Genomic DNA, 68274 nt, shown 5'->3' with positions numbered 1-68274 from the left:
GAATGTAGCCTAAATATACCTTCATCCGTGAACGTGTTTTCGTAGCACAGCCACACAGCCCCCTACAGACACAGCGAGCTGGTGTGACTTCCCCAAGTGCCATGACGGCACAGTCAGCTGGCTGAGGTCATTGTTGCAGTGTATGACTACAATCTCCCTACACGCTGTAAGCTCTTGTGCCCTTGCCCCATCTCCCCATAGGCTAAGCTCTTGCATTCCCCCATCTCCTTAGACTGTACATACAAGTATTTTTAGTTACCCAAGTCAAGGATGAAGGGGCCGGCCTTGCCGCGTTATCATGGAGGCCGGAGAGCAGCGTCCCTCCATAGTGACTTTGCCCATTAGGGAAACTTGTAGTCCAAGCCCCAAGGATTCATTGTCTCCACGAAGCTTTCTTACATAATTTAAAAAAAAAAATTAATAAGGACATTCTTGCATTTTAAAATTGTTTTTATTCTAAATCCTATTAATTCTATTATTGTTCATATCAGACTCGAGGGAATTGGCCGATAACAACAGCACAGCCCCTGATGTAAGGTTACATTACTGCTGGAGGAGGCTGTGGCTCACTGGAGGGGGCTGCAGGAGGCTGTGGGTCCCTGTAGGGCCCTGTGTGGGGGTTGTTGCATGCTGTGTGGGGCTGTAGGGGCTATAGGGCTACAGAGCCACACAGCCCCCTGGTATGACTTCCCCAAGTGTCATGACAGCTGACTGTATATACATGTATACACATACTTGTAGGTACACGTGTCATGACAGCTACTTAGACTATACATACATGTATTTTTACTTACCTAAACAAAGGACGAAGAGGCTAGCTGTTCCAAATTATCATGGAGGCCGGAGAGCAGCGACCCTCCATAGTGTTGTCACCCAGCTGGGTCGCTATCTTGCATCTCTGCCCACTCATGATGGGGCAATGGGTTCAATGTTGCCTCTCGTATGATATAGCGCTTGTTCCTCACCCCTTGGGAGCGCTGGGCCACAATTGGGCGGTGGAAGGCTGGTAACTCAATTTATTCTAGTTCTCCTGGATCTTCTCCCCCATCTGGTGAATTGGGCATCATGGACAGCGCATCAGCATTAGCGTTCTTATGTCCTGCTCGGTACTTGATGGTAAACTCGTAGTTGGACAGCCGGGCCATCCATCACTGCTCTAATTCACCCAGCTTTGCTGTTAAAAGGTGGGTTAGCGGATTATTGTCCGTGTAGACGGGAGATTTCGCTGAAGCCAGGTAGTGCTTGAAGCGCTCTGTTACCGCCCAGACTATGGCGAGGAACTCCAGTGTAAAGGAACTGTAGTTGTCGGGGTTCCTTACAGTGGGACGAAGCTCCCTGCTGGCGTAGGCAATCACTCTCTCTCTGCCTTTCTTCATTTGTGACAGCACTGCTCCCAATCCCATGTTGCTGGCGTCAGTGTAAAGTACAAATGGTTGGTCATAGGGTAAGCCAGGACCTCATCTCCCGTGAGGGCCAATTTCAACCTGATGAAGGACTCTTCTATCCTTTTGTTTTGCAGCGGCAACAGATGGGCTGTCCGTCCTTGTCATAACGATCGCTGTCTCTCCCTCTGGTCGGTGGGATTCTCCTCTGCCATCGCCATGGGACGTCATCGGAACTGGAAGCTAGCTGGATCTTTTTCTTTGGAGCCACTTGCATGGACTGCACAGTTTTTGTGAGTGCAGCCACACTTTGTCAGTTCCTTGACTTGGAGACGTAGGTCTGCAGCAGTCATCCTCTTGGGCTGGCGTATCAGTCTCAATAGGGGTCTGGGGAAAGGATGCTGCCTCTTACTGGTATGTAATTTGTAGGGCTCCCCTGAGTACTGCGGTAACCTTTGCACTCTTTTTCAGGCTCCGCCCATGACTGCACGCCCCTCTCTTCTCATGTGCGCCGTGTGACGCAGTTATGGCGGCGATTTGAAAGTTCAATAAACTCTCTGGCACATAGTACCCAATAATGTCGGGCTACGAAATCCTGTTCGTGATGCCAAAATTGCTGCACCCCGCGGGGTACCCGGTACCGGGCCGGTTCTATTACTTCAGGGGGTGTCACGGCAGCAGTGACCCGGTCCGTGTCCCTGGGCGAGCAATCAAATAATGAAGGGAATAGTTAATATGGGGGATTAATTTGTGACGCCACCAGTGGTACTCAGCAATGAGAAGATGGCCGATGCTGCAGTTCAAGTCTACTGGGGCAGTTGGTGACGCAGCATAGATGTTACAGCTCTCCACGGGTAGAACTAGGCCCCAGGGCAGTTGTTTTATTTAAAAATGGTGGTGATGGTTGTAATTCAGAGTAGATGATGCAGTAATAAAGCTGAAGACACAGCAGGGTTGCAATTTCCTTTTACCTTTACTTGACAGTCCAGGGTGCAGACCAGGGGATCATAGATGGTGAGGGAGATCCGGTTAGCCTAGAAGCAGTTTAGGATTCACTGAGCCAGATGGATATGGAGGCCTCCCTACTGTGCTATCCTCTGAGGTCCTTGCTGCCTAAAGCTGTGCTTGGACCTCTATTTCTGCTTTTCTTTAAGCACTTGCCCGTATGGCAGGCAGCTTGAGCCGTTTTTACAGATGTCGCTCCTTCATGGCGGCTCCGGGCTCTCTTATGCTGCTGTGCCGCTGAGTGTTTTATGGGGCCAGGAGGCCTGCAGTCCCATGCCCTCAGGATTAAAATCTGGCATCTCTTTACCCGCACAGCCACGGACTCCGGCGTCCTCTTTCCAGCGTTTAGGTGATCTTTCTCTCAGCTCCTCTTCCCAGATTCCCCAAATTTCTCCTTTCCTCCCCAACTCTCCTCAGACTCTATCAGCACTCACTCCTCTCTGACTGACTCCTTCCAGAACAATCTCCCAACCCCAGCACTAACTCCTCCCACCGTCACTACCTTAAGCTCTGCCCCTTTTGGTCTGGAGTTAGAACAAGTGTTTGATGCTGGTTCTATCTGGTCAGGGGACCTCTCATTGCCACCGGCCATGACATTACACCTTGTGAGAGAGGCTATACCACTGCGGCAACTGGACTCCTGGGGTGCCACATAATCGTAGCCTCCAGATTATAAGTGGACACATATTCTTTTACCTGCCAATGCTTACAAAGTCGCAAAAGAAATAGGGATAAATTTTGGAAATGGCGATAATATTCATTTGGCAACCCGTCTGGTCCGGGGGCTTTAGTACTCTTCGTCAATTTAATAGCAGTCTCAATGTCCTCCTCAGTGAAGGGAGCGTTAAGACAGTTTAGCTGGTTTTGGGATACTCGGGGTAAATTAATATTTTGTAAATATTGATCAATCTCCAACTGAGATGGTTGAGGAGTTTGAGGGTCTCTATGTAAATTATAAAGTTAGGTATAGTATAGGGCGAATAGGCCTGCTTTCTCAGTGAGGTTCCGAACATGCTTTCCATGAGGGTCTATAAGGTGATCAATCCTGGTTTGTATTTTTTAACTCTGCATGTCAGTAGGGCTCCAGCTCTGTCCTCAGTTGCATAAAATCTTGTTTTCATTTTTTTAGTTTTTTTGAAATATAACTCTCCCATACAAGGGAGCACTGTTGTGAGTTCATTTTTCCCTTCACCATTGAGGTCTGATGAACTCCCTCCTCTGGTGAAGGAAGGTAGTGAGGCTGATTACCAAACACCTGGGCAGCTAGATGATGACTGGGTGGCTGGAATTGAGGACTGGATATAAGGCTGCCGACGCCCTTCTTCCTGGCTGGTGATTTCCTGCTGGATTCTTGGAGACCAGTTTGATTTCTGCATCTCAAAGCTAAGTTTTTCTGCTCTGCTTTGTACTCTTCAGTTTTGTTTTTGTTTTGCCTTGTTTTTTGGGAGTTCTGCCATCCCCGGCCGGGGGTGAGCTGAATTCCATTTTTGTCTCTGATCTGTTGATCTTTTGCTCTGTCTTCAGAATATACCTGAGTGCTGATGTAGTCTTTTGAAGCCTAGCGACTTCAGGGCCTGTTTTTCCTATCAGTCGGTTGGCTCATTTTGATAGGGTTTTTGCGGATGGCAGACAGCAGCTTTCCTATCCTGTCCTATGTAGTTAGCTTGGGCCCCATCATTTGCTCATCCTATCTTTCTATCTGTGTTAGTGTTTTCATCTTGCTTCACCGTCATTATATGTTGGGGGCTGCCTATTGCTTTGGGGTCTGCTCTGGGGCAGTTTAGTTTTTCCCCTGTCTTTAGGCTATGTAGTTCTCCGGCTGTGATCGAGGGGTCTAGGGCACCATAGGAACCCCCCACGGCTACTGCTAGTTGTTGTGGTTAGGTCCAGGGGTCTGCAATCCGATAGCTGCCAACCTCTCTGGTTTTTCTGAACTTAGCTGGTATTTTGTTTTTTCCTCCTTCGGTGACTCATCATAACAGAGCACATAATATTATCACAGCGATCTAATATCAATCACGGTTTATCAAAAGGGAAGATAAGACCAAGGTAGAGGGAGGGTAGGACACAAGGAATATGAATAGGCAATTCTTGGATTGGACTAAATTTAAACGCTCTATTGGACCTGGCTTTGCGGCTATCACCTTAGCGATTCGAGGTCTGGAGATGGGTACACTCTGGATTAATATACAACCCCTGGCAAAAAATTATGGAATCACTGGCCTTAGAGAATGTTAATTCAGTTGTTTAATTTTGTAGAAAAAAAAGCAGATCACAGACATGGCACAAAACTAAAGTCAATTCAAATGGCAACTTTCTGGCTTTAGGAAACACTAAAAGAAATCAAGAGCAAAAAATGTGGTAGTCAGTAATGGTTACTTTTTTTTTTTTTAAATCAAGCATAGGGAAAAAATTATGGAATCACCCTGTAAATTTTAATTCCCAAAACTAACACCTGCATCAAATTAGAACTGCTCGTTAGTCTGCATCTAAAAAGGAGTGAGCACACCTTGGAGAGCTGTTGCACCAAGTGGACTGACATGAATCATGGCTCCAACATGAGAGATGTCAATTGAAACAAAGGAGGGGATTATCAATCTTAAAAGAGGGTAAATTATCAAGCAATTTTGCGAAAGATGTTGGTTGTTCACAGTCAGCTGTGTCTAAAATCTGGACCAAATACAAACAACATGGGAAGGTTGTTAAAGGGAAACATACTGGTAGACCAAGGAAGACAAAGCGTCAAGACCGGAAACTTAAAGCAATATGTCTCCAAAACAGGAAATGCACAACAAAACAAATGAGGAACAAATGGGAAGAAGCTGGAGTCAATGTCTGTGACTGAACTGTAAGAAACCGCCTAAAGGAAATGGGATTTACATACAGAAAAGCTAAGTGAAAGCCATCATTAACACCTAAACAGAAAAAAAACAAGGTTACAATGGGCTAAGGAAAAGCAATCGTAGACACTGGATGACTGGATGAAAGTCATATTCAGTGATGACTCGCAAATCTGCATTGGGCAAGGTGATGCTGGAACTTTTGTTTGGTGCAGTTTCAATGAGATTTATAAAGATGACTGCCTGAAGGGAACATGGAAATTTCCAGTCATTGATGATATGGGGGCTGCAGGTCAGTAAAGGCACTGGGGAGATGGCTGTCATTACATCTTCAATAAATGCACCATGTGCAGAATTATTAGGCAAGTTGTATTTGAGAGGATTCTTTTTATTATTGAATAACAACTATGTTCTCAATCAAGCCAAAAGACTCCTAGATATCAAAGCTTAAAATTTTTGGAAGTGGGTTTTTTTTTAGATTTGGCTATCTTAGGAGGATATCAGTTTGTGCATGTAACTATTACTGTGCATAATTATTAGGCAACTTAAAACCAAATATATACCCATCTCACTTGTTTATTTTCACCAGGTAAACCAATATAGCAACACAAAATGTAGAAATAAACATTTCTGACATTTAAAAACAAAACAAAAAAAAGTGACCAATATAGCCACCTTTCTTTACGATGACACTCAAAAGCCTTCTTTCCATAGATTCTGTCAGTTGCTTGATCTGTTTACGATCAACATCGCGTGCTGCAGCCACCACAGCCTCCCAGGCACTGTTCGGAGAGGTGTACTGTTTTCCCTCCCTGGAATAAAACAAAAACACATGACCATAGTCCTATCATTAAAAATATTTTATTGATATACCATAATAATATAAAACCAAGGTTTAATTAAAAAAGCAGCAAAACATCAAATATATATATGATAATATGCATAAAAATTGACATAGAAATTGAAGGGTCAGCTAACCATAATCATAAGAGAAGGTTACACATATGTGTAGGGTCCCATGCCACAGGAAGAAGGACCCCTTAAATGTAAAAAAGTTATGTGATAAAGAAAATTCCAACAGCTGTAGGATAAATTTTACCATCCCATTTTCATAGTTGGAGGTCTCAAGAAAAAATTGTACTGCTCGTATGCCATCAACATGTCGTATATTAGTATACAGTGATTCAATGTCACATGTCACTAATAAGGTATCTTTCCCAATGTGTAACCCGTCTACCTTTTTCAAAATATCAGATGTATCCTTTACATATGATGGGAGGGATTCAACCAATGTCTGGAGTTTGGCATCAATGAACCGATTTATTAGTTCCAAATAGTTCCCTGTCCCTGATACAATGGGTCTACCAGGTGGTGATGTTTTATCTTTATGGATTTTTGGTAATAGATATAGAGTGGGGATGATGGGTTCAGAAACCCTCAGTGCCATATATAGTTCTTTAGATATCACCCCATCACTGTGAGCTTGTTTCAATATTCTCTCCAATTCTGCTTCAAAACTATTAGAAGGATTGTATGTTAATTTTTTATAATATTGTTGGTTCTTTAGTTGTCGAAAGACCTCTTGCTCATACTGTTCAGATGGCCAGATGACAATATTACCACCTTTGTCTGAGGGTTTGATCACATCATCCCAACTCCGGATCTTCTCTATTGATCTACGTTCCTCACCTGATAGGTTATCCATTTTAGCATATCTTGGTATAGACTCCAAATCCTTAGACACGAGCTTAACAAATAAGTCTACATTGGGGCATGTTGATAGAGCTGGAAATTTCTTAGATTTTGGCTTAATAGAAGCTGGAATGATGTCACTCTCGAGAATATTGTGCTCTTCTGCTATTACATATATTTTTATATTCGTTATGTAACACTATTTGCATATTTTTCTGTGGCATGGGACCCTACACATATGTGTAACCTTCTCTTATGATTATGGTTAGCTGACCCTTCAATTTCTATGTCAATTTTTATGCATATTATCATATATATATTTGATGTTTTGCTGCTTTTTTAATTAAACCTTGGTTTTATATTATTATGGTATATCAATAAAATATTTTTAATGATAGGACTATGGTCATGTGTTTTTGTTTTATTCCAGTTTTGGTTTATGACTGTCCTTTAGTTACTATAATATAGTCTTGGGTGGTATATGCAACATACTATACTAAAATTGACTAATTTCCCACTATATCCCCTTTATTTGCTGTTTTCCCTCCCTGTAGATCTCACATTTTATGAGGGACCACAAGTTCTCTATGGGGTTCAGATCAGGTGAACAAGGGGGCCATGTCATTATTTTTTCTTCTTTTAGACCTTTACTGGGCAGCCACGCTGTGGAGTATTTGGATGCATGTAATGGAGCATTGTCCTGCATGAAAATCATGTTTTTCTTGAACGATACCGACTTCTTCCTGTAACACTGCTTGAAGAAGGTGTCTTCCAGAAACTGGCAGTAGGTCTGGGAGTTGAGCTTCACTCCATAATCAACCCGAAAAGGTCCCACAAGTTCATCTTTGATGATACCAGCCCATACCAGTACCCCACCTCCACCTTGCTGGCGTCCGAGTCGGAGTGGAGCTCTCTGCCCTTTACTGATCCAGCCTCGGGCCCATCCTTCTGGCCAATCAAGAGTCGCTCTCATTTCATCAGTCCATAAAACCTTAGAAAAATCAGTCTTAAGATATTTCTTGGCCCAGTCTTGACGTTTTATCTTATGTTTCTTGTTGAAAGGTGGTCGTTTTTCAGCCTTCCTTACCTTGGCCATGGCCCTGAGTATGGCACACCTTGTGCTTTTTGATACTCCAGTAATGTTGCAGCTCTGAAATATGGCAAAACTGGTGGCAAATGGCATCTTGGCAGCTTCACGCTTGATTTTCCTCAATTAATGGGCAGTTATTTTGCGCCTTTTTTTATCAACCCGCTTCTTGCGACCCTGTTAGATATTTGCCATGAAACGCTTGATTGTTTGGTGATCACACTTCAAAAGTTTGGCAATTTCAAGACTGCTGCATCCCTCTGCAAGACATCTGCATCCCTCTGCAAGACATCTCACAATTTTTGACTTTTCAGAGTCCGTCAAATCTTTCTTTGGACCCATTTTACCAAAGGAAAGGAAGTTGCCTAATAATTAAGCACACCTTATATAGGGTTTTGATGTCATTAGACCACACCCCTCCTCATTACAGAGTTGCAAATCACCTGATTTACATAATTGGCAGTTGGATTTCAAGCCTATACAGCTTGGAGTAGGACAACATGTATAAAAAAGATGATGTGATCAAAATACTAATTTGCCTAATAATTCTGCACACAGTGTAGATTGATATTTTGGACACTTTTCTTATCCCATCAATTGAAAGGCTGTTTGGGGATGATGAAATCATTTTTCAAGATGATAATGCATCCTGCCATAGAGCAAAAACTGTGAAGACTTTCCTTGAAAAAAGACACATAAGGTCAATGTCATGGCCTCCAAATAGTCTGGATCTCAATCCAATTGAAAGTCTTTGGTGGAAGTTGAAGAAAATGGTCCATGACAAGGCTCCAACCCACAAAGCTGATCTGGCAACAGCAATCAGAGAAAGTTGGAGCCATATTGATGACGAGTGCTGTGTGACACTCATTAAGTCCATGCCTCAGAGACTGCAAGCTGTTAGAAAAGCCAGAGGTGGTGCAACAAAATACTAGTGATGTGTTGGGAGCGTTTTTTCGCTTGTTTGCTTTTCATGATTCCATAATTTTTTACTCAGAATTGAGGGATTCCATAATATTTCCCTATTCTTGGTTTAAAAAAGTAACCATTACTGACTACCACATTGTTGTTCTTGATTTCTTTTAGTGTTTCTTAAAGCCAGAAAGTTGCCGTTTGAATTGACTTTAGTTTTGTGCCAGGTCTGTGATCGGCTTTTTTTACTACAAACTTAAACAACTGAATGAACATCCTCCAAGACCGGTGATTCCATAATTTTTGCAAGGGGTTGTATATTAATCCAGAGTGTACCAATCTCCAGACCTCGAATTGCTAAGGGGATAGCCGCAAAGCCAGGTCCAATTGAGCGTTTAAATTTAGTCCAATCCAAGGGTCCCACATATCAGTTCTAGTTGCTTCTATTCGCTCATATAACATGATAGTGTTCATTCTTTCCTTTACTAAAGATATCGATAGTGTGGGAGTTTTCCACTTCGCCGCAATATGGATCTTGGTGGCCATACACAAATAATTTACAAGTTTGTGAGAGTTTTTTGAAAATCGCCAGTCTAGTTCCCAACAGAAAGGCAGAGGGTTCTAAGTCAATCTATCTACCAAACATTTGCTCTTATGCCATAGGTCAGATACAACTGTACAAGACCACCAGATGTGTTTCATGTCACCAGGTACCCTGCGTCCTCTAAAGCATTCACCAGAAACACTTGCATAGATGCCATGAATTTTATCTGGAATGTAGTATGCTGCATGAAGAAAATTCAAGGAGGTCTCTACATGGGACGTTTGGTGACTTCCTTTTGACAGTGTATTACAACTGCGGTACCATTCATCTATTGACATGTTAAATCCTAGATCCCCTTCCCATTGTAACATGTATTTTAATTTCCTATCAGCATGTGGTGGGCTAATGATAGAATAAATCAGTGAGATTAAACGACCCGTTGGGAAGGGGAACAAACACTTTTTTTTCCCAAAGCTCGTTGCCTGGAGAGGGGTTTTGTTTGGGAGAATTTGCTTGGCAAAGTGGAATATCTGATTTATACGCATGGCTTCTTTGACTGGGGACTCATATTTTTGAACAAATTCCTGTCTATCAAGTAAGACATTAAATGGGGAGCTGAGAATTCTTTTCAGCGTCCACCATGAAAAAAAATTGTGATTCGAGGCCCGGTTGAAACATAGGATTGTGCAATATAGTAGTCAGTGGGGAGGGATTAGATTTCCGTTTATATTTAAACCGCACTTTCCACCAGAGGTGTAATGAGTGAACTGTAAAGGGCGCCACAGCTACCAGACCCTGCAGAAGCCATTCTGTAGACCACATTAGGCCTGATAGCGATGATGGCCTAGAAAGGATTTTAAAGGCCCTTTTACATTTAGCGATGCACCAGCGATCCAGACCACGATACGACCCGGTCAGGATCGCTGGTGCATCACTAAATGATCGCTAGTGAGCTGTCACACAGGCAGATCTCACAGCGATACAGCGGATGATACTTACCTTTCAGACGCGGCGATCCTGACGTCCTCCCGTCCGTGTCCACGAGTCGCTCATCGGCGCCAGCAGGAAGCGCCCGATGAGAAATGGAGCCGGCCGATCTTGCGCGATCAGCGATGGACAGCGGGGGGAGCCGGTCGGAGGTATCACACATAGCGATATCGCTATAACGTCAAAAAATCGGTGATGTTATAGCGATATCGCTATGTCGCTATGAGTAAAACCCCCTTAAGAGAACCTCTCTGGGTTTATTGCTGTATGATCAAGTATTGATTAATTGAGCAATCTGTGCAGACTTATAGTAAAGTGCAAAATTAGGCAGGGATATTCTCCCTTCTTTCCTGTGAAGGAACGTGGTTTTTTTGTGCAATTGTTTTTTTTTCTCCTTGCCATAGGAATTTGGGCACCATCGAGTGTATATGGGAAAACGTTCTGGTTGGTATCATAACCGGAAGGGATCTAAAGAGATAAAGAAAGCGAGGTAATGACACCAATTTTATTGCATGCAACCTACCGAGCCAAGATAGCTTCAAGGATGACCATCTATTTAGATTGGCTTGAAAACCCTGAATCAATGGAGTGTAATTCCATTTGAACAGTCATCATATTGACCATTAACTTGATCCCCAGATAAGATAGATAATGTTCTTTGCTTGAGAATGGGTCTCTTGGAGGCAAAGAATGTCAGGATTATGTTTTCGATAGTCCAAAAAGGCCTTCTTGCGTTTTAAAGGGGAATTAAAACCCCTGACATTATGTGATAAACATGTTTGGTTAAACTTGTAATGCTAGGCAAATATTCAGGATTGAGAGTCCTCAGTAGTTGATACTATGAACATATAGATCTATGAACTGGTCCAATGTTTATATTTATGTTTTTCCCCCTCCCATATTGATAGTTCTGCTTCACGTCACTTGTCTTATCTATTGCATTTTTTCTAGGCTGTATTGTGTATAAATATGTGACTTCAGATTTTGTATTAGTCTATGCCTGATGAAGAGACCTGAGTAGTCTCGAAAGCTTGCAATGTATTACCATCTTTTCAGTTAGCCATTAAAAGGTATCAACCACTGAGGACTCTCAATCCTGAATATTTTTCTATCCACTGGCTAACACGGTACAAAGATATACATCTTTCCTGTAATGCTAGGCAGTAACTCACCCCATGGACATGGAACTGAAGTCTTGAGCTAACCTGCGTAAGACAGCCTTGAGTATGATAAATACAATGGGTGCGAGTGTCCCTGGGAGGAAACAATTGGGAAAGACGGAAGGGGGGGGCAGACAAAGACACATAAATAATAAACAACTAACATGTACTGTATGTGCACACGTTGCGGATTGGCCTCAGGAGTTTCTGGAGCAGATTCTTCATCTCTTGGCAGAATCCGCAAGTCAAAATCCGTGCTTTTTTATGCAGATTTTGTGCGGATTGTCATGCGTTTTTTGGGCTGCAGTTTTCTATAATGAAAGGGGTGTAGAAACAGCGGAATCTGGACAAAGAATTGACCTGCTGCGGAAATTTAACCGCTGCAGATTCCGTGCAGAATTTTCCGCAGCATGTGCACAGCATTTTTTTTTTCCATTGCTTAACACTGTATGGTCAAACACTTGTGGATCTGCAGCGATTCCGCGCGTGTGCACATACCCTAAATGGGCTACAAGTCCAGTTCGCATAATGATCTGGAGGCCTTTATTAACGAGATCAATCCAAAATTCACTATACAGTGGGGCAAAAAAGTATTTAGTCAGTCAGCAATAGTGCAAGTTCCACCACTTAAAAAGATGAGAGGCGTCTGTAATTTACATCATAGGTAGACCTCAACTATGGGAGACAAACTGAGAAAAAAAAATCCAGAAAATCACATTGTCTGTTTTTTTTTTCATTTTATTTGCATATTATGGTGGAAAATAAGTATTTGGTCAGAAACAAAATTTCATCTCAATACTTTGTGATATATCCTTTGTTGGCAATGACAGAGGTCAAACGTTTTCTGTAAGTCTTCAGTAGGTTGCCACACACTGTTGTTGGTATGTTGGCCCATTCCTCCATGCAGATCTCCTCTAGAGCAGTGATGTTTTTGGCTTTTCGCTTGGCAACACGGACTTTCAACTCCCTCCAAAGGTTTTCTATAGGGTTGAGATCTGGAGACTGGCTAGGCCACTCCAGGACCTTGAAATGCTTCTTACGAAGCCACTCCTTCGTTGCCCTGGCGGTGTGCTTTGGATCATTGTCATGTTGAAAGACCCAGCCACGTTTCATCTTCAATGCCTTTGCTGATGGAAGGAGGTTTTCACTCAAAATCTCACGATACATGGCCCCATTCATTCTTTCATGTACCCGGATCAGTCGTCCTGGCCCCTTTGCAGAGAAACAGCCCCAAAGCATGATGTTTCCACCACCATGCTTTACAGTAGGTATGGTGTTTGATGGATGCAACTCAGTATTCTTTTTCCTCCAAACACGACAAGTTGTGTTTCTACCAAACAGTTCCAGTTTGGTTTCATCGGACCATAGGACATTCTCCCAAAACTCCTCTGGATCATCCAAATGCTCTCTAGCAAACTTCAGACGGGCCCGGACATGTACAGGCTTAAGCAGTGGGACACGTCTGGCACTGCAGGATCTGAGTCCATGGTGGCGTAGTGTGTTACTTATGGTAGGCCTTGTTACATTGGTCCCAGCTCTCTGCAGTTCATTCACTAGGTCCCCCCGCGTGGTTCTGGGATTTTTGCTCACCGTTCTTGTGATCATTCTGACCCCACGGGGCGGGATTTTGCGTGGAGCACCAGATCGAGGGAGATTATCAGTGGTCTTGTATGTCTTCCATTTTCTAATTATTGCTCCCACAGTTGATTTCTTCACTCCAAGCTGGTTGGCTATTGCAGATTCAGTCTTCCCAGCCTGGTGCAGGGCTACAATTTTGTTTCTGGTGTCCTTTGACAGCTCTTTGGTCTTCACCATAGTGGAGTTTGGAGTCAGACTGTTTGAGGGTGTGCACAGGTGTCTTTTTATACTGATAACAAGTTTAAACAGGTGCCATTACTACAGGTAATGAGTGGAGGAAAGAGGAGACTCTTAAAGAAGAAGTTACAGGTCTGTGAGAGCCAGAAATCTTGATTGCTTGTTTCTGACCAAATACTTATTTTCCACCATAATATGCAAATAAAATGAAAAAAAAACGGACAATGTGATTTTCTGGATTTTTTTTTCTCAGTTTGTCTCCCATAGTTGAGGTCTACCTATGATGTAAATTACAGACGCCTCTCATCTTTTTAAGTGGTGGAACTTGCACTATTGCTGACTGACTAAATACTTTTTTGCCCCACTGTAGTTAGGCAACATGTATTAACCAGGCAAGCGAAACCCCGGCTTAAACTAAATTTCCAAGCCAGTTTATGCCACACAGAATAAAATAAAAAATAATTGGCGTGTATTATTATAAACGGATCAAAACGGCCAAAACTACTAACATTCAAATATGACCCGTGGGAGTCATCGGCTATAGATCTTAGATAGTCATCCATGGCAATGTACCCTTATGCGGCCTCCAAAAAGGAAAAGTGTGCCATGGGTTAGACTATTAAAGCATAATGGAAATAACCAGTAACCAGGATGTCCAAAACCTGTAAGTGACATTGAGCCCATGAAAGTCCTTAGGATTAGTGATGAGCGAACATGCTCGCCACTACTCGTTACTCACCAGAGTATCACTGTGCTCGGCGAGCACCGAGTATTTCCGGGATTACTCGGCGGGAACTCGAGTCTCCGCCCAGCATTTTTAGCAAACTTTAGACACCCAATCACAGTGCAGGGATTGTCGGCCAGGCTATGAAACGTTGCAGCCATCCTTGCTGTGGTCGTGCAGTGACTGGCTGGCCGCACAGCATCATCAGGGGTATAAGGGAGTGGACATCACCCTGCTCGGTGCATTCAGCTCCGGATTGAGAGAATGTAGGGAGAGCGGCTGTCTTGATAGGGTCAGAATTGGGCATTTATTAGTGTGGGGTCTACCATCCTAAATACTCACATCCAGCTAAGGCCTGTTTCACACTTCCGTTTTTGTGTCCGCCAAACGGATCCGTGGTAACCGCTATGGGACAAAAACGGATCCTGCAAAAAAAATAGCGGATCCGTTTTTTAACGGAAACCAACGGATTTGAAAAAACGGAAGTGTGAAACAGGCCTAAACCAACAGTCCTTCTAAGGACTAAATCCGAACCATGGAGGCTCCAGTGTTAGGCAGGCAGGGGATTGTACGTCACTGTATACACATCAGTGCAAGGCCTGCAGGCACTGTATGTGTGTATATAGAGCATTGCATACATCATATCTGTGCGTGCTGACATTTTAGCCAGTTTACAGCTTTTTTTCTCTTTTCTGCCTGGCTGCCAGTTTTGGTTAAATAAAGCAGTATTTAGGCCAAAAACAAAAAAAAACCATACAGGTAACACATTTTTTGCTGCTGAGCCGTCTACACCGGAACTTCCGGAATCTCCTCCATTCTCCTCCCGTCACCGCCGAGCCGCCTACACCGGAGCCGCCGGAATCTCCTCCATTCTCCTCCCGTCACCGCCGAGGCGTCTACACCGGAGCCGCCGGAATCTCCTCCATTCTCCTCCCGTCACAACCGAGCCGTCTACACCGGAATCTCACAGGAGACAGAACAAGGAGGCAGTGTCTGGTGCACTGCGAGGAGGGGGAGGAGCTAAGGAGACGTCTCTACAGGTCTTTCGCTTATTGTAGTTTAGTCCCGCCCCCAGGTCACATGACGGTGACGTCACCACAGGTCCTTCACCACATCTCTCCTGAGCCCCGCCCCCTGGTCACATGACGGTGACGTCACCACAGGTCCTTCTCTTCTCTCCTGAGCCCCGCCCCTGATCACATGACGGAGACGTCACCACAGGTCCTCCCGCGCTAAGTGCAGCCGCTCCGTCCCGGGTGTGCGCAGCTCGTGTTCTCTGGGGTCAGCCAGCAGCAGATTTCCGGTTCCCGCCATTCCGGTGAGATGACAGGAGGGTTTGTGGTGAATCTGTGAGAGGAGAGTGTGGGGGGAGATCAGAGCTGTTCCTGTGGAGGCTCCTGCTCCATGTGACTGCGGCTCCTCAGTGTTGGGGACGGGCAGCATTGTATGGGGGATGTGCAGCGTCTCCTCCTCACCTCACGGCCCCCGCTGGAGGTGTAGTTACCACGGTGACCGTCCCCCGCTGGAGGTGGAGTTACCACGGTGACCGTCCCCCGCTGGAGGTGGAGTTACCACGGTGACCGTCCCCCGCTGGAGGTGGAGTTACCACGGTGACTGTCCTCCGCTGGCGGTGTAGTTACCGCGGTGACCGTCCCCCACTGGAGGTGTAGTTACCACGTTGATCGTCCTCCGCTGGAGGTGTAGTTACCACGTTGACCGTCCTCCGCTGGCGGTGTAGTTACCACGGTGACCGTCCTCCGCTGGCGGTGTAGTTACCGCGGTGACCGTCCTCCGCTGGAGGTGTAGTTACCACGGTGACCGTCCTCCGCTGGTGGTGTAGTTACCGCGGTGACCGTCCTCCGCTGGAGGTGTAGTTACCACGGTGACCGTCCTCCGCTGGTGGTGTAGTTACCACGGTGACCGTCCTCCGCTGGCGGTGTAGTTACCGCGGTGACCGTCCTCCGCTGGAGGTGTAGTTACCACGGTGACCGTCCTCCGCTGGTGGTGTAGTTACCGCGGTGACCGTCCTCCGCTGGAGGTGTAGTTACCACGGTGACCGTCCTCCGCTGGAGGTGTAGTTACCGCGGTGACCGTCCTCCGCTGGCGGTGTAGTTACCGCGGTGACCGTCCTCCGCTGGAGGTGTAGTTACCACGGTGACCGTCCTCCGCTGGTGGTGTAGTTACCGCGGTGACCGTCCTCCGCTGGAGGTGTAGTTACCGCGGTGACCGTCCTCCGCTGGAGGTGTAGTTACCGCGGTGACCGTCCTCCGCTGGTGGTGTAGTTACCACGGTGACCGTCCTCCGCTGGCGGTGTAGTTACCACGGTGACCGTCCTCCGCTGGCGGTGTAGTTACCGCGGTGACCGTCCTCCGCTGGAGGTGTAGTTACCGCGGTGACCGTCCTCCGCTGGAGGTGTAGTTACCACGGTGACCGTCCTCCGCTGGAGGTGTAGTTACCACGGTGACCGTCCTCCGCTGGCGGTGTAGTTACCGCGGTGACCGTCCTCCGCTGGCGGTGTAATTACCACGTTGATCGTCCTCCGCTGGCGGTGTAGTTACCGCGGTGACCGTCCTCCGCTGGCGGTGTAGTTACCGCGATGACCGTCCTCCGCTGGCGGTGTAGTTACCGCGGTGACCGTCCTCCGCTGGCAGTGTAGTTACCGCGATGACCGTCCTCCGCTGGCGGTGTAGTTACCGCTGCGACCGTCCCCCGCTGGCGGTGTAGTTACCACGGTGACCGTCCTCCGCCTACGAGGCTGATAATGAGCGGTCAGATCGGCGGAGGAGGCCGCGATGGAGTTTTGTGGCTTTTCCTGCAGATTCTTCCTGATAAATGTTGATATTTGGGCAGAATTTAGTGATTGTCGTTCTCTCGCCCCCTGTGATTTCCATCTTCTCCTTCCTCATGAAGAAGCCGGCAGGACGAGATCCCTCCAGCTGATCCAGTGCTCATCCCTCCTCCTCCTGAATGACCCCCGAGGATGGACGAGGACAGGAATGAGACCACCAGGAGATTATTCCACTGCGCCCTGGAGATCATCTCCCTGCTGAGCGGAGAGGTAACTCCTCTACATTTCTATCAGCTTTATTGTGTTACTAGAAATAGGCCCGATGCTATTGCATCGGGAGTGCAGTGAAATGAACATCCGCCGGCGGGCAGCTCAGCCAATCAGCGGTGCCGCTTTGCTTTGGTGGGGGATTCAAATCCCCCGCCGGCTGAGTGGTGCCGCGCTGGATTTGAATGCATGCTTGGCCCTCTCACCCCCCTATCCTGGTAAGCATGGTCCCCTCACCCCCCTATCCTGGTATGCATGGTCCCCTCACCCCCCTATCCTGGTATGCATGGTCCCCTCACCCCCCAATCCTGGTATGCATGGTCCCCTCACCCCCCTATCCTGGTATGCATGGTCCCCTCACCCCCCTATCCTGGTATGCATGGTCCCCTCACCCCCCTATCCTGGGATGCATGGTCCCCTCACCCCCCTATCCTGGGATGCATGGTCCCCTCACCCCCTATCCTGGGATGCATGGTCCCCTCACCCCCCAATCCTGGTATGCATGGTCCCCTCACCCCCCAATCCTGGTATGCATGGTCCCCTCACCCCCCAATCCTGGTATGCATGGTCCCCTCACCCCCCAATCCTGGTATGCATGGTCCCCTCACCCCCCAATCCTGGTATGCATGGTCCCCTCACCCCCCAATCCTGGTATGCACGGTCCCCTCACCCCCCCTATCCTGGTATGCATGGTCCCCTCACCCCCCTATCCTGGTATGCATGGTCCTCTCACCCCCCCCCCCCTATCCTGGTATGCATGGTCCTCTCACCCCCCCTATCCTGGTATGCATGGTCCTCTCACCCCCCCCTATCCTGGTATGCATGGTCCTCTCACCCCCCCTATCCTGGTATGCATGCTACCTCTCACCCCCCTATGCTGATATGCATGCTACCTCTCACCCCCCTATGCTGATATGCATGCTACCTCTCACCCCCCTATGCTGATATGCATGCTACCTCTCACCCCCCTATCCTGGTATGCATGGGCCTCTCACCCCCCTATCCTGGTATGCATGGGCCTCTCACCCCCCTATCCTGGTATGCATGGGCCTCTCACCCCCCTAACCTGATATGCATGGTCCTCTCACCCCTATTAAACTGCACACATACAAAAAAAAAAGAACATGCATACTCACCTTTCTTCCCTGTGCTCCAGCGCTGTTCCGTTCTGCCGGAGGACGGGGAAGGAGTTCTGGAGTAGGCACATGCCCATACCGCGCTGTCCGGCCCATATTGCTGAAGGCACACTTTAAATGTGTCTTCAGTAAAATGGCGCCGGATAGTGCTATGCGCATGCGCGATTCCGACACCGCACTCCTGCCCGGTCTCCGGTGAGAAGAGAAGCGCTGCGGCAACGCTCCTCCCGGTCAGGTAAATATGTAAGTAATCCCGCGCCGCTCTTTGGCTGAGGCCAGGGGCGCAGCTTGGCGGGGGGGATTCAAATCCCGCGCGTCAACGCTCATTGACTCAGCCGGCGAGGGATTTGAATCCCGGCCACCATATCGGAATACCCATAACTTAGGTGTTCCAATATGGCGGTCGGCTCTGTCACAGCTTCTGGCCGCGGTGGATTGTGGGATAGCGACACAATCGCCGGAAGCTGTGATAGAGCCGATTGGCAATTATATAGTAGATGTGACAAGTCCGACATCGGGAAGAGGAAATCCAGAATAGAAGGAGAAGGATTCTTTACTGTAAGAGCAGGGATTCTGTGGAGCTCTCTGCCCGGAGGAGTTGTCATGGGGATTCCCTATAAAAGCTGTAGAGGGGCCGGGATGTCTGTCTGGAGTGTAATAATATTCCCGGTTATGGCCCCAGATTACTGGAGACGGTTATTGATCCCGGGATTTCTACTGATTGTCAGATCTGGAGTCGGGAAGGAATTCTTCTCCCTAAGTGTCTCTCTCCATACACTGGATTACACAATAGTGAGGAAGACACCGGGCGACTGTGTGACTCCCATCATCCATCTCCAGGAGTCAGGAGGGCGGAGCCCGGGCCCCATCACAGAGCCTCCCCCGCACTCCCGCACTCCCCGATACATGAGAGGAAGAAGAAGATCCTGGAGCTCAGCAACAAGATGATCGAGCTGCTGAGCGGAGAGGTGACTGCTGGGACATTATACAGGACTGGAGGATTCTGGGTGATGAGCGGAGAGGTGACTGCTGGGACATTATACAGGACGGCACTGGAGGATTCTGGGTGATGAGCGGAGAGGTGACTGCTGGGACATTATACAGGACGGCACTGGAGGATTCTGGGTGATGAGCGGAGAGGTGACTGCTGGGACATTATACAGGACGGCACTGGAGGATTCTGGGTGATGAGTGGAGAGGTGACTTCTGGGACATTATACAGGAGGGCACTGGAGAATTCTGGGTGATGAGTGGAGAGGTGACTGCTGGGACATTATAGAGGACGGCACTGGGGGATTCTGGGTGATGAGTGGAGAGGTGACTGCTGGGACATTATAGAGGACGGCACTGGGGGATTCTGGGTGATGAGCGGAGAGGTGACTGCTGGGACATTATACAGGACGGCACTGGAGGATTCTGGGTGATGAGCGGAGAGGTGACTGCTGGGTCATTATACAGGACGGCACTGGAGGATTCTGGGTGATGAGCTGAGAGGTGACTGCTGGGACATTATACAGGACGGCACTGGAGGATTCTGGGTGATGAGCGGAGAGGTGACTTCTGGGACACTATACAGGACGGCACTAGAGGATTCTGGGTGATGAGCGGAGAGGTGACTGCTGGGTTACTATACAGGACGGCACTAGAGGATTCTGGGTGATGAGCGGAGAGGTGACTGCTGGGACATTATACAGGACGGCACTGGAGGATTCTGGGTGATGAGCTGAGAGGTGACTGCTGGGACATTATACAGGACGGCACTGGAGGATTCTGGGTGATGAGCGGAGAGGTGACTGCTGGGACATTATGCAGACTGGAGGATTCTGGGTGATGAGCGGAGAGGTGACTGCTGGGACATTATACAGGACGGCACTGGAGGATTCTGGGTGATGAGCTGAGAGGTGACTGCTGGGACATTATACAGGACGGCACTGGAGGATTCTGGGTGATGAGCGGAGAGGTGACTGCTGGGACATTATGCAGACTGGAGGATTCTGGATGATGAGCGGAGAGGTGACTGCTGGGACATTATACAGGACGGCACTGGAGGATTCTGGGTGGTGAGCGGAGAGGTGACTGCTGGGACATTATACAGCACTGGAGGATTCTGGGTTGTGACGGTGTCGTTGTTGTCAGGTTCCTATAAGGTGTCAGGACGTCGCTGTCTATCTCTCCATGGAGGAGTGGGAGTATCTAGAAGGACACCAGGATCGGTACCAGGCCGTGATGATGGAGGAGCTCCGGCCTCTTACACCACGAGGTGAGCAGCGAGGCTCCTTGTTGGCTCCGGTGGATGTGATGACGTCTCTCCGGCGTCCTCCTATAATAGATGAGTTTTCTCCAGACTTGCTCTGGTTTTCTCTACATTTTCTCCGTCTGACAACAGCTTTCATTTACCTGATTATTTTCTTCTGATCTGTGAGTCGCGGTTTCTCCGCTGTCGTCTCGTCTTCATCAGTCTTGAGTCTTCGTTCTCTTCTTTCAGAATCTTTCTCCTTCCTTAGAGCATCGGTCACATTTTCTCTGCAGATGTCTCGTCCTTCTGTCCGTTTTCTCCTGTGAGTTCTTTCGGTCCCTAAGTCTGTTGTGGATTGTTACTCAGCAGAGTCGGGGTTAATTTACTGATGATTTTCCCCCTAATCCGCTGTCGCTCGTCCGTCCCTCAGAATCGGTGCAGTCTGAATGGCGTCATCAGTCATGGTCGACGTCAGGCTCCTCCCTCTTGGCTGACACTTGTGTCACCTTCCTTGGACTCCTCCTTCATTCTCTCTTCTTCTTTGTGACAAATCACTTTCTCCGTTCTGTGCACAAAGTCCTGGATAAATATCGGCCCCGGACCGTCCCTCAGACTTCGAGACACGAGTCGCTGTCCTGACATAAGGATGGAACGTGGTGGAGCCGATCACCCGTCAGTCTGACATGGAGGCTTTCCAGCAGTTCTCCGGCCCCGCGTCTATTCACCACTCGCTCTGCAGGCGTAGAAGCACAGAACTCTCCGTACTGGAGGAGGTTGGATCACCGCGCACTGCTCTCTATAGGGGGTAGTGTTTCTCATTGGGGAGAGTGACATTTCTGAGTACGGAGAGTTATAAGCCATGCAATGCCCCATGGGAAATAAGATATGCAAATTTCCTCTTCGCAGAGAATGGGTCTTTAGCGCGAGATGTAGGACCCAGCAATCCTAGTAGTTAATATCAATGTTTCAGTCCCATCCTGATGGGGCTAATTTCCATTTTTCCATTGTTTCCTCCCCTTCCTCAATAAGTGAGAACATCGTTATTTTCCTTACACCGATGTTAGAAATCTTTTTTTGTGGGACAAATTGTGCATTTTACCGTTTAATGTGCTGATAAACAGGAAAAAGTTCCACCTAATTTCCACGTTTATATTTGGGTTCTGTTTCTCGGCATTTATAGGGCACTAAGAGCGACCTCGCTGCGATTTTCCAGGTCAGTGCAGTCACTGCGATTCCAAACTTGTGGAATATTTTTAGAATATATTTTATGATTTATAATATTCAGCCCTTTCCCTGAGACCCATCACTTTATCTTCCGTTATCGGAGCTCTCTGACTGTTTCTCTTCTTGAATGGCGCGCTGACCTCTTATTGGTGCCATTTTGGGGGCATCTGTGACCTTTTTGATCGCTGTGCTTGTATTGCATTTTTGGGGAGGTGTTCTTCATGCTCTGAATTTTCTTTCTTATGGTGTTTATGTGACAATGACAAATATGTTTGATACTTTTTTTTTTGTTCTCATTTTGGGAGACAAAGTAAAACTAATGGGGACTTCAACCTGAGATCTTATTCATACCGGGCTTCATAGGAAAGCCTTGGCGGCAGAGACGGGTCTTCTCCAGGCCCCTGGCGGTCACAGCAAAGCTTTGTTGGACTGCTGTGATTTAGTGACTGACTGACAGGAGAATGGGACACCCAACCACATAAAGGGAACATGTCATGTAAAGTAACATTAACCTTCAGACATGGGGTTAACCTGCAGGTTAATAATCTTTTGAACTTGCCTGGCTCCTGCACTGAGAGCCCCTCTGCCAGGAGGAAATTAACTTTATTCCCCCCGGCAGCGTTCGACTTCCAGCCATAGAGGTTCGGCCGGTGTGGCTTCAGTGACCGACCCCTCAGTGTACAATGATCAGCAGCTGAATCTGCGCCCTGGCACTGACTGACAGCCGGCTCTAATGAGGAGCCCTAACGCTGAGCCGGCTGTCAGTCAGTGCTGGGGGCACGGTAACAGCTGCCGCTCTCTATACACTGAGCCGTGACTGTAGCTGCACTGGCTGCAACTCTGACTGAAAGCCAAACGCTGCCACGTGGAATAAGGTTCAATTCTTCCCATCAGCGGGGCTCTCAGTGCTGACACCGGGCAGGTTTAAAATGCTATTAACTTGCAGATTAACCCCATATTTGCAGATTAATAGCATTGTTTTACTTAACAAGTTCCCTTTAAATAGCGCTATCAGCCGCAGTGAAGTGGCTAAATGGCAGCAATCGGACCTCGATCCACATACGCGCACCTGGCATCCTCCATGCATGAACCCAAAATATAAGGAAGGGGTTAACGAGCCTTATAACATGACGTCAGAATGCACGGGACGGCGGTTCTAGCCTCAAGAGTTGAATGACAGCAAGATTTTAGGCGCTTCGCTCTTCTTCTTCATGGGGTCTGATCAGAATGTCTTCTCCAAACTACTTAAGTGGGATGGTGACGCAGGTGTTGGCCCTGCAGGGACATCGGGCCGCACAATGATGGTAATAATCAGTGTAAGTCTCCAGTAAAGGGTTGTTCGTTCAGTAGAATATGTGTTATGGGGCTTTTCTGTGGAATCTGAGCAGACAATCTCTCCTTGGCTCCCCGTGTACATCAGTCAGCGCCCATGACCTCGGTGTCTGCTCTCTAGTGTCCTTCCTACACATTGATAGGCACTTTCCTCCTTAATAGTCAAACTCGGAACTTTCCGCGCACTTGCTGCCTATTTTAGTGTTTATATCGAGGGAATGTTGAGATTTATCTCTGTTTAAAGAAGAATTAAAACGCAGTAACTCGTCTTTTAATAAGAGGATGTCAGGTTCTCTCATCTTAGTGATCCCAGAGAATTCTGTACAGGAGGGAGGCCGTGTCCTCATGGTGATCTCATGAGCTCTCAGAAAACAATCCTGGTAAATAGTAACCGTCCTTCCCCCAATCTCCATTACGTGAATTAGGAAAGAAGAAACCGCTGGATAGAAATGTGGATCTTTCTCCAGCTCCTCTGTGGATCCTTCCCTGGTGGAGGGAAACTTGGAGAAGTTGTGTTTCTTAGTGCGGCTCCTCCATCTGACTGACGAGGGTCTTCTCTGTCCCTCTCCTCAGGGTCCTCATCCTCCGGGTGCAGAGCAGAGAGCATTAGGCTTTAGCATAACTGATTATCACTTCATACTTGGGGCCACAATGTGCTGGGACCTCGGTACCGGTGGTGAGGACCACAACAATGTAATTTATTCCCTGATACATAAATATAGAATTACCGGTTCTGAGAGACGTGTCTCATATATAGACAGATACACGGCAGGTCATGTATTCAGTCTGTGTCTCCCACAGATGGATCCAAGAAGAGAAATCCACCAGAGAGATGTCCCCGTCCTCTGTGTCCCCAGGACTGTCCAGAGGAGAATCACAACATCCCGGAGGATCATCAGGTAGATGACACTGAAGACCCCACAACATCTGACCATGAAGTGATGGGACCTGAGCTCATCTTCCATTTTACTTTTTAGGGTGACGATCTGATTGATATTAAGGTTGCAGTTATACATGGAGCGCAAGAGGAGATCGCAATATGGGCCGATCAGCAGGGTGAGCAGGGGAGACTGTCATGTCTGATCTGTGGTCACCTACTGCTACTCCCATCATCTCATCACATGACACAATCTATAGTGTCATGTAAAAGTTTGAGCACCCCTGGTCAAAATTACTGTTATTGTGAACGGTTAAGCAAATGAAATGGTGAAGTGATCTCTAAAAGGCCTAAAGTTAAAGATGACACATTTCCTTTGTATTTTTGGTAAAAAAAAAATATGTATGTGTGTGTGTGTGTGTATATATATATATATATATATATATATATATATATATATATATATATATATATATATAATCACTTTTTAAATGTAATAAATTACAGACCGGAAAATGCGCCAATGTAAAAGTTTGGGCACCCTTGGAGATTGGTATGCTCAGATAACTAATCAAGGTTTCAGACCTTAATTAGCCTGTTAGGGTTATGGCTCATTCAGTATCATTGTTAGGAAAGGTCCGGGGATGCAAATTCCCAGCTTTATAAAAACCCAGCCTCCTCTAACCTTGTGCCAAAAAACAGCAGCCATGGGTTCTTCTAAGCCGTTGCCTAGCACTCTGAAAATGGTGGCGGCCCACAAAACAGGAGAAAGCTTTAAGAAGATATCAAAGCTTTTTTCAATGTGGCCCTTACCTCTTAGAAATGTAATTAAGAAATGGCAGTTAGCAGGAACAGTGGAGGTCAAGATAAGGTCTGGAAAACCATGCAAAATTTCTGTGAGGGATTCTCATAGGATTGCTAGAGAGGCAAATCGGAACCCCCGCTTGACTGCAAAAGACCTTCAGAAAGATTTATCAGACTTGAGTTGTGGTACATTGTTCTACTGTTCAGAGACACCTGTAAAAATATGGCCTTCATGGAATAGTCATCAGAAGAAAATCTCTCCTGCATCCTCACCATAATATTCAGCGTCAGAAGTATGCAAATGAATAAATAAGCCTGATACATTTTGGAAACAAGTCCTGCGGACAGATGATTTTATAATAGAACTCTGTGGCCACAATGATCAAAGGCATGTGTGGAAAAAAAGGCACAGAATTTTAGGAAAAAAACATCTCGCCAACCATTAAGCATGGGGGTGGATCAATCAAGCTTTGGGGTTTGTGCTTCAGCCAATGGCACAGGGAACATTTCACAGGTAGAGGGAAGAATAGACTCAATAAAATATCAACAAATTCTTGATGTAAACGTAACACCATCTGTAAAAAATAGCTGAAGGTGAAAAGAGGAAGAGGATGGCTTCTACAAATGGATAATGACCCTAAACACGCGTCACAATCCACAGTAGAAAATCTCAAAAGGCGCAAGCTGAAGGTTTTACAATGGCCCTCACAGTCCCCTGATCTGAGCATCATTGAAAATCTGTGGCGAGACCTCAAAATAGCAGAGGATGGAAGACGCCCCAGGAATCTCACCGAACGGGAGGAATTCTCCAAGGAAGAATGGAGGAAAATACCACAAAAACAAGAATTGCTTTTTTTTTTTCTCACTACAAAAACTGTTTACAAGCTGTGATGCTTGTAAAAGGTGGTGCTACTTGGTACTAACAATACACAGTGCCAAAACTTTTGCATCTACCCCTTTTCCTTTTTGAAAAATTGAAAATGTAAAGATGATAAAATATATATACAGCGTATATATGCGAGTATAAGCCAACCAGAGAATAAGCCGAGGCACCTAATTTTGCCACGTAAAACTGGGTAAGCTTTTTGACTCTTCTTCTTCAGGACCTCAGCAATTCTCCCTGGCATGCTCTCAATCAACTTCTGGATCAAATCCTGACTGATAGCAGTCCATTCTTGCAAAATCAATGCTTTTATTTTGTCTGAATTTGAAGGTTTTTGTTTGTCCACCCGTCTCTTGATGATTGACCACAAGTTCTCAATGGGATTAAGATCTGGGGAGTTTCCAGGCCATGGTCCCAAAATCTCTGTTTTGTTCCCTGAGCCATTTAGTTATCACCTTTGCTTTATGGCAAGGTGCTCCATCATGTTGAAAAAGGCATTGTTGATCGCCAAACTGCTCTTGGACGGTTGGGAGAAGTTGCTCTTGGAGGACATTCTGGTACCATTCTTTATTCATGGCTGTGTTTTTATGCAAAACTGAGAGAGAGCCCATTCCCTTGGCTGAGAAGCAACCCCACACATGAATGGTTTCAGGATGCTTGACAGTTGGTGTGAGACAAGACTGGTGGTAGCGCTCACCTGGTCGTCTCCGAATAAGCCGTTTTCCAGATGTCCCAAACAAACGAAAAGGTGATTCGTCAGAGAAAATGAATTTACCCCAGTCCTCAGCAGTCCACTCCCTGTACCTCATGCAGAATATCAGTCTGTCCATGATGTTTTTTCTGGAGAGACGTGGCTTCTTTGCTGCCCTCCTTGAGACCAGGCCTTGCTCCAAGAGTCTCCGCCTCACAGTGTGTGCTGATGCACTCACACCTGCCTGCTGCCATTCCTGAGCAAGCTCTGCCCTGCTGGTAGCCCGATCCCGCAGCTGAAACACTTTTAAGAGACGGTCCTGGCGCTTGCTGGTCTTTCTTGGGCGCCCTGGAGCCTTTTTGGCAACAAAGGAACCTCTCTCCTTGAAGTTCTTGATGATGCGATAGATTGTTGACTGAGGTGCAATCTTTCTAGCTGCGATACTCTTCCCTGTTAGGCCATTTTTGTGCAGTGCAATGATGACTGCATGTGTTTCTTTAGAGATAATCATGGTTAACAGAAGAGAAACAATGATGCCAAGCACCAGCCTCCTTTTAAAGTGTCCAGTGGTGTCATTCTTACTTAATCATGACAGATTGATCTCCAGCCCTGTCCTCATCAACACCCACACCTGTGTTAATGGAGCAATCACTGAAACGATGTTAGCTGGTCCTTTTAAGGCAGGGCTGCAATGATGTTGAAATGTGTTTTGGGGGATAAAGTTAATTTTCTAGGCAAATATTGACTTTGCAAGTAATTGCTGTTAAGCTGATCACGCGTTATAACATTCTGGAGTATATGCAAATTGCCATTAGAAAAAATGAAGCAGTAGACTTTGTAAAAATTAATATTTGTGTCATTCTCTAAACTTTTGGCCATGACTGTACCATGCTGGGCTCTATACCACGCTATATACCATGCTGGGATCTATGCCACGCTATATACCATGCTGGGCTCTATGCCACGCTATATACCATGCTGGGCTGTATACCACGCTATATACCATGCTGGGCTGTATACCACGCTATATACCATGCTGGGCTGTATACCACGCTGTATACCACGCTATATACCATGCAGGGCTGTATACCACGCTATATACCATGCCGGGCTCTATACCACGCTATATACCATGCCGGGCTCTATACCACGCTATATACCATGCTGGGCTGTATACCACGCTATATACCATGCTGGGCTGTATACCACGCTATATACCATACTATATACCATGCTGGGCTCTATACCACGCTATATACCATGCTGTTTACCATGCTGGGCTGTTTACCATGCTGGGCTATATACCATGCTGGGCTATATACCATGCTGAGCTGTATATCATGCTATATACCATGCTATATACCATGCTGGGCTGTATATCATGCTATATACCATGCTGGGCTATATACCATGTGGTGCTGGGCTATATGATATGCGGCTGTGTTATATACCACGGGGGGTAAATTTTTCATTATTTTCTATGGGGGAGGCTGTTATATAATATGGGGGGCTACATTATATTCTATGGGGGGCTGTATTATATTATATTCTATGGGAGTTATTGCATCATACTCTATGAAGGGGCTACATTATACTATTTGAGGAGGCTACATTGTATTCTATGGGGGGCTGCATTATATTCTATGGGGGGCTAGATTATATTGTATGGGGGCTTCATTATACTATGAGGGGGCTACATTATATTCTGCAGGGGCTGCATTATACTATATGAGGAGGGCTACATTGTATTTTATGGAGGGGCTACATTATACTATATGAGGGGTTGCATTATACTCTGAGGGGGTTGCCATATATTCTATGGAGGGGCTGCATTATACTATTTTGGGGGGCTGCATGATATTCTATGGGGGGTTACATTATATTGTATGGCGGGGCTGCATTATGCTCTATGGGGTGGCTGCATTATACTATATGTGGGCTGCGTTATACTGTTTCGAGTACTATGGGGAATACATTATATGAATAACTATGGAGTGCATTATACTATGGGAAGTGAATTGTACTACATGGATGACTATGGCGGTGCATTATACTATATTGAGAACTATGAGGATTGTATTATACTATATGGAGGACTGAGCAGTGTATTTTAATATATGGAGGGCTAGGAGGACTATATTTATACTATATGGAGGACTGAGCAGTGTATTTTAATATATGGAGGGCTATGAGGAGTGTATTATACTATATGGAGGACTATGGGGAGTGTATTATACTGTATGGAGGACTATGAGGTGTAAACTGTAGATGTGCTGCTGATAAAATGATACTGTATGGTGATCTGTTAGTGATCCATTAGTGATGGTTCTGTCCCCATCATTCTCTCTCAGATGGGGCAAAGAGGCCGGGAAACAAGCGTTGAATGACTTCAATGCCATGAATAGGTAGTCCCCGGAGACATCTTTGATTGTATGTAAGGGGTTATATACAGTGCCTTGCGAATGTATTCGGCCCCCTGTAACTTTTCAACCTTTTCCCACATATCATGCTTCAAACATAAAGATACCAAATGTAAATTTTTTGGCGAAGAATCAACAAGTGGAACACAATTGTGAAGTTGAACTAATTTTATTGTTATTTTAAATTTTTGTGGAAATTAAAATACTGAAAAGTGGGGCGTGCAATATTATTCAGCCCCTTTAACTTAATACTTTGTTGCGTCACCTTTTGCTGCGATTACAGCTGCAGTCGCTTGGGGTATGTCTCTGTCAGTTTTGTACATCGAGAGACTGAAATTCTCGCCCATTCTTCCTTGTCAAACAGCTCAAGCTCAGTGAGGTTGGATGGAGATCGTTTGTGAACAGCAGTTTTCAGCTCTTTCCACAGATTCTCGATTGGATTCCAGTCTGGACTGTGTCTTGGCCATTCTAACACCTAGATACGTTTATTTGAGAACCATTCCATTGTAGATTTTGCTTTATGTTTGGGATCTTTGTCTTGTTGGAAGACAAATCTCCGTCCCAGTCTCGGGTCTTTTGCAGACTCCAACAGGTTTTTTTCAAGAATGGTCCTGTATTTGGCTCAATCCATCTTCCCATCAATTCTAACCATCTTCCCTGTCCCTGCTGAAGAAAAGCAGCCCCAAACCATGATGCTGCCACCACCATGTTTGACAGTGGGGATGGTGTGTTCAGGGTGATGAAGCATGATATGTGGGAAAAGGTTGAAAAGTTCCAGGGGGCCGAATACTTTCGCAAGGCACTGTATGCCCTATAGAATATCAGCAAAGCCATGTCAGTGTAGCTATTATAAGGGATCATTTTCTTTTGGGTCAGTTTGGCTTTTAGAAAGTCTTCCATTTTAGACCCTGGCATATCCTCTCTTCACTTGCCTGGACCCTTCAATTTCCCTTCCCAAAACCCTCGCATCCTTATTATTGAGTAGATTTTGGTTGTGGATGAAATTTGGGATAAAGTTCCATTTAATAAAGGTGTCTAGATGCCTCCCTAATTTGGGTTCTGAACTCTTCGTGCTAACCACCCGCGCCAGGCTACGCGCCTGTAGAAAGATAAAGGGTTTGCCCATAAGTGCTGGAAACCTTTGTGACGCCGTGTCGAAAGTGAGCAGCGAGAAGTCGTCATTCATTAAATGTTCTTCTTTAGTACAACCCTGTGTCTCTAGTACTTTGTATATCAAAGAAGGTTTCCCTCCCAGAAATCGAGGATGACCCACGAATGGCTGAAATGGGGAAGAGTAGATATCAAGCCCACATAGTTTTCGAACCCTTTTTCCAAGAAAGAATTGTGGACCAGAGTGTTGGGTGTTCCTTAACCCCTTCCTGTCCTTTGCCATACTAGTAGTGCTCTGCGGGAACTGCATTTCTGCCCGCAGTAGTACTAGTACTGTGTGAGGCCGCGGTGACCGGGTGCGGGTGTCATCTGTATGTGACAGCTGACACCCTGCAGCAACGCCCACGATCGGTGCTAGCACCGATTGAGGGCATTTAATCCCTCTGATGCCGCTGTCAGTACTGACAGCGACATAGAGAAGCATCACGCAGGGAGGGGGCTCCCTGCGTGTTCCCACCGGAACAGCCCGATGCGATCGCGTTGTTCCGGAGGTCTCCATGGAGACCCCCCCAGCTCCAAGATGGCCGCAGGGTCCTTCCAGGTCCTTCAGTGAGGTGGCTTGCGAGCGCCTGCTGAAAGTAGGCGCCGGCAAGCCTCCTTCACTGCCTGTCAGTTTGCTGTGCTGTGCAAAGTGTCAGATCAGCGATCTGACTTTATATATTGATGTCCCATCCTGGGACAATGTAATAAAGTTAAAAATTAAAAAATAAATATTAAATAAATATTTTACCAATAAATACATAGACCGTATATACTCGTGTATAAGCCGACCCCCCCTAATTTTGCCACAAAAAACTGGGAACACTTATTGACTCGCGTATAAGCCTAGGGTGGAAAATGCAGCAGCTACTGGTAAATTTCAAAAATAAAAATAGATACCAATAAAAGTAAAATTAATTGAGACATCAGTAGTTTAAATGTTTTTAAATATCCATATTGAATCAGGAGCCCCATATAATGCTCCATACAGTTCATGATGGCCCCATAAGATGCTTCATACAAAATACACCCCATATAATGCTGTACAAAGGTTAATAATGGCCCCATAAGATGCTCCATAGAATAGTATGCCCCCATAAGATGCTACATAGATTATGCCCCCATAAGATGCTCCATACAAAATACACCCCATATAATACTCCATAAAGGTTAATAATGCCCCCATAAGATGCTTCATAGAATAATATGCCCCATATAATGCTCCATAAAGGTTATGGCCCCATAAGATGCTCCATAGATTATGCCCCCATAAAATGCTCCATAGATTATGCCCCCATCAGATGCCCCATAGATTATGCCCCCATAAGATGCTACATAGATGGTGCCCCATAGATTATTCCCCCATAAGATGCTCCATACAAAATACACCCCATATAATGCTCCATAAAGGTTAATAATGCCCCCATAAGATGCTCCATAGAATAATATGCCCCATATAATGCTCCATAAAGGTTATGGCCCCATAAGATGCTCCATATATTATGCCCCCATAAAATGCTCCATAGATTATGCCCCCATAAAATGCTCCATAGATGATTCCCCATAAAATGCTCCATAGATTATGCCCCATATGATACTCCATAGATTATGCCCTCATATGCTGCCCCATAGAATATGCCCCCATATGGTGCTCCATAGAATATGCCTCCATATGCTGCTCCATAGAATATGCCCCCATATGCTGCCCCAATATGCTGCTCCATAGAATATCCCCCCATATGCTGCTCCATAGATTATGCCCCCATATGCTGCTCCATAGAATATGCCCCCATATGCTGCCCCATAGTCTATGCCCCCATATGCTGCCCCATAGTCTATGCCCCCATATGCTGCCCCATAGTCTATGCCCCCATATGCTGCCCCATAGACTAGGCCCCCATATGCTGCTCCATAGACTATGCCCCCATATGCTGCTCTATAGACTATGCCCCCATATGCTGCTCCATAGACTATACCCCCATATGCTGCCCCATAGAGTAGACCCCATATGCTGCTTCATAGAATATGCCCCAATATGCTACCCCCATAAGATGCTTCATATGTTATGCCCCCATATGCTGCTGCTGCTGCAAAAAAAAAAAGCCATACTCCCCTCTCCTGCTCAGGACCCAGCACCTGAGATATTCAGCTGTCCTGGGTCCATCGTTGCTCACTGCTGTCTGCCGCTTCCTGCGTCAGTGAGTGTTCAGCCAGCAGAGGGCGCGGCGCGCACTAACCACGTCACCGCGCCCTTTGCTGCCTAAATGTCACACAGGACGCAGCAGACAGAAATGAGCAGAGATGGACATTGGATATACTTACCCCCTCCTGGTGCGGTCTCTGCAGCCCCGCTTCTCCCACGGTCTGCCTTCAGCGGTCACGTGGTACCGCTCATTACACTCATGAATATGCGTTTATTCATGAGTGTAATGAGCAGTACCACGTGACCGCTGAAGGCAGGAAGGGAGACCGTGGGAGAAGCGGGGGGGCTGCAGAGATCGCACCAGGAGGGGTAAGTATGATCTCTGACACCCCCGCTACCCCTCCCCCGCCGACCCCCAGGTATATGACTTGTGTATAAGCCGAGAGGGGACTTTCAGCCCAAAAAAATGGGCTGAAAATCTCTGCTTATACACGAGTATATACAGTAACTAAAAAAACAATATAAGTACACATATTTGGTATTGCCGCACCCACAACGACCCTCCCTATAAAACTGTCTCACTAGTTAATCCCTTCACTGAACACCGTAAAAAAATAAATTAAAAACTAGACAAAAAACAATGCTTTATCATACCGCCGAACAAAAAGTGCAATAAAACGTGATAAAAAAGATGGATATAAATAAACATGGTACCGCTGAAAACGTCATCTTGTCCCACAAAAAACGAGCCGCCACACAGCGTCATCAGCAAAAAAATAAAAAAGTTATAGCTCACAGAATAAAGCGATGCAAAAATAATTTTTTCTATAAAATAGTTTTTGTGTAAAAGCGCAAAAACATAAAAAAAATTATACAAATGAGGTATCGCTGTAATCGTACTGACCCGAAGAATAAAACCGCTTTATCAATCTTACCACACACGGAACGGTGTAAACGCCCCCCCCCAAAAAAAAGAAATTCATGAATTGCTGGTTTTTGTTCATTCTGCCTCCCAAAAATCGGAATAAAAAGTGATCAAAAAAGTCACGTGCCCGAAAATGGTACCAATAAAACAGTCAACTCTTCCCGCAAAGAACAAGACCCCACATGACTCGGTGGGTCAAAATATGGAAAAATTATAGCTCTCAAAATGTGGTGACGCAAAAAATATTTTTTGCAATAAAAAGCGTCTTTTAGCGTGTGACAGCTGCCAAACATAAAAACCAGCTATAAATAGTAAATCAAACCTCCCGTTATCACCCCCTTAGTTAGGGAAAAATAATAAAATTAAAAAAAAGTATTTCCATTTTCCTATTAGGGTTAGGGCTGAGGTTAGGGTTAGAGTTAGAATTGGGGGTTTCCACTGTTTAGGTACATCAGGGGCTCTCCAAACGCGAAATGCTAATCTCAATTCTATCCAATTTTGCGTTGAAAAAGTCAAACGGCGCTCCTTCCCTTCCAAGCTCTGCCATGCGCCCAAACAGTGGTTTACCCCCACATATCAGGTATCGGCGTACTCAGGACAAAATGTACAACTTTGGGGTCCAATTTCTCCTGTTACCCTTGGGAAAAATAAAACAAATTGGATCTGAAGTAAAAAATGTGTTGTTTTTTTTTTGTTTTTGTTTTTTTTAAACATACAAGTTTATTGACCCTTCAGGTGCTTCACAGGAATTTTTTGACTGTTTAAAAAAAAAAAAAATGAACATTTAACTTTTTTCACAAAATACTTCAGGTCCAATATTTTTTTTTATTTTACCAAGGGTAACAGGAGAAATTGGTCTACAAAAGTTATTGTGCAATTTGTCCTGACTACGCTGATATCTGATATGTGGGAGGGAACCACTGTTTCGGTGCATGGCAGAGCTCAGAAGGGAAGGAGCGCAGTTTGACTTTTTCTGCGCAAAATTGGCTGGAATTCAGATCGGACGCCATGTCACGTTTGGAGAGCCCCTGATGTGCCTAAACAGTGGAAACCCCCCACAAGTGACCCCATTTTGGAAACTAGACCCCCAAGGAACTTATCTAGATATGTGGTGAGAACTTTGAACCCCCAAGGGCTTCACATAAGTTTATAACGTACAGCCATACAATTAAAAAAAAATGTTTCCAAAAAAAATTGTTTTCACCCCCAGTTGTTTTCCCAAGGGAAACAGGACTCGAAAAGTTATTGTGCAATTTTTCCTGAGTACGCTGGTACCCCATATGTGGGGATAAACCGCTGTTTGGGTGCATGGGAGAGCTCAGAAGGGAAAGAGCGCCGTTTGACGCAAAATTGGCTGGAATTGAGATCGGGCGCCATGTCGCGTTTGAAGAGCCCCTGATGTGCCTGAACAGTGGAAACCCCACCAAGGGATTTATCTAGATGTGTGGTGAGCACTTTGAACCCCCAAGTGCTTCACAGAAATTTATAACGTAGAGCGATAAAAATAAAAAAATCATATTTTTTTTCCACAAAAATCATATTTTTGCCCCCAATTTTTTATTTTCCCAAGGGTAACAGGAGAAATTGGACCCCAAAAGTTGTTGTGTAATTTGTCCTGAGAAGGCTGATACCCCATATGTGGGGTAAACCACTGTTTGGGCGCAGCCGCGCATGGCAGAGCTTGGAAGGGAAGGAGCGCCGTTTGACTTTTTCAAAGCAGAATTGACTGGAATTGAGATCAGACGCCATGTCGCGTTTGGAGAGCACCTGATGTGCCCAAACAGTGGAAGCCCCCCAATTCTAACTCCAACCCTAACCCCAACACCCCTAACCCTAGCCCTAACGGGAAAATGGAAATAAATACATTTTCTTTTAATTTTATTATTTTTCCCTTACTAAGGGGGTGATAACGGGGGGTTTGATTAACTATTTATGGCGGTTTTTATGTTTGGCGGCTGTCACACGCTAAAAGATGCTTTTTATTGTAAAAATAGTTTTTGCATCACCACATTTTGAGAGCTATAATTTTTCCATATTTTGACCCACCGACTCATGTGAGGTCTTATTTTTTGCGGGATGAGTTGACGTTTTTATTGGTACCATTTTTGGGCACGTGACATTTTTGATCGCTGTTTATTCCGATTTTTGGGAGGCAGAATGAACAAAAACTAGCATTTCATGAATTTCTTTTGGGGAGGCGTTTACACCGTTCCGCGTGCGGTGAAATTGATAAAGCGATTTTATTCTTCGGGTCAGTACGATTACAGCGATACCTCATTTGTCGTCTTTTATGTTTTGGCGCTTTTATACAATAAAAACAAATTTATATAAAAATATTTATTTTTGCTTCGCTTTATTCTGCGAGCTATAACTTTTTTATTTTTTCGCTGATGACGCTGTGTGGCGGCTCGTTTTTTGCGGGACAAGAAGACATTTTCAGCGGTACCATGGATATTTATATCCGTCTTTTTGATCACGTGTTATTGCACTTTTTGTTCGGCGGTATGATGATAAAGCATTGTTTTTTGCCTTTTTTTTAGGGGTTCACTAAAGCAATTAATTAGTGGGACCGTTTTATAGGGCGGGTCGTTACGGACGCGGCGATACTGAATGTGTATTTTTATTGGTTTTGATTTTATTAGGGAATTTTTTTTAAAAATTATTTTTACACTTGTGGTTTTTTTTTTAACTTTGATATTGTCCCAGGTGGGGACATCACTGTATAGTGTCAGATTGCTGATCTGACACTTTGCAGTGCACTGTGTCAGGTCAGCGATCTGACAGGCACTGCTGGAGGCTTTCTCAGCACCTGCTCACAGCAGGCACTGAGAAAGCCGCCTCCCTGCAGGACCTCGAAGGCCCCCGCGGCCATACTGGATCCGGGGGCTTGCAGGGAGGAGGCTCTTGGAGCAGCGCGGACACATCGCGTTGCTCCGAGGGTCTCAGGGAAGCACGCAGGGAGCCCCCCCTGTGCGATTCTTCTCTTTGCCCCCGCAGTGTGCCAGGGGTTAATGTGCCTGCCACAATCAGCTGCGCTCCCCCCATGAGCGCCGCTGATCGCATATGACATACTATACCGTCCATGGGCACTAAGGCCCAGGGCACATGGACGGGATAGTACGTCATATGGCAGAAAGGGGTTAAGTACAGAATTGACCACATTTTTTGCTTCAATTTTTTGTTCCTAACTTCCTCCTCTAAAACCTAGGTGCGTCTTGTGGTCCGGTGCGACTTCTAGACCGAATGATGTCTAAAAGGCAGTTCAAACAACTTTTTTGCAAGATGTGCAAGACTTTACAGCGCAACTTATCTAGGCATCTGTGCAAGACCTGCATGAAAACGGCTTCTGAAGAGGAGCGCAACAACGTTTTGAAGGAAGCAAAGAGGAAACAGAACAATATCATTAAATATTTATCTGCAGTTCCATATAACTCCCTCGATTTCAAGAAGAGCAAGTTTGAAGATCCCAAGGAATTTTTTGCAGATTTTTTGGAGGGCCGTGGATGCACGGTCTTCAATAGGCCCTCAATAAGGTAAATATACAGCTCCTTCTACCCTTATGGAAAGCTGGGTGGCAGATACATGTGTGCCAGAAGAAGGTGGAGATCTGGGCAGCAGCTGTAGATGCATGATCCACGGGGAGTCGCCTATTTGTTTTCCAATGCGGCAAATCTGTGCATTCAATGAATAAACTGCATTTTTAGTGTTCTTCAGCACAGATTAGGGCACTAAAAAGCAGTGTGGAAATACCTTCAATTTAAAAAAAAAATAGGGTTTAGTGTATTGAGTTTGTTAGGGTACGATCACATTGCATTTTATGACTCAATCTGCGCCAGGGAACATGCAAAAGTTGCTTCCAATTTCTTTGCATAAAGACACGGATTTGTGCACCCAGCTACGGGTGACGCGACCACTTTTGTAAAATCAGCTTGTCAACAGACAAGCCAATGATGTCTTAGTGCCCCATGACAGGTAACCTGTCCTATAGCACGAAGTTAATGTAAAGCTGGGTGGCATCTTCAGAGGTGAGATGCCGGGTGGAAAGCTAAGTGGCGGATATGAAAGTCTTCACAAAGTACCAATGCAGATTTACCTTCCTCTCCTTAGGACCCCAGATTGTGACGCAGCCGGCGTCAGCGGTGAAACCTCTCAGTAAGTTCCATTTACCATTAGGCTTCTGTACTGTGTAACAGGTAGATTATTATAAGTAGGCATGTGCAGATATATCTTTGTGTACATCAGTTATTTAAAGGGAATCTGTCACCCATATTTAGTGATATCATGTAAAGATATCACTAAATTGTGCGTCCCATAAGGATTCTAGTCGGGCTTTTGACTTCCCCCGAACCCGCACCTTTGAGGCATAAATACCTTTTTATCTTGAGTATAAGGAGAAAAAACGAGCTAATAATTAGTAAAAAGTATAATTTTATTAAATACATCATCAAGCTGACATCAATTAAACGTATAAAAATACACATGATGAGACTAAGACAGGAAGGACCAGGTGCATCACAAGAGGGACACCAATGCCCATATATGCTTGAATACCATGACAATAAAGGATTAATGACAAGTATATGTCCAAGCAGAGGGTATGAACGCAAAGGAGAGTCTCAAAAGGGTAAATGGTCTAAGTATGCATAGCATGTAAACATGAGGGAGGTAACGATATGTATGTGCAAATAAAATCTACAATAGATAATCTGCTGAAGAACTCATGAATAACAATGCCAGACTAAGACCTAATAAAGGAGACTCACCGCAAGGTATAAAGGGCAGCAAAGGAGACCCCAGGACCGGGTGGAAGAGCCCCAACGCACGTTTCGCGTGCACTAAGCACCGCTTTATCAAGGGGAATGTCTATATCGTGTGTAGAAGGACCTTATGAACACATGTGACCTAATCAACTGGTGGGCACAGAGCCAATAGCAGCGCTGAAGTCGGCACGTGCGCACTGCAACGCCATGGGACCCGGCAGAAGCAGGAAGACATCAAGTCCCTGGGAGCGCGTGCAGAGGGAGGGAGATTCCCAATGAGCGCGCAAGGGACATGGAAGACGCCCCCTGCATCCCCAGAGACTCGGCGCACAGGGCGCACGCGCACACAGCGCCGCTGTGTCACAGGAGCAACGATGCAAAAAACCATGGCAGCAATAACACAAGCGATTAACCCAATAGGGTGTCACAATGGTGCAGTGTATAATAAATACCAGTCGTTGCCACCAGCAGAACAATAAAAACGATCCATAACAATAATATCTACAATAATTTAACCCTATGCAGATATAGTAATAGAATAGTATGGGATCAAGAAAAGCATTGCACATGAACATAAAGCACCGTAAAAGTGCAAAGTGCATAAGACAATACATATAAGTACGAATATTGTAATATAAGCTTTACAAAAATACATACAATAAAGCAAGTAAACAAAATACAAAACAAGCAATTGACAAAAATGTATTGTTACAACAATAGAAATCCAACGTAGCAAGAAGACGAAATCCGCAAGGGCAGATGGTAGGAAATGGACACAGATGATGGTGGATCCAAATAGGTCATAAGGGTCCAACTAGAAAGTTTGAAAATTAAAAATAAAGACAAGTTAAAAAATATGGGCATTGGTGTCCCTCTTGTGACGCACCTGATCCTTCCTGTCTTAGTCTCATCATATGTATTTTTATACGTTTAATTGATGTCAGCTTGATGATGTATTTAATAAAATTATACTTTTTACTAATTATTACCTATTAGCTCGTTTTTTCTCCTTATACTCATGTTCTGTTTGAGCGGATATTTCGTTTCCCTGTTTAGGGAGCCTTGGCATTTTGCCAATTGGCATTGTTTTTGCCACCGAGGTCTTTTGTATTTAATACCTTTTTATCTTGTTGGGGATGCATGCAAATCGCCGCCGTCCGGTCCGATGGGCATGGCTTAGTAGTCTTCTCCCCCCCCCCCCCCCCACCTCCTCGGCTTGCTTCACGTAATCTTCGTCTGTGAATACCACAGACGCCGTTGGTTTCCGCGCTTCCGCAATGTAAAGGCCCCCAGCGCCTGCGCAGTATGCTTTGCCCAACTGTGGGCGATGCCTATAATCGCTACTGCGCAAGCATTTTCCAGCGCGGTCTATGACCCGGAAGTCTTCACATGCAGGACACACTTCCGGGGCATAGACCGTGCTGGAAAATACCAGCGCTTGCGCAGTAGCACTTATAGGCATCGCCCACAGTTGGGCAAAGCATACTGCGCAGGCGCCGGGGGTCTTTACATTGCAGAAGCGCGGAAACCAACGGTGTCTGTGGTATTCACAGACGAAGATTACGTGAAGCAAGCCGAGGAGGTGGGGGGAGAGAAGACCACTAACCCACGCCCATCGGACCAGACCGCGGCGATTTGCATGCATCCCCAACAAGCTAAAAAAGGTATTTATGCCTCAAAGGTGCGGGGTCGGGGGGAGTCAAAAGCCCTCATAGAATCCTTAAGGGACACACAATTTAGTGATATCTTTACATGATATCACTAAATATGGGTGACCGATTCCCTTTAATCGGATAGCAGGGTACACGGACACTGTCTGGATCATCTCAGTATCTGGTGAATATATACATGCCAACTCCTAATGTATGTTGCATGCATTATTAGGCAATCATCACTGCCAGCAGGTATACAGGGTGGTCCCGGGGGCCGGCCATGTGTCCTCTTCCTGGTTGAGTCGTGTGACATATACACGCAATGTGCGTTATACATCATGCAGGCAAATCTCTCCTGGGTCTCCATGCATTGTGTGCCTACACTCTTGACTCAACCAGAACAAACAAAAAAAAAAAGAGCATGCAGCCGGTCTCTGGGACCTCAGAACCCTGGTAAATGGTGTTTTTTTGGGTAGTGATGGGGGTTGTCTGGCCAAACAAGGTGGCTGCCTTTGGTGGGTGGGAAGTCCTCACCTGGTCTCCGGTGACGCCCTGCGTATGGACGGTGTAGTCAGATCTTGATCAGTGGCGTAGCTTGAAGCTCATGGGCCCTGATGGAGGAAAAAAAATGTTTAACACCAATTCTAAGTAAAGAAAACCTACTATGTGCCCTAATGTGCCTATATCTGTTTCAGGTTACACCTGCAAAAAAATTTGTCACATGCCAGGTTGCGGCGACAGAAACACGATGTAACATCTCCGGTGTTGACAAGTTTTAAAGAATCTTTACAGAAGACCTATTCCGAGGTTTCTGTGGAGCGAATGGCAAGTTTGATGTGCCGTCAGGCTGCGTGTAGCTGATTAATACGCCTTAGGCCTGTTTCACACATCAGTTTTTACTGTCAGTTGTAATCCGCCAAAATGGCGGAAAACGGATCCGCCTGCGTACAGACATCAATGGGTGGCACCGGACCGTTTTTTTGACTGATCCGGCGAAGGATGAAATTTAAAGGAACCGCTGTCGGAGAGAGAGATATTTTTTTCTCAGCCGCCAGACCGGGATTTAGGGTTAAATTTACTCCAAAGGCGATTCTGCTGCGCATGCGCAGTGTAAAGTGCGGATCCGGCCAGCCAGAAAAGCGTTGCATTGTCCGTCCAGTCTTGTCAGCTGACGCCAAAATCTTGGCGGATTCGCAAAAAAACGGATCCAACGGATGCCCATCCGTCAAGAGCTGCCGGTAATACAAGTCTATGGGGAAAAAATGGATCCGCCAAGAAAAACGGCGGATCCGGGTTTTTTTTGCCAAACGGCGGATCTTGACTGATGGAGACAAATGGAAGTGTGAAACAGGCCTAAGAATGCTCCAGTCCTAATGTATGTCGTGTGCTTAATTTCAGGTAAACAATGTGGCCAGATTTCTTTCTTATGTCAGCCCTGGGGAAATCACCCCAAATTTTATGAAGGAACTTGATAAGACCATGGCCTATTTTGATGCACTGTCAAAACTCAAAAGAGATGAAAATACCATGAAAAAATATATCGCAAATGTGCGCCAATTGGTTTTGTTTCTGACTGGTGACCTGGATGAGGAAGCCAAAATCCACGCAAAATCTTTTCTAGAGGGATTAAAAAAAATTGAACAGGGACTCAATGAGAAGAAACCTAAAAGCCTGAAAAATGGGTAAGCATTGGATAGTCATTGCTTTGTGCTTTCCGCAAATTATCCAAGTATTCATACAGAATGTGCAAATGTATGTATGGAATTAATAGCGCCATATAAATGGATAAATATTATTATAACTTGTCGTTTTTTTCTCTCTCCATGACACATACAGGTTGGGTCTCCTGCCGCTCACAAATGCAGAATGCTGCAAAATACTAAAAGCGTCTAAAAAAAATGTGACCGCCATCTTTGAGAAGGCGAGGTCGGATCAAATACTTAGTGACACTGACAAGGCTCTGGTTGGATACCACCTCATGGCACTCCTAATTTTAAGACACAGGCGTAGACCATCTGTGCCAAAAACGCTAACAGTAAGCTACTTCCAGTGATCCCGCTGTTCACGCATAGGTCGCTGGGTCGTATATAATGTATTTTGTTTGGTTCATATCCGATAGGTAAAAGAATGGCTGCAAAGGAAGCAGGTACAAGACAATGATGACCGATCCTTCGCAGCCGTTTACACAGGACGGGATGTAATTATAATGGACAGTGAGGAGGAGAAGGTGAGTGAAGTCCTAGGAGAAACATGAAGAGAATAGATTTCAGCGTTTACACAGAACAATCATATCTATAACCCAACGTCTCACAGCTTTTCAGCACGTATTTCGAGAAGATACGACCAACGCTTGAGAAACCGCAATCAACCACTGTGCTGCAGTTTTTTCTTTCCTTAACTGGCCAAGAAGTTAAAAATCCCACACAAGACCTGGAGCGCTTCCATAACAAGTAACTGGAAAGGGGGAGAAACGCAGGGCCTTGTTTTTGAAAATAAAGCGGAGGGGGAGGGACAATACAGTTTTGCAGTCTTAAATTGCTCAGGTAAAGTTGTTCTGTGCTTCGTTGCTCCAGGCAATTTTTATTTTCGATTGTATGGACAAATTTTCAATATAGTGTTAGAGGCCCTTTAACCCCTCTCTGACATCCGATGTACTATCCCATCCATGTGCCCTGGGCCTGTCTGACCATGGACGGTATAGTACGTCATCGAGATCGGCCGTGCACATGGGAGGTGTGCAGGCGATTGCGGCTGGGTGTCAGCTGATTCTCACACCTGACACCCGGCACTAAGTGGCAGGAGCGGTCACAGACTGAACACAATCACAGCATTCCGGGAGCAGGCATAGGACTGACGGACCCTCTGGCTTTGGATCAGAGACCCCGCGGCGTGACACAGGATCCCAATCACTGTCATGGTAACCCGAGCTGAGAAATTCCCTGTCATGATCAGGAAGTCTCTCAGGTCAGTGCAGTAAGCGCAACGCTGATAGCTTCTGTAGCATGGGGATACTGCTTCATCTGCATGCTATAGAAGCGATCAGCCTACAAAAAAAGATTGCCCCATAGTGGGACAAAGTGTAAGAGTCAGAATAAATTAAAAAAAGAAATGTAAATCATTGTAAAAATATTTGTAATGACCCGACCTAGAAAACTATCCTGCTAGTTAACCCCTTTAGTGAACACCATAAAAAAGGCAAAAAACAATGCTTTATTATCATACCGCCGAACAAAAAGTGGAATAACATGCGATCAAAAAGACGGATGTAAATAAACATGGTACCGCTGAAAACGTCATCTTTTCTCTCTCACCCATGACAGCACCACGGAGAGAGGAGATCCGCCCTTCAGGGACAGGAACCTACAGCTAAAAAGGGCGGTGCCTCTCCTCCGCCTTCAATTGGGTTCCTGTCCCTGACGGGGGGACCCACTGTATGGCGTACCTGTGCATAGAAGAGGAGTCCGGATCCGGGGCCGACTTGTCCGGTATACGGCAGCGGGGAGGCCCCTGTCGCGGCAGGTCCGGTGCCCGAAGCCGCCACCGCTGGGGCTGATGCTGGGTGAGCGGGGGTGGAGACGTCTGAGCCGTAGCTTCGGAAAGGAGATCGGGCTTGCGGGGACCCGGTGAAAGTGCGGGCAGCGCCATGGTACAGAGAGTACCAAGATGGCCGCTGCCCCGGAAGTAGAGAGCGGCTTCCGGGTCCCTGAAATCGGCGCATGCGCAGGAGCGCTCTCTCCAGCCAGCGCGGTGCAGGATGGGAGCGGTGACGTCACGGCGGCGGCAAATTTAAAGATGGTGGATTCAGAACTGGCTGGAAGCGATCCTGACGATGGGGGATAGCGACCAGCAACAGGAGCAGCATGCCAGGCAGCAGCAGCACCACCACCAACACCACCACCGACAAAAGGAACGAAACAGAGATGGTCGTTCCAGCAGTCACTCCATGCGGCGCAGTACGTCAGCGGCAAGGAGCAAATCGCCACCAGGAGATCAGCCTATACAGGATCTGACTCCATCTCCCGAACCGGTACCTGCAGCCGCGCACCTTTGGGGGTAAGTGATCTTTGTGAATGTTCACCCTTGTAGTACAATTCCTCTCACTTATTAGGGAAAGAAGGGGAAAAAGAACAGGGAATGCCCCACTTGCACTAGACCCCTACCTGTATCATGGGAGAAAAAACTATGTGAGTCTTGCACAAAAGAAATTCTTTGTCAGGAGACTCTGGATTTCGCATCTGACCTAAGGGCCGCAATCAAATCAGAGGTTCAGAGTGCCCTTGTATCCCTTAAGCATAGGGACAAAACGAGGAAGAAATACACGATAGGAACCTCCCAGTCAGACTCTTCCACGTCAGGAGAAATCACGTCTAGAACCTCGGAATCCGGTTCCTCAGACAAGGAAACGGGGGCGTCACTGTTTTCCCCTAGAAGAGGTAGACAGACTAGTAAAAGCTGTAAGGTCTACCATGGGGGTATTGGACCCTAGGTCGGATAAAACAGTCCAGGACATAATGTTTGGGGGACTAGGCCAGAAAAAACGGAGAGTATTTCCGCTTAACGAAATTGTCAAGGGCCTAATCAAAAAAAGAATGGGACAAGCCAGACAGGAAAAATACTACAGTCCCTTCCCTTAAAAGAAAATATCCCTTTGAGGAGGAGGCATCTACGTCTTGGGATAAAGCCCCGAAGCTCGACGTAGCAGTTACAAAGGCCTCAAAGAAATTCGCCCTTCCCTTTTGAGGACATGGGCATCCTCAGGGATCCCTTAGATAAAAAGGCAGATACCTTTCTAAAAGGGGCATGGGAGTCAGCAGGCGGTAACCTCAGACCAGCCATAGCGGCGACATGTACTTCAAGAGCCCTAATGGTATGGGTGGACCAACTTGAAAAGCAGCTGAGGGAAGGGACACCAAGGGATAAGATCTTAGATTCTATCCCAGTAATAAGGGGAGCGGCTGCCTTCTTAGCGGACTCATCGGCCGATTTAGTCCGGCTGTCGTCCAAAACAGCAGCACTGCAGCCCGAAGAACACTATGGCTTAAAAGTTGGCCAGGGGACCTACAGACCAAAATGAAATTATGTTCAATCCCCTGTGAAGGAAAACTCCTTTTTGGGAGGATGTTGGATGACATCCTCCAGAAAGCAGGGGACAAGAAGAAAGGGTTTCCAAATTTGGGGCCGGCAGCATTTAAAGGCCCTTTCGGAATAGGAGGTTTTTTCAGAGGAGATCACCGAGGGAACAAAAGTGGGATGACAAAAGAAGAGCGAGAGGGTTCTTCTTTAGTAACTCATCCCGAGACAAAAAGCCCTCCAAGTGACAGTTCGCCCAGGTTGGGGGGGAAGGTTAAACCTTTTCCTTCCAGCCTGGAGGAGAATCTCAATCAACCCATGGATAGTAAACCTAATCCAAGAGGGCCTAAGAATAGACTTTCTCTTCCACCTCAAAAGTATGTAATAACGCCGCTGAGATCCAGTACGCAAGAACAGGAAGCTCTAGAAAGCGAGGTCCTAGGCCTAGTAAAAAAAGGAGTCCTCCAGGAGGTTCCCCTGCAGGATATAGGCAGAGGGTTCTACTCCTCTCTTTTTCTAGTAACCAAACCAGACGGCACCTTTCGAATGATCATAAATCTGAAAAAGTTAAATGAATACGTCAGGAATCAGAGCTTCAAAATGGAGTCGATCAGGTCCACCACCAAAATCCTGTTCCCAAACTGCTACATGACGGGGTTAGATCTCAGCGACGCCTATTAGCACGTCCCTATCCGCAAAGACTCCAGAAAATATCTCAGATTAGCAGTCTCAATAAAGGGCAAGGTGAAAGAATTCCAGTACAGAGCCCTGCCGTTCGGAATATCGATAGCCCCGCGGGTATTTACGAAAATAGTTGCAGAAATGATGGCTCATATAAGGGAACAAGACCTAGTAATAGTCCTGTGTCTAGATGATTTCCTAATAGCAGGCAGATCTGCTCAAAAATGCAGAGAACAGAGGGACAGGGTGATGGACACTACAAGGCCTAGGCTGGCTTCTAAATCTAAAAAAATCAAGATTGGAGCCCAGCAGGGTACAAGAATTCTTGGGCCTAACACTGGACTCAAACATTCAGGAGTGTCGCCTCCCTGACCACAAGAAGGTGAAAATCGCTCAAATTAGAGTAAGAGCAATCCAAAATCCCTCTATGACATTAAGGAAAGCTATGTCACTGCTGGGTTCCCTATCCGCCTGCCTGCCAGCAGTCCAATGGGCTCAGTTACACACGAGAGATCTCCAGTGGGACGTATTAGCCAACCAGGCAGCAATAGGGGGACACCTAGAGGGTCGTATTACCCTAAATTCAAGAACTATTCATTCCCTAGCTTGGTGGGGAAACCAGGAAAATCTGTCCAAAGGGATCCCCTGGGTAACAAAGATAACACACATAGTGACAACGGATGCCAGTCCCACGCGATAGGGAGCACACATGAACAACGAGGTGGCTCAGGACGTGTGGGGAGGTTAAGAACTAAAAGCCTCCTCAAACCAAAAAGAGCTTCTAGCGGTAGGCTATGCACTAACACACTTCCTACCCCTGCTCCAGAATCACCATGTATGCATTCTTTCGGACAATCGAGTCACAGTGGCCTATATAAATCATCGGGGAAACCAGGTCCCAAGCCCTAATGGACACATCCGCCAGAGTCCTCAAACTAGTGGAGGCAAACCTGCTATCTCTATCAGCCCTACACATCCGGGGTACAGAGAATCAAAGGGCAGACTTTCTGAGCCGCACCCAATTACGACAAGGGGAATGGGTACTAAAGTGGTCCATTTTTTGACAGATTGTAAAAACGTGGGGGACCCCGGACATGGATCTGTTTGCCGATTTCAAAAACAAAAAAGTAGAAACCTTCTGCTCCCTAGATCCCAGGGGGAATCCTCTAACTCTGGACGCGTTTATGCTCCCATGGACACAGAGTCTGACATATGTCTTTCCCCCGATCATGCTCATCCCAGCGGTCCTAAGGAAAGTCGGGGAGGACGGGGCAAGAATGATACTGATAGCCCCTTTCTGGCCCAAAAGAACCTGGTTTTCCTGGCTAAGAATGCTCTCAGTAACCGACCCATGGATCCTACCGGATCTCCCGGACCTGCTATCGCATGGCCCAGTGTTACACCCTCGTGCACCGAACCTCCATTTAACAGCATGGAATTTGAGAGGGTGCTGATGAGGGATGGGATTTTCAGACAACCTGATAACTACATTACAAAAAAGTAGGAAACCGGTTACGATGAGAGCTTATGGCAGAACATGGAAAAAATTCCTATCCGCTTCTATGGCAAAGGTTCAGGACGGGTTTCAGATTGATAAGATCCTAGAATTTCTACAAATGGGCCTAGAACAGGGTCTGGCGGTCAACACACTAAAAGTACAAATAGCGACGTTAGGCGCCCTCTATAACCATGATGTGGCAGGTGACCCTTGGGTAGCATGATTTATTAAGGCCGCAACCAGATCTAGGCCAATAGCTAGTCAAAGGTTACTGTCTTGGGACCTGAATCTTGTACTTTCAACACTGACAGGCTCTCCGTTCGAACCAATTCACTCGGCATCCCTAAAAATCCTATCATTTAAAACGGTGCTTCTGGTGGCACTAACATCAGCTCGAAGAGTGAGCGATATTCAAGCCTTATCAGCAGGGCCACCTTTTACAAAAATTCTAGAGTATAGTCATCCTAAAACCTGACCCGGCCTATCTACCTAAAGTATCATCACATTTCCACAGGTCCCAAGAGGTAGTCCTTCCTTCCTTCTGCCCAAATCCAAAAAATAAGGGAGAAGAATGTTTCCACACTTTAGATGTAAAAAGGTGCCTAGTACAGTACTTAGAGGCCACCAAAAAATGTAGGAAGGAAGGCTCTCTCTTTGTGTGTTTCCAAGGTCCTCGGAAGGGGCTCAAGGCATCCAAGAGTACCCTGGCAAGGTGGATAAGGGATGCGATTGCCCTGGCATATTCATCCAGTGGAAATACCATCCCGGAAGGGCTGAGAGCCCATTCCACAAGGGCAATGGCGACCTCATGGGCTGAAAGATCTGAGGTATCGATAGAACAAATCTGTAAGGCGGCCACCTGGTCATCACCTTCAACCTTTTTCAGGCACTATAGATTAGATCTAGCCTCTACGTCTGACCTGACCTTCGGGAGAAGGGTCCTTCAGGCGGTGGTCCCTCCCTATGCTACCAATCTCTGTAATTCTCTCCATGGTGCTGTCATGGGTGAGAGAGAATAGCTTAGTTACTCACCGATAACAGTGTTTCTCGGAACCCATGACAGCACCCGCTTATTCCCCTCCCCTTCTCGAGTGTGGTGAGCACGTTTTTATTGTTAGTAGAGTGTTTCCGTTTAGGCACGGTGCTTCTTGATAAATAAGCAGTATTATAACATTGTGTATATATTTCTGTTGTCTAACCTGGAGACCCTCTGATGCTCTGTAACCAACTGAAGGCGGAGGAGAGGTACCGCCCTTTTTATCTGTAGGTTCCTGTCCCTGAAGGGCGGATCCCCTCTCTCCGTGGTGCTGTTATGGGTTCCAAGAAACACCGTTATCGGTGAGTAACTAAGCTTGTCCCACCAAAAACGAACCGCCACACAGCGTCAGCAGCGAAAAAATAAAGTTATAGCTCTCAGAATAAAGCGATGCAAAAATAATTTTTTTATATAAAATAGTTTTTATTGTATAAAAGCGCTAAAACATAAAAAAAGATAAATGAGGCATCGCTGTAATCGTACTGATCCGAAGAATAAAACCGCTTTATCAATTTTACCACACGCGGAACGGTGTAAACGCACCCCCTTCAAAAGAAATTCATGAAATGCTGGTTTTTGTTCATTCTGCGTCACAAAAATCGGAATTAAAAGCGATCAAAAAATGTCACGTGCCCGGAAATGGTACCAATAAAAACGTCAACTCGTCCCGCAAAAAAACAAGACCTCACATGACTGAGTCAAAATATGGAAAAATTATAGCTCTCAAAATATTTTTTGCAATAAAAAGCGTCTTTAGAGTGTGACAGCTGCCAAACATAAAAACCCGCTATAATGCCTCTTTCACACGTCCTGATGTTTCCGGTACTGGAGATGTCAGTGTCCGTGTGTGTAATACTTGCGGCACACCTGAGGCATGTTTTTGCCACATCAGTACCACAAGGACGGGCGCCAGGGAAGAAGCATTGAAGGAAGCGCTTTTACCCGGCGCCAGGTGCTGAACACAGCTCTCGTCATTCTCCCCTGCTCTGCCGACTCTTTCCAAAATGGGGTCACTTGTGGGGGGTTTCCACTGTTTAGGCACATCAGGGGCTCTCCAAACGCGACATGGCGTCCAATCTCAATTCCAGCCAATTCTGCGTTGAAAAAGTCAAACAGCGCTCCTTCCCTTCTGAGCTCTGCCATGCGCCGAAATAGTGGTTTACCTGCACATATGGGGTATCGGCCTACTCAGGACAAATTGCACAATAACTTTTGGGGTCCAGTTTCTCCTGTTACCCTTGGGAAAATAAAACAAATTGGATCTGGAGTAAATTTTTGGTGAGAAAAAGTGAAATATTCATTTTATTGTTTAACCATTCAAAAAATTCCTGTGAAGCACCTGAAGGGTTAATAAACTTCTTGAATGTGGTTTTGAGCACCTTGAGGGGTGCAGTTTTTAGAATGGTGTCACTTTTGGGTATTTTCTATCATATAGACCCCTCAAAGTGACTTCAAATGTGATGTGGTCCCTAAAAATAAAATGGTGTTGTAAAAATGAGAAATCGCTCTTTGACTTTTAACCCTTATAACTTCAAAAAAAAATTTTGGTTCCCAAATTGTGCTGATGTAAAGTAAACATGTGGGAAATGTTACTTATTAAGTCTTTTGGGTGCCATATCTCAGATTTAAGGGCATGAAAATTCAAAGTTGGAAAATTGCGACATTTTCTAAATTCTTGCCAAATTTCCATTTTTTTCACAAATAAATGCAAGTTATATCGAAGAAATGTTACCACTAACGTGAAGTACAATATGTCACGAGAAAACAGTGTCAGAATCACCGGGATCCATGGAAGCTCCAGAGTTATTACCTCATAAAGGGACAGTGGTCAGAATTGTAAACATTGGCCCGGTCATTGTTGAAAGCGTGTTGGGCAGATCTGTGAGTGCAATAAATTGTGGACCATCAGTGCCAGGTTTGTGGCCAGGTACAAATGGAACGATATGTTCATGATTTCACTGCGACCAGAGATCTGCCGAACAATCTTTGAACAATTCTCTGCATGTAAAGGGGCCTTTACCCACACTAACAATTTCCTTCTTCTCAGGTTCAACCTGCCCCTTGTGACATGGAAGATGGCAATGTCTGCGTATGAGCATTGGGCAGATGAGATGGCAAGGGACAGTAGATCCATCACGGATAAATATGTGTATTATGTGGACCTTAAGCATGAGATTTACACCCCAGATTTGGTTGAGGGAATGAAAAAATTGATGAAAATAAAGGCAAACGAGGAAGGAGAAACATCTGGGTAAGAGTACTGACCAAATGCACAGACAGCGCCACCAACCGCCTGCCATAGGACCAGATTAGAGCAGTAACTGTATTCGAGTTCATTCCAGTGATTTCCCTGACATGTCCACCATGCTCATTTTGAAAATGCACCATATGCTAATGCAGAGAGAGGCATTCAGGTAGGTCATCAAGCCTAAAAGTCCTTGAAAAACCCTTTAACTTACCTCTCATTTTCACAGAAATGTCGCCAAGAGGGCGAGGACCAGCAGTGACGGTCCGAGCAGAGAGCGCCAAAGTGACGAGGGAGAGAGCAGCAGCGACGAGAGTGAAGGTCCACGTAATTTCTTGTACCAGAGGCTGACGGATAAGTGCCCTGTACGGATCAATACTTCACCACCATCAATAAAGCTATGTAAAGAAGTAAACCTGAAACATGCCAAGTTTCTGCAAAAAAAATGGACCTTTATGCAGAGAAGATTAAGAGTAATACATGCAGCTGGTAAGTTTAAGGGTTTTTCCCCCTTTCTTTTCATTTCCAGTCTATGTGCAGTAGCTAGCACTGTGTTCCAGGCCTATGCATACAGAAATTACCATATTTTTTGGATTTTAAGACGCACTTTTTGGTTTCGCCCAAATTGGGGGGGAGGAACGGGGGGGGGCACGTATCACAATCTGTGCATGCGCCGCCTCCGCGGCCATTTTCTGGCAGTCTGAACACAAGAGCATGCATTGCCGAGAGGATATGGATAATGGCGGCACCCACCAGAAAGTGCCGCAACTCCCCACGCAGCTCCGGGCTTTGCCCCCACCCCCTGTGGATTTGAGAAGCCACTGCATGCACCCCCCTTGGTAAGCCATAGGGGGCTATGTGCATGGATGGGGGATATATGTACCAGGATGGAGGACATACAGTGTATATACCAGGATGGGGACATATATATCAGGAGGGGGAACATATAAACCAGGACGGTAGACATATATGCCAGGACAGTAGACATATATACCAGGATGGGGGCCATATATGCCAGGACAGCAGACATATATACCAGGATGGGGGCCATATATGCCAGGACAGTAGCCATATATATGCCAGGACAGTAGCCATATATGCCAGGACAGTAGCCATATATATACCAGGACAGTAGCCATATATACCAGGATGGGGGCCATATATGCCAGGACAGTAGCCATATATACCAGGATGTGGGCCATGTATGCCAGGACAGTAGCCATATATGCCAAGACAGTAGCCATATATACCAGGATGGGGGCCATGTATGCCAGGACAGTAGCCATATATACCAGGACAGTAGACATAGATTCAAGATTCAAAGAAGCTTTATTGGCAGGACTAAATACACATTTGTTTTGCCAAAGCAAGTGTACAAAAGGGAATAGGGATAGGGACTGTAGGGATGTTGGGAAGGGGCTGTAGGAAAGGTGGGTGGGGGCAGATCCAGGATGGGGGCTATAGAAGTCCATGGCATAGGGAAAGTGGATGGGGGCCGATCCAGGATGGGGGCTATAGAAGTCCATGGCATAGGGAAGGTGGATGGGGGGATGGGGCATATCCAGGGTGGGGGCCATAGAAGTCCATGGCATATCATAGTTCTCTTTCTCGCAGTCTATAACATTCGCTCACATACCGCGCCGCTATCTCCACTGCTCTCTCTTCTTCCCCCAGCAGGATATATGTTTTCTCTTCCTCCTTCATGGTGATGAAATCCGGGAAGAGTTGTGAGAGTCTCCTGAAGTGAATGTCCCTCACTGCTGAGTATTTGGAGCAGTGTAGCAGGAAGTGGGTCTCATCCTCCAGGGCCTCCTGGTCACAGTGTTGGCACAGTCTTTCCTCCCTGGGCTTGTAGCTCTGCCTGTGTCGGCCGACCTCGATGGCCAGACTGTGGGCACTGAGTCTATATCGGCTCAGGATCTTGCGGTCTTTGGGGTCCGGGAGTTTCTCCAGATATGGGGCCAGTCTGTAGTCTCTCTGTAGACTCCGGTACATGGTCAGTTTCTGTGAGCTGATGATGGCGTTCTTCCAGTCACTTACGTACCTCTCCTGACCTTCATCTACCATCTTCCTGATTCCGGCTTTTGTCAGGTTGTTGTGATTGGTGTTCTGGTCAGGTTGGGTTTGGGTGAGCTGTTCCGAGGGTCCTGGTTTTTCTGTTTCACCTACATGTGTCAGGGCTTTATGGTGATGGGAGCTTGGATTGCTCCTACGTAGGTGAGCCCGGAATGACAGTGCCCTCTTTAGGACCGTTAGGTGTAGAGGGAATCTGCCCAGCTTGGCCCGGCAAGCATTGTTGGAGGTACTCCGATGGACTTGGAGAAGGTGCTTGCAGAATTCCAGGTGGAATATTTCTGTTGGGCTGGAATCCCACCTTGATCAGTCTGAGTAGGTGTGAGGGCCCCAGACTTCGCTGCCATACAGGAGGATTGGGGCGATGACAGAGTCAAAGATTTTTAACCAGACCCTCACTGGTGGCTTTAGATGATAGAGTTTCCATCGGATGGCATAGAAGGTTTTGCTGGCCTTGTCTTTCAGGGTCTCTATGGCTTGTTTGAAGCTCCCTTACCGGTGAGCCTCTAGGCCCAGGTAGGTATATTTGTCCGTTCCTGTAAGGGCGCAGTTGTTGAGGACAAATGAAGGGTGCTGGTCTGATTTTCTCTTTCTCTTCTGGAACACCATGATGTTGGTTTTCTTTAGGTTGACCGGAAGTGCCCAGGTGGAGCTGAATTTCTCTAAGATTTTCAGGTTTTCTTGGAGTCCTTTCTCGGTTGGTGACAGAAGCAGCAGGTCATCTGCATACAGCAGGAATTTCACCTGCGCGTCATGGAGGGTGAGTCCTGGTGCTGTGGAAGATTCCAGAGCGGTAGCCAGCTCATTGATGTAAATGTGGAAGAGCGTTGGGCTTAGGCTGCAGCCTTGTCTGACTCCCCGGCTCTGCTGGAAATAGGCCGTTCTTTTACCGTTCACACTCACACTGCAGAGGTTCTCGGTGTAGGAGCTTTTGATGACATCATAGTTCTTTCCTCCTATTCCGCTCTCCAGCAGTTTCAGGAATAAGCCTGGGTGCCACACCGAATCAAAGGCCTTTTTAAAGTCCACAAAACAGGCGTATATCTTCCCGTTCTTTGTATTGTGGACATGGCTCTGAATAAGGCTGTGCAGGGTGTAGATGTGGTTAGTGGTGCGGTTGGTTTGGCATGAACCCTGCTTGGCTCTTGCTGAGGACGTTGTGCTCGGTGAGGAAACTGAGGATCCTCTTGTTCAGGATGCTATTGAACAGTTTTCCCAGGTTGCTGCTGACACATTCCTCTGTAGTTGGCAGGGTCGTACCTGTCCCCATTCTTGTGGATGGGTGTGATGAGGCCTTGGTTCCAGGTACGAGGGAAGTAGCCAGCACTTAGCACAATATTGAAGAGTTTAACCATTGCGGCCTGTATTTCTGGTGGGATTCCATCCAGGCCACCGGCTTTTCTACATCTTATGGAAGAGATTCTCTCTGCAACTTCCTGTAGTGTGATTGGTGTATCCACGGGGTTTTGGAGGTTTTTTTACTTTTTCCTCCATTGCTTTTAGTTTTGCCATTATGCTTTCCTGTTCTTGGCTTAGTTCTTCCTTTGGGATGTCTTTATAGAGGTCTCTGAAGTACTGGAGCCAGATGTTGCCATTTTGGATATGGATGTTGTTTTTCTTGTCTTTTGTGCCCATGTGGTTCCATAGTTCCCAGAAGGAGTTGTCTTGGAGTGCGTCTTGGAGTTGGTTAAGTTTGGTGGAGATGTAACTCTGCTTCTTCCTCTTGAGGATGGTTTTATACTGCCTTTGTATGGTTTCATAGGCTTCCCTCAGACCCGGGTTGTTGGGGTCTGTGTTTCTTTTTTTTGGCTGTTCTCAGGGTCTTCCGTACGGCTTTACATTCTCTGTCAAACCATCCGTTGGTCTGTTTTTCTTTTGATCTCTCGTAGTTGACTTTTTTAAGGTCGGACAGTCTGGCCATTGCATAGAATATATTGTTGAGGTCTTTTGCAGCTTGACTCACTCCCTTTGGGTTAGGCTGGTACTCGTAGTTGTAGAAGTGGTGGAGCATCCGCTGTATTTCAGGTCTGCTGGGAGCCTCTTTATACTTTAATGCCGACATTTTGTGCCATTTATAGGATTGAGGCCGTGTGAAGAGGCCGCTCTGCTGAGGCTTTTGAGTGGATGGTTTCTCTGTAGATTTCAGGTACAGAAGAAGTTGGCTGTGGTCTGACAGGTGCATTTGTGGGGAGACTATGAAGGCGCTGATATTTGCCAGGTTCATATCTGTGATGGCATAATCTACTACACTCCTCCCTACATGGGAGTTTAGTGTACACCTCCCTAAGGAGTCTCCTTTGGTTCGTCCATTAAGAATATGAAGTCCTAAGCTTCTACATACGTTCAGGAGCTTTTTACCACTTTTGTTGACTGTACTGTCATAGCTGTTTCTCTCTGTGACTACTGAGTCTTGGCTGTCATTCTCTGCTCCAAATATGTAGATGTTCCCGTCCGTGGTCAGGAACTCTTTTTCTCTCCCTGTTCTTGCATTGAGGTCTCCAAAGATGAGAACTTTGCCCAGGGCTTGATAGTGGGCGGCTTCTCTTTGTAGGATCTCGAAGCAGTCTGGATTGAAGTAGGGTGTCTCTGGTGGTGGCACAGAGGTGGACATCAGACTGAGAGGTGAGGATGGAGCTGCTGATCCTGATCCATATGTGGCTGCCTCCTCTCTTCACCGGTTTGATGTACTGGTGGAGCTCCTCTTTATACCAGATCAGTATTCCTCCTGAGCTCCCGCCCTGTTTGACGTTTTTATTTTTCAGGGCAGGGACAGAGATTTCCCTGTATCCGATGGGCACCAGAGATTCGTCTTCGGCTCTGGTCCATGTTTCCAGGAGGATCTGAATGTCTATATTTTTCAGTCTTTGTATAAAGTCATGGTCATTTGTTTTACATCCAAAGGCCGAGGTGTTGAGACCCTGAATATTCCAGCTGCTGATTGTAAGTGAAGTCATTTTTCTATATATTTTGGGTGTATATACCTTGTAATGAGTGTGGCTATTAGGACAAACTGGATTTCTGACTGCTTTGTTGATGTGCTTGGTTCCATCCAGTCACATTAGTTTCCTGCATAGTGCACTGAGCAGGGTTGTTATCTCATCCATATCTCTGCATGTATCTGTATGAGGTCGGTGGACCCTTCCGTGGAGGTCTCCTCCTCTGATGGTCTGATTTTGGGTGAAGAGCTCTGTTTCCAGCTTCTGGAGACAGGATTGGGGTTTTCGGCCTTTTTATTGTTGGGGGTCTTTCAGTGTGATTATGGTCACTGTTGAGTCCAGACCTCGGTCCTCTGTTCAGTACAATGTCTTTCAGCTCTTTGGCCAGGAGGCTGACCCCTTGTTTGTTGAGGTGCTTATTATCATACAGGTGATGGTGGTTTATGGAAAGGTGTGGTGCCAGGGTCACGTTTGGGACAGTCTTGACCCTTTCTGTCAGTTCCATATTGATGCTTTGGGTGGTTTGCCTGGAAATGTCCTATGTTGGGAGCAGAGATGACAGAATGATTTTGCTGTCTGGGAATTTTAGTTTTGCCATCTTTGCTAATTGGATAAGTTGTCCTGCGATCTGCTGGTGCAGGTCTGGCAGATTGTTTGTACCCGTGTTTATGATGATATGGTTTGGGTTGGTAAACCGTGGATTACTGATGACCTCTGTCACCTGTTCAATAGTTGCACAGTGGATTTTTCTGACCCGTTTTCCTGGGAATAGCCGTTGTGTATTTAGGTACTTCCCATTTGAGTCCATTATTAGGACAATATCAGGACTTTGTGATGTCTGGGGTGGGCTAAGTGGCTGCTGATGGGGGTCTGTGATGCTGGCTTTGCTGGTGGCTGGTTCTCTTCTCTCTTCCATCTCTGGTTTCTGGTTCACTTTTATTGGTTTCAGGATTGGTCATATTGGTTATTGTTGTGCTGTTATTTGGCATCTCCACATTCTGGTCAGTGGAGGCCATGCTGTCTGCTCTCTGGCTTGTTTCCATTGCCCCCTGCTGGGTCAGATGTCCAGGGGTCTGCTTTGTTTTTAGTTCTGCGATCTCCTTTCTGAATCTTTCATTGTCATTTTGTAATTCCGCATTTCTTCTCTTATCTTCTGTAGAGCTGACTTGTACTCGCATTTCAGTTTATTGATCTCACTTGTTACTTGGTCATTTGCATTTCTATGCGAGTTTCTTTGAAGCTCTTCCCTAATTTTGACCAGGTCTCTTTCTAATTGGGATAGATAGTCTCTGATGGTCTCAGGGGAGAGGTGTGAAGTGTTGGGGGTTGACGAGCTGAGCCTGGAGGGCTCTGTAGAGATGGGACATATATGCCAGGACAGTAGCCATATATATGCCAGGACAGTAGCCATATATATTCCAGGACAGTAGACATATATGCCTGGCCAGTAGACATATATGCCAGGACAGGAGCCATATATGCCAGGACAGGAGCCATATATGCCAGGACAGGAGCCATATATGCCAGGACAGGAGCCATATATGCCAGGACAGGAGCCATATATGCCAGGACAGGAGCCATATATGCCAGGACAGGAGCCATATATGCCAGGACAGGAGCCATATATGCCAGGACAGTAGACATATATGCCAGGACAGTAGCCATATATGCCAGGACGGGGGCCATATATGTCAGGACAGTAGCCATATATAAATAGAAAGAAATAGCCAGCTCACCAGAGATCAAGCGCAGAAACTCGGAGCTCCGTGCGGACCAACGTCATAGACCATAGAAGGAAAGTTCTGCTCCAGCTGCTATTAAAATCTTCTTTAATGAAAAACCATTAAAACATACAATGGTGAAGACTCTCCATATAACCTCACCACAACAGAGATGACAGGCTACGCGTTTCGACCAGACGGTCTTTGTCAAAGCCATGGTCGAAACGCGTAGCCTGTCATCTCTGTTGTGGTGAGGTTATATGGAGAGTCTTCACCATTGTATGTTTTAATGGTTTTTCATTAAAGAAGATTTTAATAGCAGCTGGAGCAGAACTTTCCTTCAGTAGCCATATATGCCAGGACAGTAGCCATATATATACCAGGACAGCAGACAGATATACCAGGATGGGGGCCATATATTCCAGGACAGTAGCCATATATTCCAGGACAGTAGACATATATACCAGGACAGTAGACAGATATACCAGGATGGGGGCCATATATGCCAGGACAGTAGCCATATATGCCAGGACAGTAGCCATATATGCCAGGACAGTAGCCATATATTCCAGGACAGTAGCCATATATTCCAGGACAGTAGACAGATATACCAGGACAGTAGACAGATATACCAGGATGGGGGCCATATATGCCAGGACAGTAGCCATATATGCCTGGACAGTAGCCATATATGCCTGGACAGTAGCCATATATGCCTGGACAGTAGCCATATATGCCTGGACAGTAGCCATATATGCCTGGACAGTAGCCATATATGCCTGGACAGTAGCCATATATGCCTGGACAGTAGCCATATATGCCTGGACAGTAGCCATATATGCCTGGACAGAAGACATATATGCCAGGACAGTAGCCATATATACCAGGATGGGGGCCATGTATGCCAGGACAGTAGACATGTATGCCAGGACAGTAGCCATATATGCCAGGACAGTAGCCATATATGCCAGGACAGTAGCCATATAGAATCGTAGAGTTGGAAGGGACCTCTGTTATGAGCTCATTTTCTGCTCCACCAGTTGAGAGTTTTCCTTCCGTTCTCCCTCTGGTGGTGACAGGAGGTAGTGAGGTTGGTTTAATTGGTAGTGATCTGCCACCTGATGAGGAAGATAATGATTGGATCTCTGGAGTATCAGACTGGATATAAGGCAGCCGACGCCCTATCCTGTTGCTGGTGATTCAGTCTGCTTCTCAGGTCTTGGACTCAGCTCTGTTCCAGTCTTCTCAAGTTAAGTTTGTTTTTGCTAATGTTCACACTTGCTCTTGTTGGTCAATTCAGTTTTTTGTATGGTCGGCTAGCCCTGCTGGGCTGGGCTGAATTTCCACTCATGTCTGTATTTGCCAATTTGCCTTTTTTTGTCCCTTATTAGATTGGCCTCTTTTTGCTCTGTCTCAGAATATTTCAGAGTGCTGATATAGTGGGAGAAGTCTAGTGACTTCAGGGTTAATTTGGCTATCAGTTATGTTGGACATTATTTTTGGTAGGGTTTTTGGCAGATTGCAGACAGTGTCTCTCCTTTCCTGTCCTTTCTAGTTAGTCGGGCCCCATCGTTTGCTCAGCCTGTTTTCCTGCCTTTGTGTGTGTTTTCCTCTTGTTTCACCGTTAATACATGTGGGGGGCTGTCTTTCCTTTGGGGTCTGCTCTAGGGCAGTTAGTTTTCCTCTTCCTGCTTTAGGCTTATGTAACTCCGGTTGTGACGAGGCGTCTAGGACCAACATAGGAACGCTCCACGACTGCTGCTAGTTGTTGTGGTTAGAATCAGGGATCTGCAGTCTGCATAGTTACCAACTTCTCTGGTTTTCTGAGACTTAGCTTGTGTTGCTTTTTTCTCCTCGGTGACCCATTCATAACAGACCTCCTGGGCCATCTGGTCCAACCCCCTGCTCAAAGCAGGTTTCGCTAAATCATCCCAGTCAGATGTCTGTCCAGCCTCTGTTTGAAGACTTCCATTGAAGGAGAACTCACTTCTCGTGGCAGCCTGTTCCACTCATTGATCACTCTAACTGTCAAAAAGTTTTTTCTAATATCTAATCTATGTCTCCTCCCATTCAGTTTCATCCCATTGCTTCTACAGTACTCTTTCCTTGTGCAAATGAGAATAAAGTTGATCCTTCTACAATGTGACAGCCCTTTAGATATTTGTAGACAGCTACTAAGTCTCCTCTCAGTCTTCTCTTTTGCAAACTAAACATTCCCAAATCTTGCAACCTTTCCTCATAAGACAGGGTTTGCAGACCAGTCACCATTCTGGTCGCTCTTTTCTGAACTTGCTCCAGTTTGTTGATGTCTTTTTTAAAATGTGGTGCCCAAAACTGGACACAATATTCCAGATGAGGTCTGACCAAAGAGGAGTAGAGGGCAATAATGACTTCACGTGATCTAGACTGTATGCTTCTGTTAATACATCCTAGAATTGCATTTGCCTTTTTTGCTGCTGCATCACACTGTTGACTCATATTCAGTCTGTGATCTATTAGTATACCCAAGTCTTTTTCACATGTGCTGTTGCTTAGCCCTATTCCTCCCATTCTGTATATGCTTTTTTCATTTTTATTGCCCAGATGTAGTACTTTGCATTTCTCCCTGTTAAAAACCATTCTGTTAGTTGCTGCCCACTTCTCCAGTTTATTTAAATCTTTTTGAATCCTCTCTCTCTCTTCTCTAGTATTAGCTATCCCTCCTAGCTTTGTGTCATCAGCAAATTTAATCAGTTTACCCTCAATTCTGTCATCTAAATCGTTGATAAAGATGTTGAACAATACAGGGCCCAGGACAGAGCCCTGTGCTACCCCACTTGAGACATTCTTCCAACTGGATGTGCAGCTATTTACAACCACTCTTTGGGTCCGATCACTAAGGCAGTTATGAATCCACTTAACAGTTGCCTTGTCCATTCCATACTTAGTCATTTTTTCAATAAGGATTGTATGAGATACTTTGTCAAATGCTTTGCTGAAGTCAAGATATACTATATCTACAGCATTTCCTTGATCCACCCAATCAGTGATTCCGTCATAGAAGGAAATTAAGTTAGTCTGACATGACTTATTAGTTACAAACCCATGCTGACTCTGTTTAATCACTTCATTCTTATCCAGGTACTGACATACATGTTGTTTAATAATTTGTTCAAAGATCTTTCCTGGCATAGAAGTCAGACTCACCGGCCTATAGTTGCCTGGGTCCACCTTCTTCCCCTTTTTGAAGATAGGAACAACATTTGCTCTTCTCCAGTCTTCTGGGACTTCTCCTGTTCTCCAAGAATTTTCAAAGATTATGGAGAGGGGTTCAAAAATTTCTTCTGCTGTCTCCTTCAGTACTCTGTGGTGTAATTCATCTGGACCTGGAGACTTGAATTCATTTAGGTTAGCTAAGTGTTTCCTCACTATCTTTCTGTTTATAGATATCCTGGATTCTTCTATTCCCTTAATAGGACAGTGAAGAACAGTTGATGTTACCTTTCCTTTCTGAGAGAAAACAGATGCAAAATAGGAATTTAAAAGTTCGGCCTTCTCAACATCCTGTCTTACCATTTCATCATTTTCATCCTGTAAAAATCCTATAGCATCTTTGACTTTTCTTTTACTTTTGACATATCCACAAAATCCTTTATTATTGCTTTTGACATCTCTTGCAAGCCTCAATTCATTGTCAGCTTTAATAATCTGATTTGTGCCCTGCAGGTTCTGCAGACAGCATTATATTCTTCTTTAGCTATGCCTCCCTCTTTCCATTTTATAAACATTTCTTTCTTCCTTTTTAGCATGTGCTTAAATTCTGTGTTCATCCATCCTGGTTTCCTTAAATGCTTCCTATTCTTCCCTCTTTTCAGAATTATTAACAATTGTGCTTTGAGAATTTCATTTTTCAAGATTTCCCATCCTTCCTGGACATTTTTGTCTTTAAGGATATCCAGCCATTGGATCCCTCCAATTCTCTTTCTGAATCCCTTAAAAGCTGCCTTTCTGAAATCTAACCTTGGCGTCTGAGTCTTCACAGGTCTTCCTCCTCTACTTGTCCAAAATTCTAAAATAACATGGTCGTTACCTCCTAGGGTCCCAGCCATTTTTACCTCCTCAACCATTTCCTCCCTGTTTATAAGGATTAGATCCAAGGTAGCAGTTCCCCTTGTTTTCTCCCTTACCTTTTGGAAGATAAAGTTGTCAGCAAGAGAGGATAAGAATTTCCTTGTCCTGTTAGTTTTGCCTGAGAGAGATTACCAACAAATATCTGGATAGTTGAAATCTCCCATGACAACTATGTCATATTTTTTGGAGACCTTGGCCATTTGATGCATAAAGAGTTCATCCATATCTTCAGCTTGCACAGGCGGCCTGTAGTAAATGCCTACAATGGTGTCCTTTCCATTGTTCTGTCCTTGTATTCTTACCCAGTTTCCACAGAACTCCCAGTCTCTGAAGCTTCAATCTCTGTGCAGATATACGCGTTTCTAACATACAGTGCGACACCTCCTCCTCGTTTATCAAGTCTGTTTCTTGCAAATAAGTTGTATCCTTCTAGCCTTGTATTCCAATCATGTGTATTGTCCCACCAAGTTTCAGTGATTCCAATGACATCATATTTCTTTTCCTGTGTTAGTAGTTCCAGTTCTCCTTGTTTGTTGCCCATGCTTTGTGCATTAGTATAGAAACATTTTGGTTTGTGATTGGTTTCTCTTTCTCCAATATTTTTATTAATTAGATTCTTTTGTCTTTGTTCTTCCTTTCCACTTCTAATAGCAGAGTTCGATACCAGGACAACAGACATGTATGCCAGAACAGTAGACATATATGCCAGGACAGACATACCAGGATGGGGGCCTTATATGCCAGGACAGTACCCTTGTATGCCAGGACAGTAGCCATATATGCCAGGACAGTAGCCATATATGCCAGGACAGTAGCCATATATGCCAGGACAGTAGCCATATATGCCAGGACAGTAGCCATATATGCCAGGACAGTAGCCATATATGCCAGGACAGTAGCCATATATGCCAGGACAGTAGCCATATATACCAGGACAGCAGACATGTATGCCAGGACAGGACAGTAGCCATGTATGCCAGGACAGTAGCCATGTATGCCAGGACAGTAGCCATGTATGCCAGGACAGTAGCCATGTATGCCAGGACAGTAGCCATGTATGCCAGGACAGGGGCCATATATGCCAGTACAGTAGACATATATGCCAGGATGGGGGGGGGTCATGTACAAGGATGAGGGTCATATATACTGATTATAAGACAGACACTGGCATTATAAGATGGGCCCCATTTAACATAAAAAATTATTTTTTCTTTTTTCACCAAACTTGGGGTGCGTCTTATAAAGTGAAAAATACGGTATGTGTGCTGATTACATTTTTTTTTTTTTTGTATTTAGAATCTTTCAGGAACCCCCCCAGCAGAAAACAGTTGTCAAACTATGTGAAAGGGCAGAGATGGAAAACAAATGTACCGACCATAGTAGAAGTGACGCGTGCTTGGAAACCCCCCAGGAAAAGGAAACAGAACGACTTTTCAGAGGAGATCAAAGATCTTGTGAGGACGCAGAAGTGGAAAGGACTAGTTATAATAGAGGACAGCAGTAAAGGCGGTCATACCGTGAAGACCACCCACGCTTTCAAAAAAGGAGAGGTGGTCTGTGATTATCACGGAGAACTTATGGGTTGTAAAAAAGGGGAAGAACTGCACAGGTCACTGACAGGAATGTCACATATCTACTTTTTTGAACATAAAGGACAAAAATTGTGCATTAATGCAACCAAAGTGCCTTGTGATTGCCACCCAGACATGCCATCCACTTTTGGACGGATGATAAACCATTTGGAGACGATTGACAATCTCAAGCCAAAGGTTCTGGATTGTGGAGATGGAGAGACCCCAACAATTCTCTTTTTTGCCAAGAGAGATCTAAAGCCAGGGACAGAACTGTGTTTTAATTACAGAGTCCGAAGAAACGATTTTCAATAAGGGGGGATTGTTCATGGCTTTACACGTAATTTTTTACATGGGCTCTATTCATGCCTCTGATCCACTGTTTTTTTTTTTTCTATAATAAAGCTGTTATTTTACTGTATAAGTGTTTGTACTAACACTTAATTTCTTCTCAACTTAATCTGCCCATCCTCGTTGCTTCTGACCAGAACACGTGACTGCCACAGCCAATCCAGGCCAGAGAAGGGGACCTTCTTCCATAGCCAGTAATTGCCTAGAGCAGTCACATACTTTGGTCAGGGACCCGTGACAGCAGGGTTGTCCGTTCATACTGTCACCTACACATATAGGGAGAACACACACACACACACGCACAGACACATCTTCTAGCTGGAGTAATGTTCCATTACACAGTTTTGGAGAAAAACTGTACAGAGCGGAGAGTGTATAACTAGCTAATACCCATCTCTAATGTCCCATTAGCCAGTTTTCAAGAACAAACTCGTACATGTCAAGGGTGGCTATATCGGGCTAAGGAACAGGATGGCAGTGGTGGGCTAAGGAAGACTGGGAAGCCAGTCTGACCCAGTAGACTGGGAGTCTCTGGCTGACCCTGTTCCCAGAATTGCCTCTAAAGGTGAGGACGTCTGGGCCGCCCACCCTTCCCCTGTTGCTGACCAGCCCTAGTCTATAACCCTCTCAACTCCCAACAGGGACCCGGGATAAGCACAGCAACTCCAGTCAGATGGCAAACTCCATGAAGCTACAAGCACGGCTTCAGCAGAACAGCACATGGCGTCTACATAGCACAGTATTTGCAGAGCATTAACTCTTTCACCGTCAACAGATGAGGGGTAATGGGAATATTTAAAGTCTGGGTGCCTGGTCACCTGACACACCCAGCAGCAGCTCATCTGACTGAGGAGTCACAGAAGTTAACCCTTAATAGGCAAAATTAACTCCATTTAACTATTGCAATTTATAAAGACTGCAGAGCGGTCTACACTCTCCCCTCTGTACTATGTGCCCACTGTGCATATTTTTTTGCGCTGCATTTTTTACAGCCACAAAAACACAAATGTTTCAAAAATGCACCCACGCATTTCTGGTGCGTTTTTTTTTTTTTTTGTTCATTTTTCAGCTCATTAGAATGGCTGTCAACTGGAAAACGCGGCCCCCACCAAAAAGCACATGATAATTGCAAGGACACTAAAAAAAATGCAGGCGATTTCTACAACAAAAAAGCCCAGTGGGCACAAACTAAAACTGGCTAATGTCTCACAGACTAAAGGGCCTGTCACACTAAGCGATATCGCTAGCAATATCGCAATAACTTGTGACGTTATAGCGATATTGCTAGCGATATTGCTGTGTCTGATACCTACAACCCGCTCCCCCGCTGGTTATCGCTGATCGCGCGAGAACGTCCTGGACTGTTTCTCGTCGTCAGCTTCCTGTGGAGCCGGGCGGGAGGACGTCTGGATCGCCTCGTCTGACAGGTAAGTAGCGACCCCCGTCCCCAGCGATGTTGCTGGTGAGATCTGCCTGTGTGGTAGCTCACTAGCGACCACTTAGCGATGCACCAGCGATCCTGACCGCGTCATATCGCTGGTCGGGATCACTGGTGCATCGCTAAGTGTGACAGTGCCTTAACTCTTGCATCAACCCCCCCATCCCCCTCTTCCATCTTCCTTATCATGGAGGTCGGAGAGCAGCGTCCCTCCTAGTGACTTCCTCCATTAGGGGAACATATGGTTCATGCCCCAAGGACTCATTGAAGTCTTCATGAACCTTAGTTACCTATTTGGGAAAAAAATAATAAAATAAACAAACTATTGTATTTTAAAATTTGTTTTTATTCCAAGTCCTATTCTATTAGTGTTCATATTGTTCATATCAAACAAGTGGGAGTTGGTTGATAACAGAACAGCCCCTGATGCAAACTTACATTACTGCTGCATATCTATATCATGTTAACCGCACAGCACGTACAAGTGTATATACACACACACACACACATACTGAGTGGACTACCCAACTCTCAGAAATCTCTCAATTGAGTGACACCTTGGCTGCCAATAAGCTCATAAATTTATATTACATTTATGCTACATTCACACGGTGCGTTAATGCACCGCTAATGTAGAGTTTTGTTCCGATCTGCTATTTGCTGTCCCAGCCAGATCAATGCATTTCACTATTTGGAATTCACACGCTGCGTTTTGTGCAGATCCGTAAAAAGAATTGACATGTCAATTCTTGGGCATTATTTAGCTGCGCTATTTACTCACCTGGCCGTGCTCCCCCAGTGATCTCTCCCTTCATACCAAGGCCATAGGAACAGCGGGAGGACCTGGCACTGCACCCTGTGACTGAGTGACATCAACCGGTCACATGCGCAGGCTGCAGGGTCCTAGAGGCAGTGCTCGCTGCAGCCTCCGGGGATGACAGGACACCGCTGGAGATCACTGGGGGAGAGTGGCGAGGTGAGTAAGCGCAGCAGAATAACGCAGCAGCATTCATACACAGAAAGCTGCGCTTTGTGAGGATCAGTTCTTGGTGCAGTTTCTGCACCAAAAACATCCTCACAAAACGCAGCAATAATGCTATATGTGAATGTAGCCTAAATATACCTTCATCCATGACCGTGTTTTCGTAGCACAGCCACACAGCCCCCTACAGACAGACACAGCGAGCTGGTGTGACTTCCCCAAGTGCCATGACGGCACAGTCAGCTTGCTGAGGTCATTGTTGCAGTGTATGACTACAATCTCCCTACACGCTGTAAGCTCTTGTGCCCTTGTCCCATCTCCCCATAGGCTAAGCTCTTGCATTCCCCCATCTCCTTAGACTGTACATACATGTATTTTTAGTTACCCAGTTACTCAAGTCAAGGATTTAGGGGCCGGCCTTGCCGCGTTATCATGGAGGCCAGAGAGCAGCGTCCCTCCATAGTGACCTTGCCCATTAGGGAAACATGTAGTCCATGGTCCAAGGACTCATTAAGTCTCCACGAAGCTTTGTTACTAAATTTAAAAAAAAAAATGAATTCTAAATCCTATTAATTCTGTTAGTGTTCATATCAGATTCGAGGGAATTGGCCGATAACAACAGCACAGCCCTTGATGTAAGGTTACATTACTGCTGGAGGAGGCTGTGGCTCTCTGGATGGGGCTGCAGGAGGCTGTGGCTCTGGAGGAGGCTGTGGGTCACTGTTAGGGGGCTGCAGGAGGCTGTGGCTTTCTGGAGGGGGTTGCAGGAGGCTGTGGCTCTGGAGGGGGTTGAAGGAGGCTGTGGCTCTGGAAGGGGCTGCAGGAGGCTGTGGGTCCCTGTAGGGGGCTGGAGGAGGCTGTGACTGGAAAGGAGGCTGCATGAGGCTGTGGGTCCCTGTGTAGGGCCCTGTGTGGGGGCTGTTGCATGATGTGTGGGGATGTAGGGGCTATAGGGCTACAGAGCCACACAGCCCACTGGTATGACTTCCCCAAGTGTCATGACAGCTGAATGTATATACATGTATACACATACTTGTATGCTCATGTGTCATGACAGCTACTTAGACTATACATTAGGGTGACCGCAAAAAATCGATGTCGGAATTTTGTCCGTCTGGACCCCACAAAACGATTCCCCTTTCCAGATATTGAGAGAGCCAAAATTTGAGCTCGATCAAACGACGTTAACCCGTGCCGCTCGTCGCTCAAAGTTTGAAAAAATCCAAATTGAGGTAATTTAAGATTTAGGTATTTTGCATAGTCTGTTAGACTATAAAGAATGTGACAACAACATTGCAGAAATAGCCCTGACCAAATTTTCGAACCATTTGTGGTATTTGAATGCAGAGTTGGTGGGATTATCGTTTTTTGATCCCACCATTACAGACAATGAAAAGTTGTTAATGGCTGATAAATTGCTCAGTAGCACAGATGAACCATCAGAGCACGCTAGGGTTGTAAATCCAAAAGTTAGGAAAGAAAAATTAAAAGAGGTAGGAAGTAACCGACTTTAACGACCTTCTGACAAAAGATGAAGAACAAAAGCAATATGTCCTGCAAGTTGTAAGCAAATGCCGAGCATTATATTCTGACGTTTCAAAAACTACTTTAACAAAAGCTCTAGAATAGATAACTATGTAAAATTATCAACTCATGTAGGTAAATGGGGTAAATGGACCTCTTTCTCCCCACAATTCAAGATGTGTACTGGTACTCTCCCCTTGCGAACATCAACTACCCCTCTGGCTGTCAGGACAGTGGGCCTGCTATCAGAGTACATGGGTTCTACCAGGGTTTGGTAATCTTGACCCCTGAGGCCTATTGCTGCCCTACACCAAATTAACATTTCACTTCTGGGACATACTGCAATGGGGAAAGGATCACTTACTCTGACACTGCCGACTTCTCCACCAGACAGCTCTACCTGTTGTCTCTGCATCAGGGCTCTGATCTCCTTTTGCAGGACCCGCTGGTGGTCTTGGCTACCTGTTGTAACAAAACAATAATTTCTCCAGGACAATTTTCTATTACATTGGAGCCTAAAGTGATTATAGGATGGCATTCTCGTTTGTGAACATCGACTACTGTATAATCAAACTTTGCGACTGCAATTCCACTCAGCCAATCTTGATGGTCACCTCTTTATACCCCACCTGAGGCAAGGGCTGACCATTGCTGGCAAAGATGGCAAGGTGTTCATCTGGGCTGCAAGTAATGTCTGAATCAGCCCAGTACCGCTTAAAGAGAACATATGGCATCGTTGTCACCTGGGAGCTAGTAAGGCATTCATCGGGAAGCCATCAATCACGACGGGCAGGACTGGCCGTCCTCCCACGTACTTGTCTAGCCAACTTTGTGGGCCTGCACGTCTTACTCCTGGGGGTTGGCCCTTTGCCCCAGGGGTTGCTTGTTTAACCCCTTTACCCCCAAGGGTGGTTTGCATGTTAATGACTGGGCCAATTTTTACAATTCTGACCACTGTCCCTTTATGAGGTAACAACTCTTGAATGCTTCCATGGATCCCGGTGATTCTGACATTTGTTTTCTCGTGACATATTGTACTTCATGTTAGTGGTAAAATTTCATTCTTATAACTTGCGTTTATTTGTGAAAAAAATGGAAATTTGGCGAAAATTTTGCAATTTTCCAACTTTGAATTTTTATGCCCTTAAAATCACAGAAATATAGCACACAAAAACTTAAGTAACATTTCCCACATGTTTACATTACATCAGCACTATTTTTTTGTTAAAAAGTTAAGTGTTAAAAGCAGGGCTGTGGAGTCGGTAAGCCAAACCTGCGACTCCGACTCCTCAATTTCCCTTACGCCGACTCCAACTCCGACTCCCACATACATTGCTTATATTTAAGTGAAAAATTTATTGTAGTACAATGTGAACATCAGACATTTAATCATTTCTGTGATCCAATAATCAAGATATTTCGATAGAACATAATATCTATTTATTGGAATACAACTTTAGAACACAAAAAACTGTAATAAATTGTAAATATGTAATACACTGTATAATATTGATTACATATACATACCGTACAGACCAAAGTTTGGACACACCTTCTCATTCAAAGAGTTTTCTTTATTTTCATGACTATGAAAATTGTAGATTCA

At 45.7% G+C, this 68274-nt stretch overlaps 1 protein-coding gene across 1 annotated transcript; it reads left to right on the top strand.

Moving 5' to 3' along the window:
* Positions 1 to 15356: 15356 nt before the first annotated feature.
* Positions 15357 to 62791, top strand: LOC141073071 (uncharacterized). The gene is made up of 12 exons (XM_073560399.1): positions 15357 to 15463; positions 17056 to 17203; positions 36229 to 36553; positions 37128 to 37172; positions 40128 to 40257; positions 40831 to 41114; positions 41269 to 41467; positions 41552 to 41659; positions 41746 to 41882; positions 49765 to 49968; positions 50192 to 50451; positions 62099 to 62791. The coding sequence occupies exons 3-12, from the start codon at positions 36264 to 36266 to the stop codon at positions 62686 to 62688; spliced, it is 2247 nt and encodes a 748-aa protein (XP_073416500.1). The 5' UTR covers positions 15357 to 15463; positions 17056 to 17203; positions 36229 to 36263; the 3' UTR covers positions 62689 to 62791.
* The last annotated feature ends 5483 nt before the right edge of the window (positions 62792 to 68274 follow it).

This window comes from Dendrobates tinctorius, unplaced genomic scaffold, assembly GCF_039654945.1.
Source record: "Dendrobates tinctorius isolate UK_male_01 unplaced genomic scaffold, ASM3965494v1 ptg000296l, whole genome shotgun sequence".
Lineage (NCBI taxonomy): Eukaryota > Metazoa > Chordata > Amphibia > Anura > Dendrobatidae > Dendrobates > Dendrobates tinctorius.
This window is presented reverse-complemented; position numbering and strand designations above follow the sequence as displayed.

What these genes read in the sequence shown, in the direction of transcription:
- LOC141073071 (XM_073560399.1), top strand. Translation starts at nt 36,264, where the DNA reads ATGATGTCTAAAAGGCAGTTCAAACAACTTTTTTGCAAGATGTGCAAG. An exon ending in CCTAAAAGCCTGAAAAATGG is followed by an intron (nt 41,115 to 41,268) that starts GTAAGCATTGGA and finishes TGACACATACAG; the next exon opens with GTTGGGTCTCCTGCCGCTCA. An exon ending in AAGAGTAATACATGCAGCTG is followed by an intron (nt 50,452 to 62,098) that starts GTAAGTTTAAGG and finishes TTTTGTATTTAG; the next exon opens with AATCTTTCAGGAACCCCCCC.